This window comes from Carassius gibelio, chromosome B5 (assembly GCF_023724105.1).
Source record: "Carassius gibelio isolate Cgi1373 ecotype wild population from Czech Republic chromosome B5, carGib1.2-hapl.c, whole genome shotgun sequence".
Classification (NCBI taxonomy): domain Eukaryota; kingdom Metazoa; phylum Chordata; class Actinopteri; order Cypriniformes; family Cyprinidae; genus Carassius; species Carassius gibelio.
Window position 1 is genome coordinate 32,187,286 of NC_068400.1, and position 72,089 is coordinate 32,259,374.

Consider the following 72,089-nt stretch of genomic DNA (forward strand, 5'->3'; position numbering starts at 1 on the left):
GAAACCGGAATCTAGTCAATTTTGATCAACAGAATGAATCCTTGCTAAACAAAAAAAAAAAAAAAAAAAAAAAAACTTACTGATCACAATCTTTTGAACAGTCATTTGTGTTATTGTAAGAATGTATATATAGATTCTTAGAGTTTATATAATATCATATATAAATTATAAATACATAATGCATTACAATATGGCCTGTTTATTACACATTCACATTTTGTTGTTAGGCCACCTTATTTACATTTAACTTTTTCAAATGCAACTGAAGTAATCTCTTTTTTTAAAAAGCTGTTTTGTGCATTTTGAAATGTGAAGTTGTGAGGACATGGGAAGTTTGCGTGCCTGGAAACAGGAGGACACCATTTCTTAGGATAATAATCAAGTGTGAATCTGATGGCAGCTGCAGGGAGCAGTTCAGTGTTCGAGTCTGATTGGATTACTGACGGGCTTGATTGTTCTCTTCCATCTAGCGCTGCATCATCAAACAGATGATAAAATAAAATCAATCTTTCACAGAATTGCATACATCTTCCCTGCCCTTTCTTTCTCTGTCTTCAAGTCTTTGTGCTGATGTCTAACTTCACCCGTTGAACTCTGTAGATTCTCTGTAGGATCTCTCTCTCCCTCCCTCTGCGGGTTGTAATAGTAGCAAATAGGAGCTTGCAAAGCCCACGGCATTTACCCAGAATCCACTAGGGGTGAGTGGGCAGTAAATCTAATATCAGTCTTGTGCAGATTGATCACCTGTCACATGACTTGCCTGATACTCTCTAAGTCTCTCCTTGTGTCTCTGTCTCGCACACACTAAACTTGAGTTATATATGAGTGAATATAGTAAATTGTATATCATTCCTACATATAATTATATCTCTGTTGATGAACTACTTTGTCATGATCATCATTACATCTGTAAGAACTTCTTAACCCCACCCAATGGTCAAAATAGCTGTATGGAGCATTTTATGTCATGGTTTATAAGGCTTATTGGAAATACATGTGTCTAACTATATTTTTTGCAGAACTCCAAGAACTGTAGTTTCTAGCTTTTCATGAAAATTATGATTACGGGGTGGATCATAGATTAATAAAGATTTATTTTTACTACAATATTATGTTATGACCTCAAAAAGTTTTTACCATAGTATATTATTTGTAAACAAATACGTTTTGTTGCCTGCATCACATATTCCCACAATACGTATGGCTTTTCTTGTGTAGTAAACTTGCTCTGTAGCTCACCTGATACAGCAATGCATTTGTGATATACAGTGCGTTTGAACAGCAAAAGACTTGTAGAAGTCACTTCAGAAAATGTTTTTATCTATGTTTGCTTTTGTTAACACTATTAGATGGTTCAGACAAAAAATGAAATTGCATTATAAATCAGAAATATGGTTACAATTATTATTTTATATATAATGCTATCCCAGATCAAAACAGCAGACAACAGACATTTTCCACAAATGCCGACAGACATGAGACAGGATGCTTTCCGTACTCCAGCCACTGACTGACTATAGACTCACTGAAATTTTAATGCGCTGAAGTCAAACAAGAGTGTTTGTGTGCGAGTCTTGAGAGGCCGGGGACAGATACCCAGAGGCACTATGAAATATTTGTGACACAGAGAGCGTCACTCGCTGAGACAGCTTGTTGTGTTTGAAATAGCAGCACAGTTTGTGTTTGTGTGTATTCAAGACAGAAGAACTGACATATAGCATGAGTCCACTGGACAGAAAGCGACTGTTGCAAACACACATGAACACTCAAATTTCATTCCTTCTGTCTTATTGTGTCTTTCACACAGACAAGCAGTCAGAAACACATGAGACGAGCGGTTTCCATAGGAAAAAACTTTATTTATCCTTTTAAAACGCTTTCTGAGGGCTGATTCTTGGCTTTAGTGTCATATACCGGGGAACTCTGAGGACACTGTGTGAATTCTACCAAAAACAAAAAAATGCCAACTGCCAACACATACATCAAAACTTTAATCAATAATACTGAAATCTGCAACAAAATCTTAGTAAAAGAAAATTATAACAATAATAATGTAGTTCACTGAATAATAGTAATAAAAAAAAATCAGCAACAGCAGGAGGAAACATTGTGCAGCACAAGCTTTTTTTGTGAACATTTTTTGTGGGAGTCGCGGTTGGCCTAAGGCCTCAGCACTGCACCGACCTGCTCTATGAACAAGTATATTTCGTGCAAGAGTGGATGAACTGTGTGTGATGGGATGGATCTAGGCCAGAGAAAAGGTTTTCTCATTATTTGTCTCTCTCATAATATTGTGATAATCCTTATAGGGTCAAAAGTCACCACCAATCTGTCTCTTTGCTTGAGGGGAGTGTGTGTACGAGTGTGTGTGTGTGTGTGTATCTGTTTGCATGATTGCTTAGGTTTTAAGTAAGTTCTCCTCAAATACATTATAATATGTATTTTAGAAATGTTATTAATAGATCAGTAAGATGCACACAATACCACAGGTGTCTGACCGCATCAAGTCTAATCTGAAAAACAAGATGGCTGTCTGTTCTTTTTCACCTTATTGTTATGGTACAGACAAACGTCAAAGGAAGCGTATGCCTTACAGCTGTTAAGAGTGCCGCGAACCAAATGTGTAAGCGAAGCTGCAAAAAGCCTGCAGCAAAACAGTCAGAGACAGTCAGTCTCTGAAAAAGATCCCACTACTACAGCAGTGCTGATCCATAAAACTACACAAACTATTCACAGCTTTTGCTGATAAACATGTAGAGAAAAAGCCACTGTTAATGGTAAAATTGGAGTTAACATTAGTTAATGCACTGCAAAATAAAGTATGTATTTTTCCAGTAAAATATCAGAATATTTAGGACTGTGTATTTATTTAGGAATTATTCTCACTAAAATCTCTTAGATTTCTCTGAAACTACGATTACATATATGTATTGTAATTTTGCGTTCAGATCGATCTTTTTTAAGAGATGCTTAGATATTTGTACTGGAAAACAAGACAAAGTTACTGTGCTTGAAAATCATTTTTTGGCAGTGTGATACCGCGACTGATCCACTTTAATAAGCTGACTGGAAGGGTCAGTGCACCCATGTGCATTTCTATGGGTAAAAAAACAAAGCCATGAATTTAAAAAAAAGTGCTCTTCTAAGGTCAATCCTAAATACCTGAACTGCCTTAAACAGCTCAGACAAAACACACATAAATAATTAGTTTAGTTGCACAAGCTGTTGCTGGTTTAGTTTTGTTAAAGTAGTTTGCTGGTGCTTGCCCTGTGTCTGATGGTGTTTATGTATATATGTATATTGTGTGCTAGAAGTATGACCAGTGGGTCAGTCACTAAGAGTGAGTGTTTGTGTGTGTGTTTGTGTGTGTATTTAGGCATTTCTTGAGTAATAACTCTCTCTCTCCTCTTTTCCTCCTTTATGAACTATGTCATCGAATATTTGACCTGGTTCCATCGCAGCATTTATAAAAATGAAACAAAGCAAAAATACCACCATCCCCTTGTGAAACAGGGAGGATAAAGTGTGTGTCAGCGTGTGTGTATGTGAAGGGACTTGTATGTCTTTTTGCTGCTTTAGGCTGACCTTTTAAAACCCGTTGTACAGGGACCTCTGAGTCTCCTTAATCAAAAACCAACCGTAACGGGGGAAAAAAAAGTCAAATAAAAAGAGAAAACCATGAGACCGGCAACATTTTACTTACAAAATGTCTTTTTCCAAAAAAAAATACTATTTACAAAAGCTTTTGCATTTTCAAAAATCCTAATTATATTTTTTAATTAACAGGGTCTCTAATAAAATGTAACTTTATATCAATATTTTTTCCCAACATACATTATTTACATACTCTCGGGCCTTAGAAACTAAATTAAGAAGAAACGACAACAAAAAAAAACAACAACAGCAATAAACCCTAATCAAAATATCATTTTAAAAATCTATTTTACGAGAAAGCTACAGAGAAATATTGGGCTTTCTTCTGATTGGCTGCGCTGGAGGCCAGATGCAAATGCTGCTAATTTTAAATTAGCATAGGCGTAACACCTGCCACCACTGTTTGCTGTTTCTCATTTCACGTGCAGTCCATATAAAAATAGATATAGCACGAGATTTTCCAGGACGATGAGCTTGTTTTGATTCTCTGATTTGTGGATGGATTGGTTGTTTGTATGCAAACAGGGATAATGTTTGTGCATATTTGAGAGGAGGGATAGGTGAAGGCATAATTTCACATGTTCTGTATGTCGATGGATTTTTGGCTTCCGCATGGGACTCTACATACACATGATCATACTGTTAAGAGTCCATGTCTACATCCAAACGGACCACAAAAAAAGACATGTTAGTGGACTAAATTATGCAAAGCAACGCATTAGCATGTCTGTGACTGAAAAGAGGTCATAGGCTCATGGTGTAGAGGCAAATCCCTAAAGATGCTTTTGACCTACAAACCTTTGGGAGATAGAATAAGAAAAAAAATATTATGACAAGATACAAATATTATTCAGCACTTCACGCATCACTGACAACAGACAGCAAATAACTGCTTGTGTTCGGCTGAGAGGAGAGAGAAATTCAACCTAAAGAGTTCTCAAATGAACAAAAAGCAGACCAGGAGTTCAGGAAGGTCTGACACTGGTGTATACATGTTAAATTCCCTATTTCACTCACTCGCTTTTCCACCGAGAAGCTGTTTTGTTACTGACCCGTGTACACCGAAGTGTGTTTGAGTGTGTGTTTTTGTTCTATTGCCTCTACAGCATAGAGTAAAATGAATGGGTGTCTGGAGAGACGTAAGGGAATGAGAGGACATATTGAGTGTGTGAGGAAGCGAGCGGCATTCATGACAGTTTAAGACATTATCTTTGAACGAGACACTGAGAAAGCTGCAAGATTCGAGTTGATACGGATGAAAACAAAACACTGTGATGGACTGAGAGGTGAAAAAACAGACAACAAAACTAAGTGAATAGTTGCAACGGTACAAAAAAAAAAAAAAAACACAAATGAGAGCTTCCTGCTTTCTGATGTCACTCTAGCGTCCCTCTGTGATTGGTTGTCGGCTGTTCTTCAGCAGTGAAGTCCGTGCCTGAGTGCCACACAATTTGGGGAGGTTTTCTGCCGTTTCACACACATCGAGAGCGACCGGCACACACACGTACACACAGTGTAGTGTTCGGAAAACGGACGGAGGGAAGGAAATCTGAGAGGAATATCATCCGCATAGTCTTTTTCAATCCTCTTTTCCACTCCTTCCACTCTCTATCCTCTTGCACACGGAGCAAACGGGGTTAGGTAATGAAAAAAAGATTCAGGATACCTTACAAAAACGAGTTCTTATTGCGGTTGCTTCCCTCGCGTTCTCTCAGACTTTGTAGTAGATGTTGGCGGGGCTCTGGGGAGGCATTTCCTGCACTATGTAGACGGGGTGCCCATAGTCTCCGCTGACTTTTTCATAGTGTGGACAGTAGTTATTCTCTGTTGTCCGCAGGGGGATGATGATGTCACTCGGTTCAGAGCCGGCCTGGGCGGCTCCTTTGGGTGTGGCCAGAGTGCTGAGTGACAGGGCTGTCCCGCCCCTGGGCTGTGAGTGCTTGCGGGTTCTCTTGCGAAGCTTGAGGAGCAAGACGATGAGGAGGATGATGATGAGGAGGAAGATGACACAGCCAGCGCCGATGGCAGCGAAGAGGGCCGGTTTGGAGCCGAAAATTCCCTCCACTGACCCGGGGCTGTTACCCTGGTTTCTTGTGTCTGAAAGGGAAAAGAAGAACGACATTATGAGTGACGCACACCCGTTGTTAACTATCAGTAAGAATGATGTCAGCAACACACTCTTTATCAGTGTTTAGAGTCGCTCTCTGTTGTCTGAGGCAAAGATAACCAAGGATGGCTGTAGAAACAAACTTCTGCGTTTGTTAGCATTGGCACGGAGTTACTTTAAAGTAAATAAAACCGTTGCTGTATTTATTGTTGCCTTGCCAGCTGAAACAGCTACCGATGACTATGCATTACGTATACTCATTTTTCCTTGACAATAAAATCCATGTTGTCAAGTATATTTATCGGCAGTACGAAGATAAACAACACACACCCAGACTGGAATAATCCTTTCAAATGGTAGTCCAGCAATGAACAATACAGTTGTTGTGGTGACTGTGTATTTCAATGGCATACAGAAAATTTAAGCAGCACAGCATTTGTAGTTTAATAGTAGTCATGATGGTCAACTAATCATCAAATAGTTGATTAGTGAGGTTTACTATCTAAACTACTATTTTCAGCAGCCTTTTCTCCAATCTTTGGTGTCTCAGAAATCATGCTGATATACTGAATTGGTTCTCAAGAAACCGTGAATGTTGCAAAGAGTTGCTCTGCTTAATATTTTTGTGAAAACAATTTTAAGAGAAAAATGTCTGACCCCAAACTTTGGAACAGTAGTGTAGTTTGTATTTCAACATTTCACTTTTGATGCATGTATTTCAATGGTAGTGCTTCACTTTCACAGCTTGCATGTTATATCAATCTAAAAAAGAGTTTGTTTAGCTTTAAACCAGCGCCGTACACATTTTTGTGTTGTTTTCCATCATGAGTATGGTTTTTATAACACTCTGTATTGAATTAAAATAAAGTCCTAATAAACAGAAGTAGCAACAGATATTCAACATACAGTACATCCAAGTAAAAACTTTTTTTTCAAAAAAGAAAAAATACTAAGTGAGGGTTCTATCCAACTCTTGATTGGATGACTGCAAGCTTGAGGTCGACTGTATGAAAGTGGCGGGGCATAAGAGGACTAAATAACTGAAGAATGTCCAAATGGAATCATGTGATCCTGAACTGAGCTTAATTATACCAATTAGTTGACGAGTCATTCATATAACAAGCCAACTAACCCGGTTTTGAGAAGATACAAAAGCAGTTAATGTCAGAGTGTAATGCGTCCTCTCATAGCAGAAGAATCTGACCTCAAGAATCTGTGCGGTGTGATCACTGCAGCACGAGTCGCTCTGTTCTTTCCTAATGATTCTGTCTCTCTGTTTCTCTCTCTCCTAATGAAGTTTAGACCTCCCGTAGGTTAATGGCTGCTGGGACGTGATAAAGACATGCTATATTAACTCCTGTCTCTCTTTTGCACACACGCAGCTGCCTGAGGGAGGCAGTAGCTCTGCATTGCTGCATTTCATATTAGTGATTTTTACTGTGGCAGATCTTGACTGCTGAACTCCGATCGGTTTGTCCTCATAATATCTAATGTCATTTATAGGAAAACACCATCATTATCCCAAACCAGCTGGTGTAAACACAGATGATTTGTGTTTCCTCACCGCTGCCGGGCATTATAGATCCATTTCTATCTGGGTCTTTGCCTCGTTCTGTCTTGCGGGAAGGGCTGGTTGTGGGGTCCTTGATCTCGTTGTCCCGGTCCTGGTCTGGGAGGTCTGTTAAATCTGGATCGGGTGCGTTTGGATCTGGAACATACAATCACATACATAACTAATTAGAAACAAAACAGTCACGGAAATTTATTTCAGTACAGCTTGTGTTTGAATGTATTCGTTTCGATTTTGGTGTCAGGATCCTCTTATGTCTAACTTCCTGTTTCTGCTTATGAGTCAGAGTACAAAATCTAAGGGCAGAAAAAGTGTATTCTGTGTGTATAAATATGATGTGTGGGCTGTATGAAGTCATGCTAACTTGGATAATGTTTAACTAAAATCTAATTGGTGGTTAATGAGTCAGCTGACTTCATCATCCACCAAATGGGGCTTAAATGACTTTACCTTTGGACATGCTGAAGATAAAAAAGGTATGTGTGTGTGTGTGTGTAACTCACCTTGGCCCACTTTCATGATGATCTTCATGGATCTCATGCTACAAACCCCACCTTCTCTGTTTTCCAACCCTTCCCGTGTTCCATTAGAAGTTGCTGGAGAAAGAGAGAGAGAGAGAGGGGGGCTTGGTGATTGTCTTGGCGAATTAGGTTTAGATTTATAGGACTTTTGATTGGAATTCTTGCTGCAAACCAAAGCAGGAAAAGGAAACCCTAATTTAACTCTATAAATCAGATGCAAAACACAAGCACATGCATACACACGTATACACACAGTCTCTGGCTAAGGAAATGCTCATTCAGCCCTTAAATCAGACATTGCAACCTAATATTACCTTAGAAACATCCAAAAACAAACTAACGTTTGTGTGTGTGTCTCAGAATATGGACAAGATGAAAAAAGCTCCAGTGTATTCTCCTGTTACTAGTCCCTATGATAGTAATCTGATCCCATGGGAACGCACAAACACACGCCGCCACGCAGTAAGAAAAGCCATGTGTATGAATTTACTTGCGTAGGCCTCGAAGCCCCAGTGTTTCCTACAGAATGATCCCTGTGAGTTTGAGAGATCGGAGACACAAACAGACCTAAAAATATGCCAGAATGTACCATGTTGCATCTCTGCTGTGTCCGAGAAAGACATAAGTGTGAAAAAATTAGCTTGCTTTGAAGAGGTGACACACATATATATATGTATACAAAACTCATAAAAACACACACAACCTCTATGTAGTTAAATAAACCGATATTGTCACAGCGGGTGATCCACCTTCATCCAATTTAACTCCCAATTACACTCGCACAAGTTCACACACAAACACACACACACATTACTAGTTTCCATTAGTTTGTGCTCATTAAGAGGTGTGATTGAGAAGTGTCGAGAGTGCATATATGTGTAAGCACTAATGAGGATGAACTATAGAACAGGTAAGATAAGAAAATATGCTTCTTCTTGCAACTGACTCCCTAACTTTTAAAGGAATGGTTCAACCAAAAAAATGGAAAATTCTGTCATTAACTACTCAGCCTCATGTCGTTCCAAACCAGTAAGACTTTTATTCATCTTTGGAACACAAATTAAGATATTTCTGATGAAATCCAAGAGCTTTATGGCATGTCATAGATAGACAGCAATGCAACTGAAATGTTTTATGGCCCAGATATGATCGTTAAAATTGCCCATGTGACATCAGCGGTTCAACTGTTATGTTTTAATGAAGCTACAAGAATAGCTTAAATTTCTTCTCATCTGGATGAGTCTTCACCGCATGCACAAAGTCTTGTTTACAAGCAGAGGAATGCACAAGCATGCATCGCAGTACTCTCATGAATGGCGGCAGACACTGACACGGAAAAAACACTGACACGGGCTTCAGGACATTATGGTTTAACCACTGATGTCACGTGGACTATTTTAACGATGTCCTTACTATCTTTCTGGGCCATATAATGTTTCAATTGTGTTGCAGTCTATGCAGGGTCAGGAAGCTCTCTGATTTCATCAAAAATAACTTAATTTGTGTTCCGAAGATGAACCAAGGTCTTACGAGTTTGGAACGACATGAGGGTGAGTAATTAATGACAGAATTTTCATTTTTGGATGAACTATCCCTCTAATCATTGTTTAGTAATGTCTGATTTGAAATTAATCATTACCTATTAATTAAAGATTTTTCATAACAGTTTTGTAGATGTTGGAACTATTATAAGCACAATGTTTGACAATTTTTTTTTATATATAGGCAGGACTACTCTTAAGAAACAGTGTGACATTTATATGAAGAAATCACAATAATGATAACTTCAATGAAAGCTTCAATATGACAGATTCTGTAATTTGGCAGCTAAAAAAGTCATTTTGCTCTGAAATATTTCAAGATTCCCCAAAAATATATTTATTTATTTATTTATTTGCCTGGAGCCCAGCAAAAATTCAACACTGGCTTTCCCTTTCATTTCAATATTACCATCACTTGAAGAGGAAGGTCTTGGCTTTCTTCTAATTATCACTGCTTTGACCAGTATCGGAAACTTTATAGCAGCAATATGGATGTGTGCTCAGAAAGAGACTCCAGTGAGGGAGAAAGGCCAGGGGAGGGCACCGTGCTTGTGAATGGCCCTTTGTGGGCGTGTATGGGGGAGGGGTGATGTGTGTGGTTGCTAGGAGCTGCTATGATGTCATGCAGATTGAGATGTATGGCAGTAGGCAGAGTGCCAGCCTCCTTACGGTAGCACCATGCCAACCTGTCACCGTTCCAACCACGGAATAGCATCACACGGTGCTGCTGTCCACACGCACACACACACACACACACACCCCATCCTGACTCCAGGCTAAAACACAACACACATTCCAGACAGGCAGGGTAATCCCACCCTGTGTACTGTTCTGTCACTACATCATTTCGGTCTTCATAATTAATAATTTGCTGCATGGATGTTATTGGACTATTAATTTCTAGTCAGACTCATGTCAAACTGAATTCCAAGAAGAGTAAAATCATTACAGAGAACAAAGCAGTTATATTTTTTAAAGAATATAGCGTAAACATGCAAATACACAAATCTCCAAGGACCACGCAGGGAGATTAACATGATTTAGATTTAAAAACAAGGTGTAAACACACATTAGAAAAAAAAAAACCGCGAAGGGGCTAGGGATTTACCATCTGCCTCTATGTGTGTGTGTGTGTGTGTGTGTGTGTGTGTGTGTGTGTGTGTGTGTGTGTGTGTGTGTGTGTGTGTGTGTGTGAGAATAAGAGAGAGACAAAGAATGAAATATTCAGTCTTGTCACAATAAATATAATGTTGCCCCAGTTAGCATCTCTTATTGACTGACATATAGTGTGTACTTTGTGTATGTGTGTGTGTGTGTGTGTGTATCAGCATTTGTTTGTAGCTGTACTCTCATTCTTTTGCCATCTCATGCCGACCTCATATTTTAGCAAACACACTCACACACATATCTAAACTTGTACATGAATACAAACACAATCCCTGAAGCAGACAAAAAGCAAAACACAGTAATATTACAGTATTTTTGGGGCAGTATTTTCACAAATAATGATAGATAAATTAAATACTCTGATTAAATGGCCATTTCAAGCGAATTTTAGTGTGAACAATGCAATGACAACACATAAAATAAATTAGTTGAAAGCCATTACAAATTTTATTATTTTATGTAATGGCCTTTTACATGGATCCTGACAACTAGTACCAAGTATCAATCATTCTAATAATAAATAACAATTGCAATAACTAATAACACTTTGTTAGCACTTTTCATAGCTCAAATGCTAAACTGATTCAAAGGAATTACAATTAAAATAGAAATATATATTAATTAAACATTAAAAGTTATATTAAATGGTAATTTAAGTCATTGCATGGAATTTTGCAATGACAATAATGATACTACCATTACTAATTATAAAAATAATAATATTTGGAAAAATATAGTTATACTGTGATCATTCCTTTTTTCCACATATTAAAGGTTCTAACATCAAGGACCGAATAATTATTTGGTTTCGAGGCAAGCGTTGAATATTCAGCTGCACGGTTCAGGTTTTGTGCCATATTTTCAAGTATAATCTTGCAGCTGTTAAATCAACATGACAGGCCCTGATTGAGCTGAGGTTCTCCCATCACGTCTCACAGAATGAAAGAATCCAAACCTCAATGAACGCGCATCAAATGTTCACAACCACAGCTGAGTCAGACTTTCGAAACGAATATTTTTGACAACTGTAACATTTACGTTTCAGTAGGCAGGGCCCAGAGCTGTTTCCCTCGAGTCTCTGACTGATGAGTAACTGAAACAAAGAGCGGAAGAAAAAGACGCTTCGCTGAGCAAGTTAGCCACAGTAGCCAACAGCACCCCTCTGAGCCTTCAGGGAAAAGACAACTGTAGTCACAGAAAGATCTGAAAAACAGCTTTTTGGGAGATGAATGAATGTAGCCGCTATGGGTTTTCAGTCTTTCGGTGGGTGAGCATGTGTGTTTGTCTGTGAGATTTGGGTCAGTGTTCATTCTAATGCAGTCGACATAACACAGAGAGCTAGTGACAGGTCACTCACACACACACACATATGTACACAACTCATCAGATCAGACACAGCTAGATTAGATCTTCTTTTGCTTCCAGAAGCTCATCCAATCAGATCGCTGCACTGGTCCAGCAGTCGCATAACACCCGACCTTTAAATCCGCAGGAAAAGCAGCTCAATGGGAGTGCGTGTGTGTTGTGGAAGAAAATTAAAATGCAATAACCTTCCAGCCTCACCGACTCCCCTGTAATTCTACATCCAAGTACAGACGGAACTTAACCTGAATGGCAAAAATGAGATTTTGTCTTCTCGGCCAACAGGTTCAGAGCAAGTATGTTTGTCATAACGTGGGTGTGTGTGTTTCAGGGGTGATGGTTTGTTATCTTCAACAAAGCTTATATTGTTCCAGTAGAAAATCCTTTAAAATGAAGCAACACTCATGAGGTCTGAGGAAGAGAGGAATGAAACAAGAGAAGGATCGGCCTGCTGTTCTCTCTCTCTCTCTCTCTCTCTCTCTACATGGATCGCTGGACTGATGGAATTCAACACTTCTATCATGTAAACGCTCACTCCTTTCTTGCAGTTTGATTGTGTTATTTCCCTTTCTTCATGTTTGTTTTTGTTTGTTTGTTTGTTTGATTCCTTCTTTTTGTTACTTTCTTCCTTTTTTCTTTTATTTGCATCTCTTGGTTTTCTTCTTTCTTGTTTCTTTGATTTTAAAGCCTTTCTCTCATTCTTTCAGTGTTTTTTCTTTTTTTTCTATCTATCTATCTATCTATCTATCTAGTCCATTCTTCCTTTTATTTTACTTCCTTTACTTTCTTCACTTTTCTCTTTCCTTCACTTTTCTTTCTTTTGTTCCATTCTTCGTTTTATTTTATTTACTTTCTTCACTTTTCTCTTTCCTTCACTTTTCTTTCTTTTGTTCCATTCTTCGTTTTATTTTATTTACTTTCTTCACTTTTCTCTTTCCTTCACTTTTCTTTCTTTTGTTCCATTCTTCGTTTTATTTTATTTTCTTTCCTCCTTTACTTTCTTCACTTTTCTTTCTTTCTTCATTTCACTTTTTTTTCTTTCTTTCATATTCTCTCTTTCTTTACTTCTCTTTTATGGCTATATTTCTTTCCTCTTCATTTTCTCTCTTTCTTTCTTCCTAGCTTGAGTTTCCTTCCATCCTTCCTGCTTCTTTCTTTTTCTTTCTTTCTTTCTTTCTTTCTTGGTTCATTGTTCTTTTCTTAACGTTTCTTTGTTTCCTCCTTTCCTCTCTCTTTCTTTACTTCGGTCTTTCTTTAGTAAACACTACCACCCATTCTCTCAAATTAGCTGTAAGTGAAGAAAATGACCAGCACATTCTGTTACTGATCGTAGATGGCTATCGGTGTTCTCACAAATTAGACCATTTTAAAACAACACCACAGACCATTATGCCTATTATATTTGGACCATATTAAAAGCATTTCTAGGTAAAGCGTTTTGTGATTAATGAAGCAGAGGGGAAAGCACTGTGTGTGTGTGTTCTGAACAGCAGTACTCCAGATCTCCCAGAATTCAACACACTGTAAAAAAAAAAATTTTTGAAACATTTTGGAAACTGACAATTAAATATTGACCCAACAAATTATTTCAAATAATTATCCCCAAACAAAAAGATGCATTGGGGTAATTTTAGCTTTTGGTCCAAAGGTAAAATTAAAAATATATATTCTCTGAACATATTAAATTGTGTTCAGCCAATTAATCAAGTAAAAGTGAAATATCTGTGTTTGCTGAACAAGCCTTGCGGAGAAAAAAACGCACCTGAGAGAAACCGTTGGTAATGGTATAGTGGATTCAAATATATCTACGCGGGAGAGATGAGGAGAGGAGTCGATGCTGAAGTACGACGACAGAAGTTCAGACATCATTTCAAAACAGATTTTTCTTCATTTAAGTTATGGTGAGTACTGAAATATGAATTTATTAAGTCTTGTTTACGTCAAACCGAGTGCAGGTCTCAATGTTTCAGCATAAAACCGTAAAACATGGGCATTAATGTTACACTACCGCGGCCATTACACTAACATTGGGTAAGGTTAAACGCATTAACGACTCTCCGAATGTTTTACTTGAGGACATAGTATATTGTAATGTCTGAAAAATGACAGACAAGGGAAGCTCTATTTCCGAAGTTTTAATCAGAACGAAGACAGTCTGTGAGATGAGAACACTGTCCCGGCCCTCCGATCTAACTTATGCTCCGAACTTACTTTGTTAACCCCATCACTGCCGGTGCAAAACAAACACCAATTTCACAACTATGAAGAGTCTGTGCGCTACAATATTTTCCTTAGCCTACATAACATTGTATTTTGCAAAATAACATTGAATTCACGCCTTGGTTTCATGACAGCCTTTAATAAACTAATTTAGTCCAATACTAATATCTCATTTACTATTTATTGAACTAAATAATTTTATCAAACTATATTGTGATTATGATAAATGTATGAGACACTAGCTATTAGTTATATGTTTCTGTTATAACTTTTTTTTTTTCTCTCTCAATGTAGCCAAACATCCTAGGTCTGACTCAACGGAACGACTAACGTTACGACTTTCACAGTGAGTATTTAAAAGTTTTTATTGCATATTTGTTCATACCATATTCGTGTCAAATACCCTTAGCTCTTGTGATATTTAAATTGTGTTAAATTGCTTTATTGAGAGCCGCCAATGAGACGCTTCTAAAATTTGTGACACTGTAATTCAGGCTACATAATTTACAAAGTGGTTGGCCAATTTGTCTTACACCCGTTTGACACATACTCCGTCTGCAGTGCTTATGTTCGTGTTGCAGTACATGTATGGCAAGCTATAAAGCTCAGAATTAGTAATGTTAATTAAATCACTATTTATTAATAGCAATCTGTTAATTAATAATTAAATACTGTTGGGTTTCTCACACAAACCGATCATTTCGTGTCAGACATCAATGTGTCAGTGACAGTATTTATATCACATTTTACCTCAAATCAGCCGTCCCCACACCACCACTTCTGGTAATGAGGTCAAATTACACGATATGGCATAGAGATACGCACGAAAGATCACTTGCGCCGCTTGCATCCCATTGAGATACGCCATATTGTGTACATGACTTTGGAACAGAGTAGAGTTATAAATTATATTCAAATTAAATGCATATGTGGTGAAATTACTAGATTTATTAGAAATGAGATATATTTTAAATTAAAACTTACAACAGGCTTGACAAAAACAGCCGATTCTCATCTTTTCTTTTGTTTTAAAATCTTTTTTACAAGAAATCCTCCAAGAAAGGATGAGTGTTAACCATTATGTCACTTTTTTTTACCAAAATGCCAGGTATAGTGTCGTTTTCCTTGCTTTATCCAAGGAAAAAAGCCATGTGTTGACTTTGAAACAGAGTAGACTTTAAATTATGTGCATCTGTGGTGAAATTACTAGATTTTCATGTCAATACATGTTTATTTTAATGCGAACAATGTGCTGTCACTTTAATTTAGTGGGTCCAGCACAGCAAAAAATAGACTTAAACCGGAAATGCCGAACTGCTGCAGACATACCGCACCTGGAACACACTGTGAAAGCTCTAACCGGTTAACATACTCACTGCAAATGGAGTATGTGTGAAATGGGCATTAGTCTGGGAACCCCTCCCTCAGAAAATCTCTACAAACTTGAACAAATTTTATTGTACATCTAATTAATTTTTTCTAAAGATTTCTAACTCTTTTTTTATATATATATATATATATATATCTGGGTCTTTTGCCCTTTCAGCAGTGTGGACTTGACTATCACCAGCATGCTGGTCACTCAGTCCACAGTTGGCTATATTTTCCAGTTGCTGTACAGACTTTATGACAACTTTTCCCCATTTAGCTCTATCTTTAGAAAGCCTTTTTTTTTTTTTTTTTGCAAAAGTATCATCTTTCAGCTTTTTCATTTATTTATTTTGCAGGTTTAGAAGAAGTCCATGCAGTGCTGCTTCTGCAAGTTTTCATCACCTCACCAAGACCTAATTTTCAACTTGCAATTGGTCAGTTAATGCAACTTCCTTTCCATGTTTACACCTAGAATGTGTTTGCATTTTCAAGACAATTGGAGCTTTAAAAACACATTTGTGGAGGGTACATCCAAAGACTGGCAACAAGGGGAATACCACATTTTCTTGTGATTTTAGGGAAATCTGCTCTCAATCAACATTTCTTTACCATTTAAGAGGACATCTTAAAAACCACGAGAGGGTTCATTGTCCATTTTTAAATTATAATTTTGTAGCAACAGTTACTGTACATTCACAGCTCATAAGAACAGGAAAATACAAATCCCATGGATTAAATGAATTAAAAATTAAATGGATTAAATTCTGGACATCAGTTTGTCCTGAGAACAGGTGCAATGATGCGAGTCCATCTTCTTCCTTAGGATGTGCATAAATAAAATATTTTATATTGTTAGTGCAGTTTCATAAATGAAGTACCTAAATACCAAAATGTCAGTGAAATTTCTCTAAACACTGATAATACATGTTTTTTAAATAATTGTGTAAAAAATAAAGTGGTTTTGTTAATGTAAGATCTAAGGTCTAATGAGTTTTGTGCATCTTGAAATCCTGAATTGAAATGCTTGATTTTTATCTACTAAGGTCTACTGTGCAGAAATGTTCAATGTATTTACCATTTAAGGTATTTTCACAATACTGTTGTAGATTTGATCAAATGTATTAAATAAAATGTGGCAGTATGGATTGAGTGTTTAATGTATATATTTTTTTTCTTTTGGGGCAACGGGGAATAAACAATACAGTGAAGTTGCTTTTCTAATATAAATTTACCAAAATATATTTTTAGTTTAGGTAAAACTAAAAAGGAATGCTACTACAATTTAAAATGTATAATTGGGCCAATAACATGGGTTGGTAACCTAATTTCGTTTCAATTGTTTTAACAAATTATTTCTAATTTAGCCAATGTTAACAGACTATTGCTACAATTGATAAAATTACATTTACAGAATTTCACTTGGGCCAATTGAAAATTTTAGATGTGACCAGTCACTAGAAAATTTTGAGTTGGGAAGATTATAAATTTTTTACAGTGTTTCATTTAGATCCTAGCTTTTGAAGACCTGCTTGCCCTTGCCATATTTTAACCTATGAGTGTTAGAGAGAGAACAGAGAATGTAATTAAAGGTCAATTAGTCTCTGTTCTGAAGTCTCTCTAACACACACACAGACAAACACTCATTACGTGCATTAGCTCCATGGGTAGTGTGACCCATCATGCATCACTGACCTTCATCGTCTACTGGGACAGCCGCATGGGCATCACTACAGCAACAGTGACCATTACTACAGCAACCAAATCCATACACAAAATCAAACACACTTGCACGCACACACACACACAGCAAAAATCTTGCTCGGTTTGGTGCACCTGGTGCTTAACGTCCCATAAGACAAAGAAAGATGAACTCCCGGTTTTATATTGCTTTCTTTCTCTGTCTCTTTCCTTTTCTCTCTTATTCGCTTGTGCCTCAAAGGGGAGAAAAAGTTGTTTAGCTGACTATGACTTTTTGTGCTAGTACTTTCCAAAGAGGTCAGATATACCACAAACAAAGAACTGAAATATTCAGCCAATGTTTGTCTGCAAAGCACAACAGATTTGCAGTACGTGTTTGTGTCTCGCTCTTGTATATGAAGTATTCAGAATAACTGTTTACAATAAGTGCTTACTGTAATTTAAAAAATGCAGTTTAATATTCAGTTGACCTTTCATTTGCACGTCAACAGTGCCTATTCAGAGCACAGAAACTTGGCCCGCTCAATCACAGTGAGGTAACATAAAGGAAGCAAGATAGATACTATTATTCCAAACACCAGAATAACTAATGATAAGAGCAAAGTGTTGGAAAGTCTGACAAACCCTGTGCTATTCCTGGCTGCGCGTAACACCCGCCACTCTGCATATCCTTCAGATGTCAACATTAGAAACAAGCACCTGAAGTTCTGGATCAAAATTCTACGTAAAAAGACATAGATGTTGTTGTTGTTGTAATTTTTTTGTCATTTTTATTGGACAAAGCAGCAACCTGCTTCCAAATAGGACTCCACATAAGGAAAATATATCTTAACAGAAAGTTTAAAAAGCACTGCAACAATGGAAAGAAATTAATCTAATTTTTTTTTAGATTATATTCATTAAATGTATAACCTAATATCAACAAAATGTTCTTTACAGTATACTTTTGCTTGCAGTAGTGGGTTAAACGTTTCAGAGTGCTGAAGATATCAGGCTGACTGGATATTGGATTGCAATTCAATAGCCATTTGCAATAGGAGCCAAATTCTTCTTACATTACAAAGCGGCTAAAACCAACCGTTTGCTCTTAGTTTTTGTGCATGTTAAAGGGGCAGTTTAAATCAGGCAAATAACACACACAGCTCGATGTGATATTTGACCTCTCTCACCCCAGAGCGACCACAGTGAAATGAAGCCACTCATTTTCATACTTCTGCTGTGGCCTGAGAGACAGTTATGGTGAGAGGTTACACAAAGACCCACTCACACACACACAACACACACTCATCATTCTGGTGCAGCGGTTTGGTCAGAATTACTTCAAAGCTGGACTGTCTGAAATCAGAATCATATGTTGCTGACACAGCCTTAACACAAACACACACACACACACACTCGATACAGTCACACAGAAGAGAAGCTGACCCTAAACAACCCTTAATTTAGCCCTTTTTAACATCCTTAATCCTGAAAACATTGCATAAACTTTCTAGCCTTTCTAGCAGCCGCACACTCCTCTTCATCTGGTCATTACGTGCATTTCATGCAGTAATAATCGCTTAAATCTTGTGACTGCTTGATTTTTTTTTTTATTTTTTTTTTACTTTCCATCCATGGCTTTTTTCTCTTTCCATTATATTTAGCACTCCCTTGACTGTATGACTGTACTGTTTCCATTGTCATGCTTTTCAAATCAACTTCTCAAACACATGCACACACGTCTTTTTTGACAATTTGATATCTTTCAGCAAGATTCGTTTATGGAGCTAACATTTTGATGAATGAGTAAATGGCTGGTGGTTTGGTTTCTAAATCAATAAAAAATCTCAATGTAAATATCACAGTCAAGTCACTAAAATGCTGGAATGCTTTAGAAATTCTTCTAAAGATGATGTCTCGTTTATAAGAGCTCAAATCACTCTCATTCAACAGGTTCTGAATTAAACCCGCGCTCACACAATGACCCAGGATTCATTTCAAACCTGTACTGCTTCATGACTCCACACAAGAGCGACATGATGAGCCCAATGTCTTGCTGGAACACATACTGGAATTAAATCAGGCCATAAAAGACAGTGAATTCTCAGAATCTCTCTTCACAATTAGAAACAGACACAGAATCTGACCAAGCACAGACTTACCGACCCCAGTCCAGACATAAAAAGATACCCAAACAATAAAAACACGCATAGCTTAATGCATGAATGACAGCGATGTCAAAAGGACTGCATATTTTAGTATTTATGCCTAAATGAATTTGATTACAAAAGAACCTATAAAATAAGAAATATTTTCACTTGACGGGTTGTTGTTGTTTTTTTTTATCATCTTTTTATCTTGCTTTCTAAAAGAAGTCTAAACGTCCTGGAAACATGAATACTTCAATAATACAGGTTTGGTAATATTTGTCAATGCCAATGGGGTTGAGGGGAAATTAAATTAATGCAAGATGTATTCTCTGCAAACGAGGATTATAAATGTACATACGTTTTGTTAATTTAATGTTGTTTAAAGGATGGTCAGATATTTCCACTGGAAAACAAGACAAAAATATAGATTCGAAATAATTATTTTAGTGTATAGCGCAATGTTTCTGGAGCACTTGAGCTAAATGTTGCGGCACTGCTCGACGGGAGAAAGTTAACATGTATGGCTTGGAGGCTGAGACAGGGAGACGGGAGAGCAGACCCGGCCTGCTTCAAAGAACTTCTGCAGACAGACTGGAGACGATTTGACAAATAGTTACATGGATAAAGGAAAATCGCGAGGAGGTTTTAGTCACTGGATTGGCCTTTGGAGCCAGTGCACTGAACCTTGGTAGGGACTACATTGTCTACATATTGACTTGCGTATCCTGGGATGTGGGCAACAATAGGAGTTTAGATTTAAACTAGAACTTATATTGATATAAAGATAGAATCAAAGACCAAAAGGGCTGTTTTAGGGCATGATGATATGGTGAGTGTTGAACTCTGCAAAAAAAAAAACAAACAAACAAGGAAACGTTGTCAGCATCACAGAAATCAACCTACTGAGGGTACAGGAAAGGCACAGAGGCTGAGAGAAAGAAACTCGACACCAAGCCAAAAGAGTTAAATATAGTGAGAGGAGAAACAGCAGATTCTTGTGGATGGATAAAAAGCACCTGGAGTGACACTGTAGCAACTGAAAAAGCCTGACAGACACGCTCAAGGCGGGTGGGCAGAGCGACGCGGGATGATTTGTCAGTGTTAGTGAGGTCTGCAGCGGCATGTATCAGCTCAGACACAATCAGAACAAGCTTAATGGTAGCTATTCATTATCGAACCACAAGACAACATTTCATTAACGCCGACAGCTAACAAAAATATCATAAATGTGATAATTAAAACACGCTATAAACTTTAACCACAAGAAATGGCAGGACACACAATCCGGGTTACAGTGTACACAGTAAAATGCTTTTTTACTCGGGGATTTTGAGAGTGTAATTAGTTCAGTATGCTTCCTTGAGATTCTGTGCATTTCAAACAATTTCTAGTTAGTGGTCAGTTTAGCCGTCTGGAAACATCTTGCTTACATTTAACACACACAAGGGGTGGTTTATATTAAAAAGCAGCTATACTGATGCCAAACTACAATCAGTTCAGGGACTCACTGTACGTAAACAATGTAAATGTGACATATTAATAGCGCACACTGTAGAAAGGCTTTTCTGAGAAGCAAACGAATGCGTGTGAAACTGTCACGCTCTAAGGTCTCTCGCTGAGTTATTAACTCACACCGACCAGTGAAAACAAGATGACCAGACAGCGAAAACCACTGAACCCATAACACAAACACATTTCAGCTAAATTATTATAACCAGACTCATCCTGTTTACCAGAGCAAGATAAAGGCAACTGGTTGCTAGGAAGTGTGTGTGTGTGTGTGTGTGTGTGTGTGTGTGTGTGTGTGTGTGTGTGTGTGTGGTGATGGGTCAGTAGAGGTGAAGTGGATTATGGGACATGTCTGGCCATCATGGCCAAAAGACCATAATCTCAGTGAGGCATGGCAACCAATGAGACATGCCTGACTGAAAGTGTCTCTCCCTCCCACCCAACCACCATAGAAAGAGTAAAAAAAAAGTGGTGTAAAGGGGTGGGTACAGTGATCCATAAAGAAAAAAAGGGGACAGAAATTGTGTGTTACATTTACCATGCTGTTCCCTGCTGTTTTTATCTTGTATGCGAAGGGTTTAGCTTGCATTTATGCTGAACGTGTTGGAAATCTTTAATTCTGAATGAATGATTAATCAGCGCTTCAGCACAACTGTTGCATGCTGTTTGTGGCTGGAAAATCCTCTTCACTGAAAACCTCTTTCACAAAAGCTTGACTGTGCCATTTACAGATTTACACAAATATATTACCATTACTATGGAAGCCTCTTCCTGCTTTTATTTGTCGTAACTGTGGCTTTATTTCTCATAATTGCAACTTCATTTCCCACAATTGCGACTTTATTGGTCACACTGTGACTTTGCTTCTTTTTCCTAAATGGTATTTCTCATTTTAAGGCGTTATTTCAATTACACGTTTTATTTTTTACTCTCAGGCAGAAACTGGCTTCAATATATTAAACAAACACATGCTTTCCATTGACTTCTATTGTTTTACTACAACGCTAAAGACATTTTTTATACTTTACCATACCCCAAACCATCGCATAGTCCGTGGTTTAAATTAAACAACAATAAGGACCATTGGCTGATCCATACATTGTGATTTCTGGTTTTACTATTCTTTTGTTCACGGTCAAGAAAAGGGACATTTGGACCCATACGGTAGGTCAAACCTGACCCAAACCAAAATCTAAAATTGGACTTCTCATTAACTTCTATTGTATTTAAAGTAACTTTTTAGATACAATAGATACTACAATAGCTTAACGCTAATTTATGAAATTCTACTTTAGGGATTTTTAGTAGTGAATCAACATTCTCAGAAAGAAATGTGTAAGGCAGCTTGTCAGTGAGGCAGAAGCTTTAAAATGAATTATTTGTACCTTTTTAATCCCAAAAAGTAGTAACTTATGGGTAGATATGATGTCTTTTTAAGGGTACTGCAGTTTCATTACTTTACAGTACTACAACTTTTGTATGCAAGTATGTTATTATGAGTGAAAAATGCGTTCCTAAAAGTAAAACGGAAGTTACTTACAGGTGATGTAATAGTTTGTCAAGCGTTTGAATTCAAGTCCCATGTAGTTTGGACTGAACTCCTGGAACTTGATGGTGAATTTGATGTCTTTATCTGGTTTGTTGCAGGTCACCAGAACATTGGGGTCCAGTATGGTGCTGCAGGACTCGGCCTGCTCTTTCTTCACCAGGTAGAGTTTATAAAACTCATATGGTCTCCCCAGTTCCCCTCTGGGGCAGATAATGTCCAGTTTGTCACCGATTTCTGGGTAGATCACCAAGCCCTTCCCAGACACAAACCTGCAACACAAAGCATACAAAGTTACAATAAATCACAAACACATTTAAACAGTCTTCTGACTCTCAGTAGAATCTCTGCAGACTTCGTGATCATGAGAGGAAAAACTTGGGTTCAAATAGCCCTCCAGACTGCCAAGATCCTCCACAAAATGCTCCAGAGGGACTATTGCCGTTCCATTTTTCCTTTTAATAACATATTTCAAAATGTATAAAACAATTCCAAATATTAAAGAAAGAGCGCAACAGAAGAGCAGAGTCAGAAATGAGCTGGATGGAGATAGAGCTCTATCTGCTGACTATGATTTATTAGACAGGGAAAGTGAAGCATCTGCCTTCATTTATTAGAGTTTCTAATTTATTGTTCATGTGCTGATCAACACTGCTTATACATTCAGGGAATACATGATTCATTCTCAGACTTTAGAATGTGAGTGTGCGAGTGTGTGTGCATGTGTGTGTGTAAGTGGAGATGATTGCAACACAGTCCTTTACACATTTTACTGCTAACCGCACACAAACACACACAGACATGCCCTAAAACTACATGCACAGACAAAAACACTTACACAAAAATCCCCTAAAACTACAAACAACACATGAACAAACACACACACACACACACAAACACACACAGCCTCTAATCAAAAAGCCATGGACACATACTAAATAATGACAAGTAAATATACAAAGCCTTTAAATAAAAAACACACCAGTGGAGTTCAGGAGAACTTGCATTTCCCTGATATATGGTCCTGATCAAACGCAAATTTTGTCTCTGTATAATTTCATTCTGCTGGTTATTTCTGCACTCATGCACACACTCCTCCCTGCAGGCTGTTCGCTGGTTTAACACACATAAGAGCATACGAAAGACGGATTAACAACAAAAACCTTTTACTGGGGCACAGGCTTCTGTCTATTCACAAAACATGTTGTAAGTGTGTTCATGTGCATGCGTCTGTGTCTGAGGTGTGTACAGGATTGTGAAATCCAATTATGACTGAGTGATTACAGCCATTGAGAAGCACAATTATGTTCTCAATGAGAAGAAGGGAAACAATGGAAACAAATAGACTCATATAAACAACAATATAAACACACACACACTGAAGTTATGATAGCTCATAGGTTTTTTTTTTTTTTCACTTAAAAAGAGGAGAGAGGAACTAAAAAAAGTGAATGAAAAACAAACCAAAGCAAACTATAAGTGGCATGTAATTTCAGTACAGCGAGTCAGTGGAGATGCACAATATATCTGTAGCACATCATTTAATGACAAATATTAAAGATTTTTTTAATGTATCAATAAAGGGTTTTATATTACATTTATTTAGTTTTGGACAAGATTTATTAATATAAATTATTAATAATATTATTAATGTCAAATATATATTAATAATATTAATAATAATTAATATTTATTCAACAAAGATGCATTAAGTATATCAACAGTGACAGACATTTAAAGTGTTACACAATTTTTAAATTTCTAATTAATGCTGTTCTTTTGAGCTTTCTATTTCTATATTATATATTCTATTAATCAGAATCCTGAAAAAAAAATGTAATTTTACATTTCAAATTTAATTTTAACATGCCGATTCTGATTTTAAGAGCTATAATTGACAGCATATACAAACAAAAATCTACTTTTCTTCAACGCAAAGTATAAGGTCAGTGATAAAACAACAGCACAAATAAATGTAATAGAATAAATAGAGCTATGAAACTACGTTTTTCAGGTTAAATAAGTTTTTACTCAGGTTAGAAATACTACAGAAATTAAAGTAATTTCTATAAGTGTGCATTTATATCAAATTGTAAAAAATAATACAAATTACAGCTTACCATTAAAGTTATAAAATGTATTCAGTCAAGATCAGAAAGTGTTTTTCTTTGTCTTTTGTTCTTTGATTAACATGACAGACGGCAGCAGGAATATTGGACAATTTTTCCACGGACCCAATATACTGTTACACAACATGCGTTCTCTTTCTCAACTATTTAATGTTCCAAAACTGACTGTGTTTAACTGCATATTCACTAAGATGGGCATTTTGACAATTTTGTATGTATTCATTTAGTTATTTGTGGCTAACAAGCTATCTGAGACTGAGCGCGTCTTGTGCACTCCACTAATATACATCAGCGGTGGTGCGCGTGCTTTTGCGCAGCACAAGCACTATTTAACCGGTGTGAATGAGACGTGTGTGAGAGAGAAGGGGTTGTCAGAGAGAAGAGAGTGAGAATGCGTGGCTGATGTGATGTTATTGCCTGTGCCGCTGCTAACAGAATGGATCGGCTCGAAATTGGAAAGAAGTGATCATGAGAAAAATCTGCCGTTTCCGATCCCTGGTTGACTGATCGGTGCATCTCTAATATCAGGGTTTCCAATACATTGATTTATTTGTAGCGGGCCACCACAATATCAAAACTGACTACCACAAATCGATTTTCCAAAAGGCTTTGACTTCATTGAATAAACATGAGCACTGCACGTTTCAAAATCAAAAACCGGTGCGGGTGTTTGTATATCACTGTATTTCAAAATGTAACCGACTCTATTTAGAAAATTGTCATTTTCATTTCATCTTGATTGTAATGCCTGATAAAGCAGCGTTTGTGAGCTCAGCGCTACTTGACAGCCGTTACCAGAGAAACCTCTATCTCTCCTGCTCTTAAAGCACCTCCTGCTGGCAGAAAATGGATTTTCATATATAAATATACTGTATATGGGGGCAGGGGAGTGCCATCACAAATAGAGTGTAAGGCTGTGGGAAACACTGAATATATATATATATATATATATATATATATATATATATATATATATATATATATATATATATATATATATATATATATAAAGAAAGGTATTATTTTAAATTGTATTAATATTTTATCATATTAATGTTCTTTATTGTATTTGTGGTGAGCATAAACATTAATTTTACCCCATAGTATGTTAAAAATAACAAATGAACAAAAACTAAGATTTTGTATACATTGTTATTATTATTAAACCCAATTTTTGACAAACTGACACCAAAATTGAGCTTGGCAAAATAAATAATGATAATCTGGCACATTAAATTGTGATATTCACTAGCAATGTTTATCATATTATAAGGTGGTAGGCAGCCCAGAGATTAACGTTTAATGTTGTAACACTTCATAAAAGCAGATATCTGAGGCGGTGACACGCAGAACTAGAGAATATCTGTGTGCGCGTGAGAGAATAAGAGATTTGCATGACTGAGGGAGTTTTGCAAGGTTAAACTCTTTGTGTGACATTTGCCTCCTCTGTCTGCGGCCTCTTCTCTGTTCCTGTCTTTTCCTTTCTTTTATTCCTCTGTTTCTAGATTTCTTTTCATCCCTTTCTTTTTTCTCCATCAATGAAGATGTCAAACTCATGCCCTTCCTCTGACGGCCAGCTATGACTGAACAAATCAGAAGCAGAAAGAGAAAGCAAGCGAGGAGGAGGAGGAATCTGACCTTCTAAACTCTGAACAAAAGACTTCATCACTTCCTGTCAAATCAGCAGCTGCTGCAGATTCAGAATTTCAGAAGCAGGAGCTGAGAGGGATTGTTTGTGAATGTGTGTGTGTTGGAAGCTCAAAGAGGTTCCACAACAGGCAGTGCACTCCCTAAAACACACACCGCTGATTCTGAGAAGATCTCACCCACAAACTTAGAATCATTTAGGTAGCCCTTCCTTGTTCCTACAGGAAGTTAAGGAGTTTATGTGCCTGTGTGTGATCAGATCAGGCCAAACTATTTCTTTATTAACGCTTGTTTACTTTGTGGTAACAACATGAAACTTGCTTTCAATTAAAATATTAATACTGTCAAATATATTAATCGTGATTAATCATATCCCAAAGTCTGTGTTTACATGATATATGTTTGCCCGGTGTATTGATATATAAATACACACACATACATGTACATATTTAAGAAATATTTACATGTGTGTGCGTGTATGTGAGAATATAATATACACACACACACACACATACATACATACATACATACATACATATTATATATATATATATATATATATATATATATATATATATATATACATACACACACACATATGTGTTTATATTAATATATACCACACACAGCTATTATGTAAACAAACATATTTTGGATGCTATTAATAGTGATTAATCGACAGCACTAAAGTTAAAAGGTAAAATATATCTTACTTCTATACATGAATTAATCTGTATATATATATATATATATATATATATATATATATATATATATATATATATATATATATATATATATATATATATATATATATATATATATATATTAAATATATAACAATTATGAAATGTAATATTCATTTTTAGTATTATCAATGAAAGTTACGTGTCTAATTTTTGTGTAATTAACCTAAATATTATATTAAAAATGAATATTTAAGTCTGAATAACAAAATTCTAGAAAGAAAGCGATAATAAACAAATGGCATTTCCTGCTTAAAATTGAATTAAATCAGTAGCACATTAGAGAGTGGGGGAGATGTCTTAATTCAAATTGTAAATGTAATTATCCACACATACACTTCAGTTTCTGTTCACTGTGTGAAACAGAGTTAGACCCACAAGCTTGCGCACACACACACACACACACACACACACACACAGACACACACACACACACACACACACACACACTCACACTCAATAAGAGGCCTCCTCGCTTTTTAAACAACTGAACACGGGATTAGACCAGGACTGAATGGCACCAATTAAATACTGAATACAGCAGCCATGCAAATCAGCCTCAATCAAGAGGGGGGGGGGGGGAGAGAGAGAGAGAGAGAGAGAGAGAGAGAGAGAGACACAGACATCTCTTAACACACAAGCGACTACATTCTGAGAAGGGGCTGTAATCACATGTCTTGGCATTAAGTCTAAATTCCACAATGGACCAACATCGCCAACTCATATGCACAACACACATACCGTATTTTAACATTTAAATACTGGAAAGTTCACTTTTATTTTAGGTGATTAACATATCCAACTGGAAAATGTAGTCACCTATCTCTCGTTAAAAAGACACACACATACACACACACTCAGCATGGCGAGACACCGGGTGTATGTATAGAGTGTGGTGGTCATGTGATTGTCCACTCTCAAGGCAGAGCTCCTACAAGTGGCTCTTTGTCTGCGCGAGAGACAGAGAGAGAGAGAGAGAGAGAGAGAGAGCGCGACAGCTTACACATATCCCACTCACAATAACAACTGCACACAAACTCACACACTCAAAAAACACACAGAGCCTTGGGCATCTTGTTGAGAATGGGAGAAATGAGTGAATGGAGTCTAAGAGAGATGAGGAATCTCCATAGCAGGACCCCCCACAACCCCCACCCCATTCTCATTAATTCTCTCTCTCACACACACACACGCACACACACACTTTGGTTAAACTTTCTGCAGTTTTAGATATATAAAAAAAAGAAGGATTTACTTCTTTTCTACACTGTTTTTACAAAAAACATATCTGGATGCCCTCAAATTGAAGTATGTCAGATTCACTTCTCGGGACAAATTGGCCCTCAAAGTATAGCTAACCCAAAACCTAACACCATAAAAGAAAAAAGAAAATGTTTAATTTTACTTTCTGATTTTATTAAAAACAGTATTTACTTAATTTACAAACCGGTCTCTTTCTTTTACACGGCTAAACGTTTTATCGAAGGTTCATATCCTGCATGAAATCCTAATCTAAATATATAGGCTAATCCTTTCATATCCTATCTGATAGCAACACCGAATGCAAGCACAGGGGATTTCTGGGATTTTTAGTCAAAGTTCACCGGGTCGGCCCTGGAGCGATATAATAACTCTCCATCACACATGCATTCAGACAAAAGTATATTCTTCACTTGATTTGTTTCCTGCTGTCCTCCTCTGACTTTAGCTGCAGGTTTTCCACTCATATTACTTTCACCAGTTCAAAGAGGCTAGAGGTTAAAGGTCAAGCTAAAGTTCCCTACTGAACTATCAAGATCTGCCAACACAACAGAATTCACAAGAACTCTTCCACATTATCACATGTAGGACTGGTGCTGGTGGAATGGGTGGAATTGGAAATCACCTGGGATCCCACAAAAGAATAACAAAACTATTTTTTGTTTGCGATGCAGTGCATTCTGCAGTTTTAGTTGTGGTGACAATACCCTTGAAATAATGTGACCAATTCATATTTTTATTGGACTGCTGCACGAGTTTCTTGTGACATTTGATAGTTTCACATCAAGCTTACAGTAAGACATCTGTATGACAGGTCTTCCGTAGTGCAAGAAGATTTCTTACATCTGTTCGGCTCTGAAACAATGACTTGAGCCACTCGAGAAAGTGCTTAATTCAAACACACATGAGAGAAAATAAAATCCGTTGGACAATTTCACCAACTTTACAGGACCTGTTCATATTACTACAAATACATAATAATAAAAATAATAATAATAACAACAATAATAATAAACACGTAGCTGTTAAATTGTGACAAACAAGTATTGCAGTACTCTCAATGGGTAAATAACTACAAGCAAATAAAACTACATCTTTTAGTATAAGCTTTCTATAAATGTGTTTTTGTACATTTAAGTTCTTTTGAGCAACCCTCCTGATTTTCTAAACAAATTATTTAGTCTGAAATAATTGAAATGTTTTTTCTGTCCTCCAAATAACTTAAGCTTTTTTTTTATATTGCAGTTCAACCCAAGTAAGCTACAGTTTCATACTTTTTTCCCCAACACTAATTGGTGTATAAAATGTGTTAGTCTTTGTGTGGATGGCAACACCTCCGTTTCGCTAAATAATAACTGAATACTAATAATACTGTTATTTATAACAGCAAAAGAGCATTCATTAAATGAATAATAGCATTCATAACCAACTTTATGAGTCTCCAAATGCAACGACACAGTGGTTGCAGTAGCTATAGCTGACAGTATATATATATTTAGGGTGCAAAGGAAAAAAAACACAGGCAGAAATGCTCATATTTACTCTGTCTCTCCTCTCTCTGTCAAAGTCTGTCTCTCTCGTCTCGTCTTCTCTCTCTTTCTCACACACACACACACACACACTTGCACACATATTTGCTCTCCCACTCACTGTCAGGAGTATTGTGTTTGATGAAAGGTATGAATTCCTCTAGAGCTCCTCCAGGATACCACCGTTAAACACACACAGAGTATAATATCTATGCTCTTAATGGGTGTGTGTGCGCGAGTCACAGGTCACAGTGATGAGTCTATGTGTGTGTTTCTTTCTCATAGGATCTCACATTACAGAGCAATTAAAGCAACTGTAAACACACACACACACACAAACAGGTTATACTTGGCTGACAGCTTACTTGGAAAATGCCTGGGAGAAAACAGCAAAAGAAATCAAACACACACACACACACACACACACAGAAAAGAAATTGTCATTTTACTAATAGCAACACACGTGTAGTTATCTGTGACCGCATCACTGATTGATATTATTTACACCTCTGAGAATAGAGTGATAGAGAGACTCTTGGGAACCAAAACCAACAAGAGAACAATGACACGTTGTCATTGCACACTAAATAACTCCATCATCACATTTTATGTGTGTTTCAGCATGCCTGTCATGGTAATGTGGACTAGAATAAGTGTACATAGCTTTTCCCCTCATCTTACACAGAAACTAAACATCTTACATGACAACATTTCATTCTCAAAGGGTTTTTTAACAGAGGTGATGATACTTGTTTAGCGATATTTTAACAATGTTTAACTGTGAAAGTGATTTTTACACTGAGATTATTAAACACTCGCCTAAAATTATATCTTTAAGAATAAAATGATCTAATAAAGATGTTCAATTTTATATTTGGCTTTTCTTTTTTTTTCAAAATCCATTAGTTTTTAGTGTTACATTTTCCATTCAAACGTTTTTGAACAATGACTCACCAAGGCTGCATTATTTTATCAACAATACAGTAAAACAGTAATATTGTGAAATATTTTTACAATATAAAATAATAATTTTCTATTTTAACACATATATTAAAATGTCATTTATTCCTGTGATGGCAAAAGCTAAATTTTCATCAAGTTCAGTCTTCAGTGTCACATGATCCTACAGAAATCATTTTAATATGCGGATTTAATACTGAATTAACATTTCTATGACTTACGGTACGGTACGGTTACGGTAATATGTTTCTTGAATCTTGATACTTGAGATATTTTCAGGGATTCTACAGTGAAACTATTTTCCAAACCAGATATATTGTCGATATCAGCAGATTTGAAGTAAAACATGATTTATGAGCCTTTCGTATTGTCAGGTTCACTTTTCAACAGGTTTCCATTTCCAAAATGTAGGCCTACAAGCACAGCCAAACCTGTAAACACACACAGATGAAAAAACCCTCTTTCTGCTCATGTTTTATGAATTAGCCGCGTGGATGTGTGTGCGGCGAGTGTGTTTTCGGCATTGTTTTAGAATTCGATTTTCCATTTGTTCTGTCCAGATGCAGGCAGAGATCACTGTCTCACCAATAATGGCTCTAAACTCCTTCTCCCCTCCATTTTAAATAATAATGAGCCTTTAGAATGGCTGATTCAGACGTATCCCTAAAAGCTGCTTTCCACAGCCCCCAGACCAGTAAACAGCTTTCAGCCTGATCTATCTGTGGCCGTCCTGAGCTTGATATGTGTGTGTTTTCAACCAAACCTAAGATCGGTGACTAAAGTTTGAGCTCCCGGTGTGCGTTCAGGAGTAAGTCTCCTAATGGCAGGTAACCCTAAGCAGCTTAAAAAGGCTGCGTGAGAGATCTGTTCTCAGGTCAGCCGGAGCTAATAAAGGTTATTGTGATTTGAAACTGCATGCAGAGAGCGCTGAGCTCAGATCAGCTGGAGATGAAAGCAGGCTGGAGACTCCAGCTTCTCTGAAGCTTTATAGCAGCATTTAGCTGACTGAAAGCGTGACCATTTCTCCGGACACATACGCACACACGCAGGCAAGGAATGATGGGTTTAGTGAGTGTGATGGTCTGAGCTGTCGACTGGAAAGTGGATAAAAAGGATGGAGGAGCTTTGAACTCTAAAAGGGTGTGACTGATTGCCTGCTGTGTGTGTGTGTGTGTGTGTGTGAGTATGCATAGCAGAATTTAAGCAGGTTCGGAGTTACTAGACTTGCGTTGACTCTCTTTGTTTACATGCGAGCATAAATGTGTTAAGGGTAGATATATATGCCCATAATCCTCCAGTGTGTACTGTCTCACAAAGTCAAAAGAGAAAGCAAACATGAGAGTGTGAATGTGCACACGGAGAAGGGAAGGAACCAACAGATCGCAAACCTCTTCTTACAGAACACTAATCATTTCCCACCTCACGCCCTTATGTTTGTTGCGTGTGTGTGTGTGTTTGTGTGTGTGTGTGACAGGCTCTCTGAATTTCCAAAGTCACTTTGTAGGAAAGGTTGCAGCTCTTGTACAAAAAGGAGTGTGTAGTGTAGATGTGCGGTTAAGGAGAGACACTTTATGGTCAGATCTTTCATGAGATGGTTCAATCGTGATGATGCAGTGCTCTATTCCCCTCTTTAAAAAGAAAGACAGAGAAACTGGTGTTTAACGTCTCGGGGTTGTTTGACGTTTACGAGTTGAGGTATTTGCATAATGGCTGATCAGAAGAAGGAGAGAGGAAACAGTTTGCTACAGAGAGACAGAAATCCGGCCCAACTATAATAATATATACGAGCATCCACCCTAAACCACAGCACTGTAGTGAGTTTATCCTGCAACCTAGATGTGACTTGTCACATTCTAAGCAAACTTTAGGAATGAGCATGTGTTTGAATGAGGTAAAAGTTAATTTAACATTTTTTTATTATATATTATATATAACTTGAAATGTACATCTGCAATGATTTTATCCCCCCCAAAAAAACTATAATGAAAGTGCATTTGTCTCATGCGCTACATTCCACACGACAGCTTTGTGTCAGGGACAAAGACAAATGATTGGTTCTCAAATCTCATTTAAAAGATAAGTTCAAAAAACTTGGTTTGTCTTCAGGCAGGGAATTGTGAACGGTTAATTGTGTAAAAGATATTTAAGTGCTCTGATGGAGGGGAGAATTTTCAGCCAAAACGGACTTAAATTTCAGTCCGTTCCTCACACAAAGCTATCATATTGCTTTAGAAGACTTGGAATGTAGTGTATGTGTAAAAATGACAAATTTTATTCTAGTATTTATTTTGTTCTTTTGCCCCTACTGGAGCAAAGTAAAGTAATTATACCCCTTTGACCTGAGTGGAAATGCCACAATAGTGTCATTTCGGTGGTACAGGATGAATAGAGGACAAAGGAAAAAGTAGAGGTGCACCGATTGCAATTTTCTTGGTCGATTCCGATTACTGGTTATTATTATTTTTTGTGTGATCTGCTGATACTGATATTTGCTGATTCCAGTTTTTTTTTTTTTTTTTTTTTTTTTATATAAGATCTAGAATTTACAGCATATACAAACAAAAATCTACTTTTCTTCAACGCAAAGTTTTATTTTAAAAAAACCGACTGAAGCAAAACGTCAGTAATAAAATGAGAACAAATAAAAAAAAAATTGCAAACAGCAACAGCACAAATAAATGCAATAGAATGAAGACAGCTATGAAACTAAGTTTTTCAGGCTAAGTAAGTTTTTGTGCGCTCCACTAATGTAGATCAGCGGTGGTGTGCGCACTTTTGGTGCAATCGCGAAACCTGCAGGAATGACTAAAATAATGTGCAGCACAAGCATTATTTTACTTGTGTGAATGAGACGTTTGTGAGAGAGAAAGGGTCGTCGGACAGAGAGAGAGAGAATGTGAGGCTGACGTTATTGCCTGTGCCCCTGGTAAAAAAACAGATTGTCTTGAAAAAAAGTGAGACTCCGAGCCCTGGCCGATCAATCGGTGTATGTCTAGGAGACAGAATAGCGGGACTGTTTACAAAAAGGTTTGGCTGTTTACAATAACATATGTGATATAGAAATCTTATCAGATGCTATTTCTTTGAAACTCTGATTTATATCAGCGCATGGACTGTTTAGCATATTCATGAACCCACGGAAACCACCTTAGAGGGATAGTTCAATCAAAACTAAAAATTCTGTCATCGTTGTTGTTACAGTTTTGGTTACTGTTTAGTTACTGACTTCTAAAGTATGGAAAATAAAGACATTTCTCAAAATATATTTGATGTTTCACAGAACAAAGTAAGTCAGGTTGGGAACAAAGTAAATGATGACAAATTTGTATTTTTGGGTCAGTTGTCCGTTGAAATAATTAGCAGACGTCACTGAAATCCCCTAAAAAGCCTGTGTTTACATGTCTACCTAGTTATCTAAATGTGAACATTCTGGCCCAGACTTCTACTGTTTATACATAAAGCTAGTTATAATTACAACAGACTAATCATAACCCTTTTTACATTTTCTAAAAAACATAATTGACTTTACTTATGAATGATTTTGACCTCTGAGGATATCCGGGGCCTCCCCAAAGGGAGGTTTTGTCAAAATCGAGCTAACTTCTAAGGACAATTTTGTCCCCAAAGTATAGCTAAGTAAACGCACCCCCCAGCAGCTGCCACTGCTCCTCTTCCGTTGTGTGCTCCAACAGACCCTACAACTACAAACATTACAGTCCTTAAAACAACACGGGCACGGGGCGCTGGGCTCGGAGCGCGTCTGTGCGCGTGAGAGCCGCTTGAGGAGGCTGTGAGAGCCCAGCGGTCATGCTTGGTCAGGGACAGACAATGTGCGTTTGTTACTTAAGCACTGTTGTTAATGAAGCCCTCGCCATGCATGCACACACACACACACACACATGGATGTACAATAAAAATTAGGTTTCATTCCAACCCCTCTCGCTTTCTCTTTCCTTGTTTTATAACGACTACAGAAAAACGGTTTTAAGTTGCAAACTGAATCCCCGTTAAAATGTACATGCTTTATAGACGTTGCATAGTTAGACTCAGGATTATATAACATTTATAGAACGCAACTCACACACATACACGTTCACAAACATCCACAACACCGTGAAATGCTATCAACGCTGGAACAAAAGCCACTTCACACACACTTCAGAGAGGAACAGGTCTGTTGTGGAAATGCCGGCTGAGACAGAGGGAAGTGTGTGTGTGTGTGTGTGTGTGTGTGAGTCTGCGTGAGTCCTCTCTTGCTGTTCAACATATTGAAACTCTGACAGAGTTAATCTCCTCACTGTCAACTCCTATTATAACACCACTGATCATGACATACACACACACTAACTCATGCATACACAAACACACACACACACACTCATGCGTACACACTCGTAAATGCACACGGACACATGATTGAAAGTAACGCGACTCAGAGAGTAATTATTACTTCTGTGGATGGCAGAATATATGCCCAAACATGTCCTAAATGCTCCCGAACAGTCACACAGGCATCCGTGGAAATCCGTAACTTTGATCGCAGTTGAGACCAACATGATCCCCTAGCAGGTCAAAGGTCATTATATATGTCTTTTCATGTCATCATAATCAGATTCTTCAGAACCAAAAAACTGCTTTTGGAAACTTCTACATTCGCAAGACGCGGCGAATCAGCACATATTTTTGCAACAGGTTGGAGCCTCTCAGAGGGATGCACGTTTAAGTTTGGCCTACATAAATTGGCTTATTTTATACTTTCCTGGAATTCTCTTTTACTTAGTGATTTCTTGAAAACCCAACGCCAATTACTTGAACATTCTTTCATTATTGACTACATCTCATTTCCAAGCTGTATTCTTTAATCGGTGGAACATTAATTATATTTCGAAGAGTTTTGTCAGTGGGGTCAAAAATAAAACATTTTCAGAATATCGGCAGAAAAAAGTTGTAATTATCAGGCAGTATGTGTTGGATTTTTTTTTTTTTTTTACAGTGTTCGTTAGCTAAACTGGATGTTTAACCGCTGCTTTAGATGGTTATATGCGCACATAGACGTTGCTGATTAAGACTAATTGTGCACCACAGAGTGCTGGGTAAATGAACAAACTAGTACGCTTGAATACACACTCACACACACATAAGTAAAGTACTTCAGTAGCATTTTTGAGCTAATGAGAGACAGATTTCCAATTAGCTCCTCATCTCCTCCCTTAGCACTGGAACATGGCCAAAACACACAGGCACATTCATACATATATCATAGATTCCCTTTTACTTTGTTCTTAAAAAAATCCAAAAGCTAAAAGAAATGTAGTTCATTTGCAGTCGTTCATCAGAAAATTGTTTCTTAACAGCTAAAGTGTTTTCTTGATAAGCGAGTGGCTGCCAAGAACTTGAATGTAGTAAAAGTATATTAATTTGTAACTAGAAGAATTTGACGACGTACGGGGGAAGTAAAGCGAGTCATCATTTTGTTGTTTGTGTGTGTTTGATTGGGTGCGTGGTGTGTGACACATTAAGGGAATGAGATATAACCTGAAATCTCTGCCTCAATGTGATAATTGTCCCAGTGATTAGCTACTTTATTCTCTCTGTCTGTCGCTCTCTCTCCATTCCCAGCAGACTCCACTTCTCTTTTCTTCCCTCAAGGCAGAGGAAGGGAGGGGAGGGGTGTAGCTTTTACATTTTTCTCAGTCCAAATTATAGCTGTGAACCATGCAGATAGGAAAAGAATTATACATCTGAAACCAGCGGTAAGTCTGTGCGTGAGCGCATATATGTGTAGTTGTGTCTAAAAGTAATTAAATTTACATAATTGTGTCAACAGAATAAATCAGTGAAGCTCTTGTTCCACCAAATGTTTCTTCTAGAGAAAACGCAGCGGTAGCTTTAGCGTTCAGTAAACTTTGCGTTTTGCTGATATAAATATAATCAGAGTGCTGAGGGGTGGAGAACGCAGCCGGAGTTTTTCTAATTTTACAGTCCTTCAATTATAATTCACATTCAGTCTGAGAGAAGTCTGACCTAAAACACAAATGGAACAGTATTATGGGTAAGAGAGTTGTGTGTGTGTGTGTGTGTGTGTGTGTGTGTGTGTGTGTGTGTGTGTGTGTGTGTGTGTGTGTGTGTGTGTGTGTGTGTGTGTGTTTGTGTGTGTATGATGGTCTCACTGCTGAGAGTCTGGTAAGAGGTTTAAAGGGTGGCTTGGACTTAATGGTGGTGGACGCTCCCATATGTCCGCTGCAGAGATAGAGTGCAAAGAGCGTGTTTGCCCGAGGCCCATATGTCTTTATGAGAGTGCTTAGGATAATCTTTGCATTCAACGATCAATTCATCCTTGTGCTTGCAGTTGTTATGCTATTTTAATGATATGCTTGTCATTAAACTCAAGAATGTTCCCTAACAAATTTTTCTAATATTACTTTTCTCAACTTTGCACCCAGTTTCAAATTCTCTTCCTCTCAATCTTCTTCAGTCAGGGTCCCTGAACCGGTGACTAAGCAGCACACACATGCTCATGCACAGGTGCATACACACACACACACACATGCAGACTGTAAGTAAATAAACATTAAGTACTTAAAACAACATACAGAAACAGTGGTTAAACAGACCAGGCCAGTTTGCGCATCTGCTGTGCCGTGGAGCTCAAATCTGCTTCAACGAGTAAAACAATTCACACACAGAGGAGCTCCAGCGACTGATATGATTTTTTTTTCCCCTCACAAGACGAGACGCTCAAATGTTGCCTATTTCGAAGATATCTCTAATGGGTTTAACTCCTACACACAATTTAAAAATACATATTAATTAAAATAATAATAATAATAAAAACCCTGAAAACATAAATTTTCCATACTTTGAATCATGAGGCCCTTGTGCTTTGCATGTAGGAAAGTAGGTTATATTTCAACATGTACAAAAAAAAATTACTTACAAAAATTACAGAATATAAATGGGGGAAAAAATATGGATATGAAATGTCTGGCTTAAGGGCCTGAATTAAATTAAGTTTATTAAAACTTGATTAAATGTTAAGTAACTTTAAAAAGCAATTTAAAACTTTGTACAATGCTTAGCAAGATATAAATGCATTTGATGTAAAAATGCTGCATTACATTTCTAATTGACTGTAGATAAACTAAATATATTTTAAACATTAAACAATGTAATGAAGTTAAAATACATTTAACTGTATAGGAAATATTTGTTATAAAGTGTTTCCAAGTCTCTAACAGCTAGCTATTTATTTTCCGCTTTTTTCCCTTCCTTAGTCGGTTTAAGAATGAGAACAGTACAAATTACAAAATAAAAACAAAATAAACATATGGTCATTTGTAATTTACGATGCGGTTTTAATTTTAAAAGCACAATTTTATGTTTTCGCGTCGCCCCTCGAGTCTTGCATGCTAAGTTTTCAAGTTTTTGCTCATCTTTTACAAGGCCAACCGAGAGACTCCTTAATTAAACTATTCCCCCCGAGATGAAAAACACATGTGCACTATTCCTGTCCCCCTGTTTACGCTCATAACTCAGCGGCTGTGACTCAAAACCTTTTGAGCTGCCTACCAAGACGGGCCTATGATGCCCAAAATGCTGTCTAGGTGCCCAAAAAATGCTGTCAGGGTAGGCAGCTCATTAGGTTTTGAGACTCAGCCAGTATTCCACACAAACGCTCCACACAAAGTGCAAAACAAGACACACACATCATCAACTAGACAATCAACTTTTGGTTACGATATACACGGAGTGTATATATATATATAAGTAAATTAATAATTCTTTTGGGAATGCAAAATGAAACAACAAGCTTTCTTTATTATTCTGTCCAGTCAAGCTCCAGTGGCGTCTCGAGCCATTATTCAGGTTAAGTAAACATGTTGGACGCTCCCTTGAACGTTTTATGAGCAGCAATCAGGGAGATTTTATGAGCGTCTAGGAAACCCCCGCTTAAAAAACCTATTGACTCCCTCGACACAACTCTGATTTGATCAATATCACAGGCGCAAAGAGCCACCGGGCCGCCGGGATTTTGGGAAGGCCGGTGGCGGATACTCAGTTATAGCCTCTCACGGGAAAAGAAGAAAAGACGGACACGCCGAGAGAGAGAGAGAGTGGTTCTTGCTTCAAAAAAAAAAAAAACTTGGAGTTACAGTAGCAGTTGCACCTATTTCTAATTTTTTAAAGTATTGAACGGAGAAATAGACCCGCGTCAAGGCCAAACGTTAAAATTACGTATCCACTGAAACCCAAGAGATTCTTACAAGGTACGATCTTTCGCATAAACATTTAAAGAAGTTGTACTAGCACAAAAGTGTTGTCGAATCCCCCCTCAACAAGGGATTTTGTGAGTTGATGAGAAGCGGCGGTGGAGTATGACAGCAGTGTGTTATATCCCCGGGAGAGCGCGCGCTTGCACGGTCACTTCAGGCTCGAGCTCAACGAGAGCTTCATGTCATCATACCAGAGACCAAGCCGTGATACAAGTAGCGGAGATTTGCGGATCGGACTCTTTTATGAGCAATACAAGTCCACCTATAATATCGCAAATCTGATACCGTAGACTACATTTCAGGCTCTTTCTAGTGGGTTTAAAACACGCGCTCGTGCACTTACTTGGGGTTTTGTGAATTCCACACGACAGATTCCAGTGATTTGGCTGCGGGTAACGAGTATCGGCACATGGCTGTCAGAATCCAGAGGTAATATTTCCACGAGCCGTCACTTCCAGCCATCTTACACTGTTCTCGGAGAGACACAAGCCAGCAAGAATATAAGATCCTTTCGATCGACTGTACTCCTGGTTACCGAACCACATGCAACAGAGTAGGTTAGGCGTCCGGTCGGAGGGGCTCCATGCCTCAACTTGAAATCCAAATTTTCTAGCGTTGCCTGGAGGGAAAAAATGTGTCGCACAACGTTGCACAGGCGGCTTCTGTGCCAACGTTTCTGTTACCAAAATCGCTGCTACCTTGCACTTAGGTAGACGACAGCGCCTGACTCTTTTATTGTACTCATCTATTAGTGGAGCTAGTAGCCTCACAAAAGGTCAGATCACGCTAGATAGGGGGTGAGTGATATGCACACAGGTATAAGGACCATCAAGTAGGTCCTGATCATGTGTCAGATTTAAAATTAGACTCCTTTCGCTTATGATCCCAGATCATAGAGATGCACTTTAGATATGCAACAATTCTTGTCAAAAATGTATCGCCCTATATCCATGTTCAAAGTCTCCAATTGTCAGTCACAGGACTGCCAAAACGTCTGTCCAATTCCATTTGGATTCTCTTTTGAAAAAGAACCATGAAAAGTACACTCCCGAGTCTTGGTGCTTCTGATATTGGCGTTTTAGTGCATATTGATAGACTGGATATCAGCTACTGTCCGCTCCTGGCTCGCGTGCAGAAAGGTGCAACACAGTTTCGTCTTAAGGATATAAACAGATGGGGAAACTCCAGCAGCTCGGCGCTTCCTCTGCGAGTTAATGACGCGTCTTTTAGCCTTGGATCTTATTTGGAGTTGTTAGGCGCTCAACCGTGGACCCGGTGCGTCCGCAGTCAATCCCGCACACCGTTCACAGCACAGTGGCTCGCGATCCATCACCTCCACTCCCACCGAGCTGCTGAACCCCGCCCAATTTCGAAACGGACCAATCAGAGATCACGTTTAGGGCAACGTCGCAACATGGTGTCCCCGTCTGTGCAGCGAGTTTCAGAGAAGTTCAGCTGCGAAAGACTGATGTATTTAAAGAAACGGGGAGTGAGTTTAGTCTTTCTCCTTAAAGATAAGACGTTCAAAAGTGTTGTAGTTTAAGAAACTGACTGTCTTAGTTTTTTTTTGCTGACAAATATGCCGTAAAATAATATTTTCCTTAGACAACGTGTAGCAAAGCTGACTGCTTGTTACTATGGTTACTCCGTACGTTAATCTATAATGTTGTATTTTCTTTTCTCAGTTAGTTTATCATTTCCTGGAGTCATTTTAATACGTAAGTCTGTTTTATATTCACAACACATCACGGCTTTCAGCTGAAAACACAGGTCTTCACCGTAAAATCGTTTAATAACAGATTTAGGATCATTATCCCAAAGACATCCAAGAGAGTGACACTAATGATATTTGATGGTCAAACAAAGATAACGCTAATCCTTTCAGTAGTCAATACCGCCCCCTATCGGCTGTAAAATATGTTTTTGATTAATTCAAACTGTAAATGGTTGATTTGAGCTTTTATTTAGCTTTTGTTTTTTTTGTTGTTTTAGAGCAACTGAAGTATGCCGTATAACAAACGGTGATGCATATTAAAATATGACTTGAATCAAAATGAATGTAGTTAATATATGAATACTGTCAGTTGCCCAATGACTGTCTGTAAGGTCTGTGACTGATTTGTATGTCTTCCTCCATGAGTAAGATGCGATTCTGAGTGACATGTGGTGTCCTTTCAATCTACTAAACCAATCTGTGTGTGTGTGTGTGTGTGTGTGTGTGTGTGTTGTTCTTCAGAGAGCCATATGTCTCGAGAAGGGTTAGTCCCCCGATGTGTTTAGATAACACAAGTGTGGTGTAGCTTTTACTCTTTGACCACTTGTGAGTGTGAAATGTCAGTTTATTAATTTCCCACACTTAGATAAGGTCTGAAAGACCAGCCACACATTTAAAAATGACATATATGCAGTCATGTGATCTGTTTAAGGCTGAACGTCATCAGCTCTGGCAGAAAATGCAGTTTGTGTTCTAAAAAAGATGACTTTTAGTTAGCAGAGGCTCATTTTGGTGTTTTCTGTGTGATTCTTTCTGCAGATTTGTGTGTAATGATTACATGTCATTTTGCATATGTACAAATATCTGATCTTTTTTTACTCCAGTACTTGGAGGTATATATAGCCCCTCCACCTTAGTCTGAGTGTTAATTCCTTTCAGCCAGTCATACACCCTCTTTTTACTCTCTTTTTTTCTTTAATCTGCTCTTTTTGTATCTGAGATGATCTGATGTTTAGGACCTCAAGCCTGAACTGAAAATATTCGTTGCAACAGGCTTGGCGAGAGCAAAACCACACACACACCCAAGAAGAAATTACCGGAGTCCATTTGTCAGCAGCTATTCACTAATATGTCCATACTGCGGTCTGCACACAGTTACTAATAAACCAAAAGCACACACATACCCACACACACTCTAGGACTTGGAACTTAACATAAAAGTGGATAAAAAGCATGCACATACATAAAAATATACTACATTACAAAAGTTTGGGCTCTGTAAGATTTTTAAATGTATTTGAAAAAATATTTTATGCTTACCGTTTATCTTTTTAAAAGCATTTTTATAGCTAAAAAAACCCAGTAAATATCTGTTATATTCTTTAGTATTTTTATAATAATATTAAAAAATTTCTACATACATTTTCAAATGTAATTTATTCTTTTTGATGGCAAAGGTGAATGTTTAGCAGTCACTACTCAGGAATAATTTAGTATGTTTATTTGGTGGTCAAATAATTGTTTTTATTATATGTTGAAACATAGTTGTGCTACTTGATATTTTTGTTGAAGCCATGTCACATTTTTTCAGGATTGATCATTCAGAAGAGTAGCATTTATTTGAAAAAGAAAGATATTGTAATATTATAAATGTCTCACTCTTGATCAGTGCATCCTTCCTGAATATAAATATAAATTTCTAAAGAAGTTTTTAATATAGTTAAATGTTGTTTACTTTTCAGTTCATTTAATATTTCATGATCATTTAGATCGCACATACATCATCTATATACACCCTGTTTTCCTGTTCACACATGCTTGAGTGTTAATGTCTGAGCATTTGTTACTTGGCAGCCCAAAGCTTATTAAAGTCGACTGGGTGGTGATGGTAGCTTAACATGTCTCTGCCCTAATGAACTCTTCCGTTTCCTTCTTATTTGTGCCTAGTATTATTAATTGACATAATTGTTGGTTAAGCTAAGTTAGCATTTATGTCTGCATGCAATTAAGGTGCATATGTTTGTGCACGTATGTGTGGGCGAAGGCCTTACTTTGTGTAATGTTGGATTTGGTTTTGGTCCAAAATACAGTGTTAACTAAACAATGTTTTGGAATAGTTTCAACCAAGAAGGTGAGTGTGTGTGTATGTGTGTGTGTGTGTGTGTGTGATTAGGAGGTGGAAAGACTGTAATGGAGGAACTCAGGAGGGTGTTGATGGAATATTCAAGCAGTTAATAGACCAATTTCACACACACCCCCGCTCCAGCACACATACTTCTCTCTCTCTTATTCTCTCTCTCTCCCACACTAAGTCAGTAGGGAATCATGAATGACAATCCAACACTGCCCCACCCAGAAAGCCCCCCCCCCCCCTCACACCCCCCGATAGGCCCAGCTCAGCACACTGAGAACACATGTATTACAACAAAAACATTAGCTTGGACCAAAAAGAGACACACTCCTACACATGCACATACAGCCCAGTTTAAAAAAAATCACTTGTATACAAGCAAAACTAACCACCTACATGCGCACATGGACGGTGTGCAGTGTGCCAGTCCTCTATAAGTGTATCTGGGAATGCAGCCATAGGCAGATGATCTGGTTGTCACAGTGAGCAATGGGCTCAAAAAACTTCTGTGTCACTATGCGTGAATAAGTGTGTGTGTGCGTGCGTGTGTGTGTGTGTGTCTGAACCGGTAAACTTGGCGTGAAATTGTGGTGGTGACTGTGACGGATCTTCATTTCCACTCTGATGGTGCTCACACACATTACTACCTTTGTTCCTACACAACAGGTTGGAGAAAAAGAAAAATGTGTGTGCTCGCATATATCAAGTACTAAATAAAAGTCGTGTTAAGTGCCCTTAATGATTGTTTAAGAAACCCATTATGTTCGGCAAATGGATCCAGTATAGATTTCATGTCATTGTACTAGTGTCTGTGTCTCAGGTTTGTCTTTCCTGACTCTTAAATAATGTATTTCTAATGGACTCCATGCTGCACTTACATACTCCATTTAAATGTGACAGGATTCCAATCAATCGCAGATCAATAACCTTTAACCTCGGTGTGCAGATTGCTCTTAGCCACTGATCTGCATTCGGTTCAGACACGGAGCCGGCTGGGTTGTTGTTTTACATCTCAACAGGAAGATTTTTGTTGCATTGTGTCATGGCTAAACTTACACGCAGACCTTCCAGTCATTCTTTCCTCAGTTTTAGCATAATTTGCTTTATTTGTGGTTTCTTTTGAAATGCTGTCGGCAAAGAAATCTGTCAAGATCAAGATTTGGCACATAAGGGGATGTTTTAGGCTATATTAATGGCATCAAATTATTTAGACAGAGAAAAAAATATCATAAGATAAATAAGAGAAAGGTTAAGGGATTGAATCTGATTGAATTACATTAACAGTAACATTATAGTTTCCGTATGAGTTGTACCAAAGCAGTGCCAATTTAATATGGTACAGTTTAAAAAAATATACAGCAAAAATATGGAATGGTAGCAAATAACCACAATAACCACAAATGTTTTACACAATACAAAAGTTTCTTGCGCAGGTCCCCATTGTTATGTTAAATGTACATTTTAACATTAAAACTGAAAATGAAAACTAAAAATTAAGAACGTGCTGGCAGTCTAATTTAGTCTAAGTATAATATTTATACTCAATTAAAATGTAAAAACTCAGTCAGGTCCAATACAGACTTAAAGATTATTTTAAATGTACTTTACAATGTAATTTCTTAATCAATCAAGAATGCAGTGTATATGGAGAAACAGACAGGATATTATTTTTGTACTCTGTTGGTTTACTGAACGTACGTGTGATTCATTTGTTTACTTAAGCTATTTCCACATATATCTACTTTTCTATCGAGAGAAATACAAGAATAAGAAAGATGAACATGTGTTTCACGCTTAATGAGAGTGCATGATGAAATGCTCTTCACTGATCATTATAAATCTATTAGTTTTATAGCTGCTCAAACCACAGCAGACTGGCTGCACTGTTCATGAATCAACAAATGAATACACACACACCCACACACACACACACACACACTCACACAAAGGGCAGAAAGCGGAACACTGCTCTCAACACACAATTATCCAGCATTCCTTTGTAATTGAATATATTTCTCTGTCTCTCTCTCTCTCTCTTGCTTTTTGTAAGGAGAAAAATGTTGGAAAATCTAGTCCGTGTCAGTTTGTACTGGTTTTAGAGATGGTAACACATCAGCAAGCAGATATTAGTTTAGACATCTGATGTAATTGTTCTGTAACTGTGTGTGTGAGTGAGTGGTTGTATACAGCCCAATATGTTGGCACTGAGATGTCCGTCATATCAGTCTTTTTCTCTCTCTGTTCTGTTTCTTTGGTGCTGCCTGCAGCCATAGTCTGTGATAGATAAGATATTATCATGAAAGAATCTGATGTGATTGCGAATGGCTGTTTTGAGTGGAGTCTTGTAGATTACATCACCCTCTCTTTTCACATTACAGATAACTGTGATGTTTTATGAGTGTGCTACGCAATGCTTTCACTAGAGACTATTTCACAGTGTAAAAGAATCTCTTTTGGTGTGCACATGTGTGTTCGTGTATATGTTTTAATGAGTGTATGATTTTGAGTTAATGTCTGTACAAATGAGCATGTGTGTGTCTTCTGTAACTTGAGCTCTAACGACTGTCCTGTTTCTTTAGCACCTGTCATTCATTTTTGACCCCACCACACCGTGCCGTGAACTCTTCAAATGGTTTTTTTGTGTGTGTGGACACATAACGATACAAGATGACAGTGAACAAAACTCCCATACCCAAAAGAACGGACTAACATCAGTCACTCAACGTTTGCGTGCGCAGTCGTGTTTTGAAAGTGCACTGCTTACCGAAAGATTTGGTGAGGTTAAAAATAAACCCTATATCTCCTTTTCAGCAAAGCCGTGTTTTCAAATGTCTGAAATAATATTGAAAATTTAAACATTAAACATACAGAAATACACTAAACTCTCAGACTACATAGATGTGAATACAGACACATAAAACCGTGTCAGAAGAAATGTGTGAAACTAAATTTCCGTGTAACACAACTTTCAAGAATCTGCTCTGAATTTTGTGAGTGCGCTAAAATCGTATTGTGGCTGAGATTTTTGTTCTAACGAGACTGAAATACAATACAGGCCAATTATGTTCACAAGCCTAAAGGTGCCAAGCAACCAAAGGACCCTGTCGTTCATTAACCCCACTCCGTTCATGGTGTGTGTGTGTGTGTGTGTGAGCCCGTATGTGTTCATTAGTGAGTTCAGTAAAGCGTGTCTAAGTGGCACAGTGTGTAAGTAAATGGACCTGAACTGCCTCTCAGCTGTGGATTTTGGTGCGTGTGTGAGCGTATGTTTTCTTGTGAGAAAGGGTGAAAAAAGTAGTTCGCCTTTTCAAAGTGAACTGCTTTGTCGGTGTAATTTTGCCAGTGAGATGTATGTGTACCCAGCGAAGAAGCTCCCAAGCCACATTTATTACACATTCTTAATTCAAGCTACTCTCCAAACAACTCTTTTAGGAAGAAACCGAATGTGTAAATTTTGGACTGCACATGTGTGTTTTTCTCTTGTTCCTCAGAAGTATGGGACAGATGTCACCGATTGAGCCGGCCCCCCTCCCACTGCCCCGCCTCTTCCCCTCCCTATCAAAGGCCTGGGACTGCCAGAGTACACATCAATCATTCTGAGTGACAGGTAGGAGTGTGTGTGACATTGTGGGAACATGTATAGTGTGTGTTCAAACACAAGAATTCCTCTGTCCAGATAAAGGCACTTTATCTGCTGCTGTCTGCCTGGTCAGACATTATTTACTACTGCCCATCCCCGCACACACTCCTTCTGTTAAAGAGGACAAAATTGCTCTTCTATCTCCTTCATTCTTTTTTAAAGTTCCATCCTTTTCTCTTTTTTCCTTTCCTATGTATCTTGTATTTTAGATCTTCATTAAAATGCACATTTTCTTGGCAAAATGCTTTCTTGTCAAAGGACCGTGCTTTGTTTTGAATTCAAATTTACCTTGTGAAATGAATCGTACATGGACAACTTGTATTTGTAATTTTATGAAAATCCCTACATTTTAGGTAAAAAAAAACGTTAGTTTGTCACATGCCTGACAAAATGAAGCAATTTTAACATTTTTCAGTTTAGTTTACAGTTTAGCAGTCTTCCACAGAATGACAGCTATTACATATGAATGTCATGTAAACATATTTTGAGCAAGAGTCGCTTTGAAGTTGTGTTAGTCTTTAAATAAAGTGCCCAGTGTCTGCTGGGTGAAGTTAAAAGACAGCCTCAGGCAACTACTGATGTTAACAATCTGCTTTAAATAATGCCAGTTAGCAAAGAGACAATATGAAAAGTCATTTCTCACAGATGTCATAAAATGTTTTGTTGTAAGTTTTTTGGGGCATTGTAGCTTTCATCTTCCCACTTAAGACATGTTGGATGGTGTGTTTGACCTGTAAAGGGCGATTCTAAGGACATATGGGTATTTATATCCATCCAATCAATGGTAGCGGAAAGTTAAAGGAAAGCAGCAATCTGACTGGTTTCCTTCCCGTGAAGGAGCCATTATCAGAGCCAGATTTCTTTCAGAGGGATTTGTTATAGTGGATTCATTATCTTTAGCTTCGTATTTAATTCAATATTTGTTGCACAGATATATTTCACTTATATAAGGTTACATATAAAGTACAATTTAGAAGTTTGTGGTCATAAGATTTATTTATATATATATATATATATATATATATATATATATATATATATATATATATATATATATATATATATATATATATATATATATATATATAAACCTACTGTCTTCAAATGTTTAAACCGTAGTGAAGTTTTATCTGAGATGTACTGTTGTTGATGTCTACAATGTTGCAGTTGATCATTTAATGTAGAGTCAAGTTTGTAATGTACAGTTAATAGCTAATTTAGTCATACACATGGTTAATGGTTGATGTAGACTTATGTTTGCCGTGTACAACAATCAGTTGTCTTGTTAAAACGGGACAAGCTGAGTTTCATTGACCTCATACCTTTAATGTAAGTTCATCATCTTTTGCTTTGACTTTGTAATGTAATTATTTAATCAAAGTAATGAATGTTGGGCGTTGCATGTAGGAGGATAGATTGAGGTTTGAATTATTAGAACATATTTCTGTTGAGGTCAAATACACAATGCCACGCCTCGGTGCTCACCAAGGACAGAGACAGAGAGAGGGAGGGGAGGGGGAGGATGTGGAAAGGTGGATCACTGAAATAGGAGGAGGACACCGGAGTGAAAAGGGAGTGAGAGGGCATGATACAGACCCATTCTTGACCTGTGGTATCTCACTCAACCTCACTATGACAATTACAGTTGAATTAATCACCGGCCCTCTCTCGTTCTGTCTCTGTCTATAGAGATTATTACCAATGTGGACATAACTCACCATAAAGGCTTGGTTTTTGACCTACTAAGAAGCTTTAGTTGGTAGGTTTTAGTTCCTCACAGGGCTAAGATATGGATAGATCAGACTCTCACTGATGAGTAATTTGTATGCTGTTCTATATGGTAGCTAAATTAAGATTAGAACATCCTAGATCTCGATGCAGGTTTAGGGATAATATTGCCCCCAAGAGAAGACTGAAGAAAAGAGAAGAGAAGATTGCTTTTTCCCTTTTTTTGTCAGAAGAAAAGCAGGGAATAAAAGGCAATATGAAAATTAAATAATGAAAATATAAGTTAAGTTATAATGCATTTTAGAGTAATGAATTTAGCTACAGTACAAGCTAACATTAACATGTAAACAAGCCGTAGGCAATGGAATTTTATAACATTTGGTTTCTGCTACTTACTCAATCTGTGTACTTTCCTACATCTTTCTTAGTAAAGAATGTACCTTTAGTGTAAAGCAGAATAGTGTGAATTGGCATTCAACCTCTGACTGGCTCCTCTACACTGGTGTGTTTGTGAGAGAGAAAGAGAGAGTGAAGTGAATGGAGTTAGTAAGCTTAATGATGTTGCAGTGCTAAGCTGTTTCTCTCATTACTCTGACTGACATTTGAATGTTAATCCTGAATTAGCTGGTAAACTATCTAAGTGTTTGAGTGATGACTTCATCAAACTTCACTCCATCTGTGTGTGCCTGACATTGATAGATAAGAACTGTGCATGCATTGTTGTGTTTTTGTAATTCAGAAAACATCTGTTTTCTTTTTCTTCTTCTTCTTGTAGTCATCAAAGTAGTGGTGGGATGTAGTGTGGGTGGGGGGGGGTGGGCTCAAAATCTTGCCAGTTTAGTTTTTTTTTTTTTTTTTTTTGAGAATTTATGCTTATCTATGTTTTTTTTTTTTTTTTTTTTGATTCAACAATATTTCTAATAAAAATAAATTCATCAAAGAAAACAAACAAAGTTTCAGTTTCCAACAAAAATATTGATTATGTGACACTGAAGACTAGACCCTACTGATTAACAAATACAAACCCGATTACAAAAAAGTTGGGACACTGTACAAATTGTGAGTAAAAAAGGAATGGAATACTTCAAATCTCATAAACTTATATTGTATTCACAATAGAATGTAGATAACATATCAAATGCTGAAAGTGATACATTTTGAAATGTCATGCCAAATATTGGCTCATTTTGGATTTCATGAGAGCTACACATTCCAAAAAAGTTGGGACAGGTAGCAATAAGAGGCCGGAAAAGTTAAATGTACATATAAAGAACAGCTGGAGGACCAATTTGCAACTTATTAGGTCAATTGGCAACATGATTGGGAATAAAAAGAGGCTCTCAGAGTGGCATTGTCTCTCAGAAGTCAAGATGGGCAGAGGATCACCCATTCCCCCAATGCTGTGGCAAAAAAAAGTGGAGCAATATCAGAAAGTAGTTTCTCAGAAAACACTTGCAAAGAGTTTGAAGTTATCATCATCTACAGTGCATAATATCATCCAAAGATTCAGAGAATCTGGAACAATCTCTGTGCGTAAGGGTCAAGGCCAGAAAACCTTACTGGATGCCCGTGATCTTTGGGCCCTTAGATGTCACTGCAACAAATACAGGAATGCTACTGTAATGGAAATCACAACATGGGCTCAGGAATACTTCCAAGAAAACATTGTCAGTGAACACAATCCACCGAGCTATTCGCTGTTGCTGGCTAAAACTCTATAGCTAAAAAAAAGAAGCCATATCTAAACATGATCCAGAAGCACGGGCGTTTTCTCTGGGCTAAGGCTTGTTTAAAATGGACTGTGGCAAAGTGGAAAACTGTTCTGTGGAAAACTGGGACACCATGTCATCCGGACTAAAGAGGACAAGGACAACCCAAGTTGTTATCAGTGCTCAGTTCAGAAGCCTGCATCTCTGATGGTATGGGGTTGCATGAGTGCGTATGGCATGGGCAGCTTACACATCTGGAAAGGCACCATCAATGCTGAAAGGTATCCAAGTTCTAGAGCAACATATGCTCCCATCCAGACGTCGTCTCTTTCAGGGAAGACCTTGCATTTTCCAACATACTGCATCAATTACAACATCATGGCTGCGTAGAAGAAGGATCCGGTAACTGAAATGGCCAGCCTGCAGTGGTAAACATGGCCTTGTCCCAACTGTTTTGATATGTGTTGATGCCAAGAAATTTTAAATCAACTTATTTTCCCCTTAAAATTATACATTTTCTCAGTTTAAACATTTGATGTGTCATCTATGTTGTATTCTGAATAAAATATTGAAATTTGAAACTGCCACATCATTGCATTCTGTTTTTATTCGCAGTTTATACAGTGTCCCAACTTTTTTGGAATCGGGTTTGTACTAAAAAGAACTGGAAATATATTTATTTCAAGTATACTACAAACACATTCACATATTTTTTGTACTTAATAAGAAAAAATACCCTGCAATTGTACTTTTGGTATACTAAACTGGTATATTTAAAGTCTGCTTTAATTGTGCCAAAGCTGTGCTGAAGTCTAACTAAAATGGAACTATTGCAAGTATACTTAATGTACACTATAAATATCTAGCATTTCAAAACCGATATTATTCAAAGATCATACAGTCTTCATCAATATTGACAATAAACACATTTTAGGCTTAATATTAAGATATGTGCATTGTGCCCAAGTAGTCCAAATAAAGTTTAATTGTAATTTCATATGAATAAGTCTTTATTGATAAATCAGTAAATATGTTAATAAATTTGAACTACACTAATTAAATAAATATTTTTTAAATATCTTACTTTTTTACTTGGAGAGTTATGGTTGCTGAATTTTTTTTTTTTTTTTAATGTAAACAGAAAATAGAAAACAGTAATTTTAAATTGTACTAATATTTATGTTTTACTGTATTTTTGATCAAATAAATGCAGTCTTGGTGAGACCTGATGAAAATGAAAGGGATACATGTAAGGATATAACTATGCATGAAGAAAAATATCTGTCACTGATACATTGAGCACAACAAGAACAATGAGCGGAGTATAACAAGGACAATTTATTTTTATTTATCCGGGTCTTGGAATCACGAGTTGTCCATGACCGTGGGAACCGTGAGGTTAAAAAGTGTTTTTGTGGACACATCTGCCTAACATGCTGACACAAAAGTACAGTGTAGATAATGTCAAGCAGCCAAAACAGAGAAAAATAAAACATCCTGAGATCTGTATCCTGCTTTCTTGAGTGTGTGTATATAATTGTGTCAGTGTAGGTGAGTGTGTGTGTGTTTGTAAAAGCCATTAGTCTTTCTGTTATTAAAGTCTTTTAAAGGAAGGACAATGTCCAGACATCCAAATTTAGCCTTGAAGGTCAGGGAAAAGGTTAGCATGCCTGGAAAAAAAGACCCAAAAATTCTTGTGTGTATGTGTCTTTGCAGGTGCGGATATTTGTGTGTGTTTGTTTAGGTGTGAGTGTGTTTGGATGAGCACAGATGCATTTGAGTAGAGTAGTTTACAGTAGTCTAAAGTCTAAATCTCATACAATGCGGTTTAATCGCACTCACTCTTATGTGTTTACCGCTAATTGAGTGCAGCAGATTCTGGCACGGCTGATGTCATTTGGCTGTTCAGTGGAAACGTATGACCTCCATTATGTTATTATGTCATTATGAACTGATTTAAAATCAGAACACAAATGCACATTGAAAAAAAAAACATACCAAGGTCATTCCACAGCTGCAACGTGATGAACCTCAAAAATATCCCGTAACTTCAATCCATCTATTGCTCCCAGCAGGGGAGGTGTATGAACTGTATGTGTTGCAAGAGATGGGAATAATTACGTTAATGTCAAGCTTCTGAAATTATCTCTATGCTGAACGTGTAATTTTAGTTTGCCTTGTAATGTCATTTATATGGTTATCTGCAAACATTCCAGATGTGAATTGTGTGTGTATGTAGATAGGCAAGTGACAGGTTTTCTCTGTTTACAGCTATCTTTATCAAAACACATTCCTCTGTTTCACGCACACACACACCCTGCTGTGTCAAAGACAACAGCTCTATACAAACTGCACCTGTCTGGCTCATCTCACACAGAGTAGGGTCTCACCTGTCCATGACCTGACACCTAAATCATACATACATGCACACATGTTCACATTCTCAGCACACTAAATCAGCACAGCTTTATAAATATGCAGCCGTTACTCACACAAGATTACACACAAAGTGAAACACGAGTTTAAACACTTTTAACCTTCTTCTTGCCCTACGTTCCTCCAAAGCACTGGCATGAACTAGGGCCCTTTGGACATGGTGCTTTCTGACAGGTGACCATGAACAATGACTATTTGTGGCTTTGTAGCATAACAGACATCTCTCTTCCCTCCTCTCTGGGAGTTTTTCCTTTCCATTGTCACTGTTTTTTTAACTTGATTTTAGACTATTGGTATTGTAAAAATGGCAAACAAGGAAATCAGAATTGAGCAGAAGTTTTTTTTCATTGCGTCAATCTATTGTGACCTCCAGATTATCTGGTGTTTTAATGATGAAAATTTTACCATCATTTATTTCTTTATATTTATGTCTCATAAATGGGTGTTACTTCAGCTATGGGCATTTTGGTCCTGGGGTAAATTGAAAATGAAAATGAAATGCCATAGTGTTATTCTTGGTGGTAAGGAGCTCATCTTTACTGACTTACATCATTAATTGCTAGAGCTGGGATAACTTTCAACTTGTAGTCCATTACTGATTCCAAATTACATTACAAAAAATCTTTAGTTAGTAATGTAATCCATTACATTACACATTTTAAGTAATATAATCAGACTACTTTTAGATTACTTTATCACAATGATTAATATTGTACCATATTGATATGAACTAACCCTGAACATGCAGATGTGGTACTTAATAAATACAATGTTACATTTAAAATATCAGGGGTACGTCAAGAAATATATATATTGGGGAAAGATGTTCATATGACAGAAAAGTTTAGGAATACCTGCATTACAAGAATAATGTGCATTTTAATTTGTTTGAAAGACAAAAGCCTTCCAAAGATTCAGTATGCTTAAATAACCTACTGAGTGATAATTCAAATAAAAATGTATGCGTTCATTAGTAGTAAATGCAGAGTTGAAACACTTCTTAAACCATAAATGATTTTTGTAAATGCAATGGTCAAATGTAAATAATATGTAATCAATATAAAAGTACTTGTAGTCTGATTGTTTGTAACTTAATTTAATTACAAGTACTTAAAGGGATACTCCACTGCAAAATGAAAATTTTGTCATTAATCACTTTACCCCCATGTTGTACCAAACCTGTAAAAGCTTAGTTCGTCTTTGGAATAGAGGGTTTTCACTGACTTCACGTTGTGGGCGGTAACCCGGATGCGCGGCCATTGTGGAGGTACTCGGTGTAAAAAACTGAATGGAGTACAATGGAGTATAGTGCGCTTTGGATACTTTAAGTGAATGTAACCATGTCTGAATAACCGAAAGTTCAACAAAACGTGCCCAAGATGCGACGGCATATAGGGAAGGACTTGGACCACAAGAAAAGGCGCGATATTTCGAGAAATTACGATTTATTGGCGGTGCAGATCCTTACGAGTTAGCTCCCTCTTCTTGGATCCGTGACGACCCGGTGATTCTTCCTTCAGTTGCATATCCCGATATAGTCAACTACCTGGTTTTCTCTCCGAGCCCATACACAGCGAAATACCTTAAATCCTACAAGGGTTTGGAGGCTTATAACCAGATGGTGTGTGGATGGGTGAGGGAGACGCAGTACCAAGTTATCAACGACCGTTGTATTGTAAAGGGCAAAGTAAGTAATGCAATAACGTCTTTAATCAACCTATACTTAACTGTATGATATCATTGCGATACTCAAGGTGTAGCCAAGTGACTCTCAATCATTATTTTTTTTTTTCATTTCAAAGACTCCCAGTTTGCTATCTACACTGTACACTATCTGAATTAGTTTCATAGTATTTTATTCTATCATATAAATGCACATGTACAATCTGACACCCCAAAAAAACCACACACTATTATTCTCGAGCCGTCTTATTAGTACAACCTGAAACACGGCAATAATTAACCATTTTCCTTGACGACGTTCGGGATATACAGTATTGTTCAAAATAATAGCAGTACAATGTGACTAACCAGAATAATCAAGGTTTTTAGTATATTTTTTATTGCTACGTGGCAAACAAGTTACCAGTAGGTTCAGTAGATTGTCAGAAAACAAACAAGACCCAGCATTCATGATATGCACGCTCTTAAGGCTGTGCAATTGGGCAATTAGTTGAAAGGGGTGTGTTCAAAAAAATAGCAGTGTCTACCTTTGACTGTACAAACTCAAAACTATTTTGTACAAACATTTTTTTTTTCTGGGATTTAGCAATCCTGTGAATCACTAAACTAATATTTAGTTGTATGACCACAGTTTTTTAAAACTGCTTGACATCTGTGTGGCATGGAGTCAACCAACTTGTGGCACCTCTCAGCTGTTATTCCACTCCATGATTCTTTAACAACATTCCACAATTCATTCACATTTCTTGGTTTTGCTTCAGAAACAGCATTTTTGATATCACCCCACAAGTTCTCAATTGGATTAAGGTCTGGAGATTGGGCTGGCCACTCCATAACATTAATTTTGTTGGTTTGGAACCAAGACTTTGCCCGTATACTAGTGTGTTATGGGTCATTGTCTTGTTGAAACAACCATTTCAAGGGCATGTCCTCTTCAGCATAGGGCAACATGACCTCTTCAAGTATTTTAACATATGCAAACTGATCCATGATCCCTGGTATGCGATAAATAGGCCCAACACCATAGTAGGAGACACATGCCCATATCACAATGCTTGCACCTCCATGCTTCACTGTCTTCACTGTGTACTGTGGCTTGAATTCAGAGTTTGGGGGTCGTCTCATAAACTGCCTGTGGCCCTTGGACCCAAAAAGAACAATTTTACTCTCATCAGTCCACAAAATGTTCCTCCATTTCTCTTTAGGCCAGTTGATGTGTTCTTTGGCAAATTGTAACCTCTTCTGCACATGCCTTTTTTTTAACAGAGGGACTTTGCGGGGGATTCTTGAAAATAGATTAGCTTCACACAGACGTCTTCTAACTGTCACAGTACTTACAGGTAACTCCAGACTGTCTTTGATCATCCTGGAGGTGATCATTGGCTGAACCTTTGCCATTCTGGTTATTCTTCTATCCATTTTGATGGTTGTCTTCCATTTTCTTCCACGTCTCTCTGGTTTTGCTCTCCATTTTAAGGCATTGGAGATCATTTTAGCTGAACAGCCTATCATTTTTTGCACCTCTTTATAGGTTTTCCCCTCTCTAATCAACTTTTTAATCAAAGTACGCTGTTCTTCTGAACAATGTCTTGAACGACCCATTTTCCTCAGCTTTCAAATGCATGTTCAAAAAGTGTTGGCTTCATCCTTAAATAGGGGCCACCTGATTCACACCTGTTTCTTCACAAAATTGATGACCTCAGTGATTGAATGCCACACTGCTATTTTTTTGAACACACCCCTTTCAACTAATTCAACTAATTGCCCAATTGCACAGCCTTAAGAGCGTGCATATCATGAATGCTGGGTCTCATTTGTTTTCTGAGAATCTGAGAACCTACTGGTAACTTGTTTGCCACGTAGCAATAAAAAAATATACGAAAAACCTTGATTATTCTGGTTAGTCACATTGTACTGCTATTATTTTGAACAATACTGTACTTCAGTGCCAGTGCTTTGTTGTGATGTGGAGTGCCTCCAACATGGCCGACTTCCGGTCTGATGACGCGCCGTGAAAACCCTCTATACAGTTTAAGATATTTTGGATGAAAACCAGGAGGCTTGTGACTCTCCCATAAACTGCCAAGTAAATTACACTGTCAAGGTCCAGAAAAGTATGAAAAGTATAATCAGAATAGTCCATTTACCATCAGTGTTTCAACCATAACGTTATGAAGCAACAAGAATACTATTTGAATGCAAATAAAGCCAAAATAATGACTTTATTCAACAATTGTGTCTCTCCACATCACTGTAGCACCATTTCGGCGAATATGAGCTGAACACAAGCAGTGTACGCTCTTCTGTGTCAGCCGCGCCACTTTCTATGTGTATTTACATTTTGATTTGAAAGAAAACAGCGTATCCGTGCAGCGTGGGGACATGTGCAAGGGTAAGTGATTAATTACAAACTTTTCATTTTGGAGTGAAGTAACCCTTTAATTTTTGGAATTTGATTACATAACCCAGACAGTTCAACTGTGATTACTTATTAGGGCATTACAGTTAAAAAGGCATCTATTGCAAGTATAAATATTTTATTCCATTATAAATCTCTAAATGACTTTCACTATCTAATGCATAATAAATGTTTTAAGTTTTAAACAAACATTAAAATCTTACCCCAAACATTTGAAAAGCACTGTAAAAATCATGTACATAGAATCTACTTAAATTTTTAAAATGAGGTCCTTTTGTATCCCATGGACAAAGTGACCAGGTCTCGCTAGAAAAAGCTAGCGACCTAGTCTGACAAAACAAGCCCAAAATAAGCAACTGGCCTCACTAAAAGAAGCCAAAATAAGCGGCTCCTAGACCTCCTAGCAAAAATGCTTTAGCACACACACACACATTTGAATGCCTTCCACCTCACTAAAAGACCTTGTTCAAATAGACAGGCCAGCACCAATTACTTTTCATATATGTAACAAGAGTGATGTTTGATGCAAGATAAAAGTTTCTGGAGAGATGTTTCCTAATTAGAGTTTGTGGAATTTTACACAGTTATTTCTAGTAATAATGAGAATCGGTAATAATTTCCCAACTTTTCTGTGAATCTCCTATTTAATAAAGGCCTGAACGTGACATGGTCTGTGAAAACTGACTTCATTATCATGCACATAGCTCCTGACAAAGCGTCCATCAATTAAACAAGCCCTTCCCCCCACCCCTTCTCTAGTCCCACCCCCCCACTGAGAGCTCCCAGCATGCTCTCTGAGAAGCATTCTTCCTTTTCTTTCCTTGTGTTATCAATGTTCTCTTCTTCTATTTGTTTCTTTAGCTTTTGCAATTGCCGGGTCCCGGTGTTTTTCAGTGGGAGCCGCGAGCGCTGATGTTTCATATTTTATGAGAGGTTTCAAATTCAGTTAAATCCCAGCAGACCCTCTCTCTCGGTCTGTCTCCAGTTTATTAAGACGTTGAGGAGGGAGTGACAGTGATTAGAGCTTGTGTTCTATAGACAGAGACGCCGTAATGGGACAGTATTTCATAGCCCCCACACTGAATAGAGAGGGTTTGTTTCTCATTTCCTGCATCAGTTCAGCTCTCAAGCCCAATTTCAGCTGTCATTTAGGAGAGGTACTTTGTCATCTCCTTTGTCATCTCCATCTCTCATTGTATTCCATCACGGCGATGTCAAATTCATCTTATGATTTATATGTGTTGTATTTAGAAGTTCCTCTCTGGAATCTGTGATGATCTTATCTTAGTCGTGCTCCTCTGAAGAGTTCATCTGAAGAGTTCATTTAATGTTGCAAAGCCTCACATACACACACAACTGAACGCATACAGACTCTCGTCCAAAAAATTTGAATAGCAGGATTATTACGAAAACCTGGCAGGAGATGAGAGAACAACCTGGCTGTGTGTGTTTAGGGGTGATGATGGGGGTGGGGGAGTGATATCAGCGAGGAGGAGACCCAAAAGCACGCAGCATGACTCTCCTCTCCAGAGGGGAAGAGAAACAGAGTGATATACACCTCGTCGGTCTGGGGTCATTGTATGAGTTTAGATTAGCTTTCATCACTGGAATGATAAACCGTCTGCAATATTCCATTTGTTCTGGAGGAGAGAGAAAGAGGAGAGCTGAACTTTGATCTATCTGCAGTAGATCAGTTTGGGAAGCGTTTCATTATTCTGCATTTAAACAGATACTCATCTTTCTTTTTTTCTTTCTTTCATTTTGTGTAATATTTTTTTAATAATTTTTTGATTTGTTATTGGTTTGGTTTATTTATTTACTTATTTACATAATTATTTTTATACTATTTATTGTTTATATATATATATATATATATATAAACAATAAATAGTATAAAAAATAAGTATGTAAATAAATAATATACTGTGTGTGTATATATATATATATATATATATATATATATATATATATATATATATATATATACTGTGTGTGTGTATGTATATATATATATATATATATATATATATATATATATATATATATATATATATATACTGTGTGTGTGTATGTATATATATATATATATATATATATACAGTACTGTATTACTGTATGTGTGTGTATGTATATATATATATATATATATATATATATATGTATCTGGTGTATTTTTTTTTTTAATGTTCCTAGATTTCATGACTTGACTCGTTTTTAATCATTACATACACAAACTCTGTCTTTACTACTTTATGTAAATGAAGAGCAGTTTGCAGGAATGACAACTAAGTGTGGCACCCAAATTCAAATGGGATCCATGTTGATGTGCATGCTAGACAGGTACAATCATTTTTGGATTTCACTCATGTGTATGATTTATTTGTAAACACATACATGGATGTAATAAAATGATGCACCAAAAGGAAACCTTTAGCTATCTTGGATTCATACAATCATTTTTCTTTTTTTTTTCTTCTTTTTTTTTTTGCTACCATGCAATGAACTTCCTCAGCACAATGTTCAAGAAAATACCATTTTTGAGAGGATTTTAGTTTGTTTATTGTTCATCAGGTTAATGATTTAATTCACTACCATTTCTGTACATTATATAGCACAAAAGCAAAATAATTTTTATTAATAATAAGAAAATCATTCCTAGCCAAATTAGAATCTCTTTTTTTCCAGCATATATATAATCTGTGATTGCATGAAATATATGTCTAGACATACAGTCTACCAATAACGTTAAAGCAACAGCACCAGAAACACTCATGAATGACTTCACAGTACAGAGACTAGAGACATGTGGTGAAGAAAGTGGCTGCTGGTGTCATTAGGACTTAACACTTAAATTCTACTAACAACACACACTTACAAAGGCCAGAGATCACTTGATATCTGCTTTATCAGTGCATAAAGAAATATCTCATAACCAACAGCATGTGTATGCCTAATCTGTATAATGTAATGTAATATAATCTTCGCTGTGAAATTTATTTCCAAGCGTTATCAGAACAAATGAGGTTTGATTTATAACTGAACATTAGAGAGATGGATATAAAGAGGGAGGGAGGCAGAGGAGAGAGAGAGATAAAAAGATCCTTTTTGCTGCCAAAATCTGCTTGTCTTTAATCATGTTTTCAAAAATCAACAATCTTTTTCCACATAGACAGTAACGTTTGCTTTCGGACAAGCTCATTATGTGCAAAAACAGTAAATACCGCAAGTTCTGTGGCTCACACACATCTGTCTGGCTCGATGTTGTTTAAGTTGGACGTTTTCTGCATTTTAGAATCTCTGACGTAATGTGAAGACCTAAATAACCCAGTGGGATGGCGGATGTGATTGGAGGGATGTTGAGAGATAGAGAGAATGTGAGCGTACCCTGTGTGAAAGGTGCAGAAGTAGATTAAGATCCTGAGGGTGGAAGCTTATCGTCGTATGAAGCGTTACTGATTAACTAACCTCAACCATACATAAAAACACAAAAGCCAAACACAAACATGCACGCACATGTACAGACTTGCCTCGCTCAGATTCTGTAAGCCGTTATCCGTTTGATTTGGCTTGATTACGGAGTTTTATGTCTGATATACAAATAAATAAACAAGGCCGGCAGTGGAATAAATGTCTCATAAGAGTAAAACCCAACTGGTGAACTAGGATAAACAACTTGAGTCATCCGACGCCTGGGAAAAATCAGTGCTCCTCAACCTTTCAGGGAAAGTTTGAGGTTTTTGTGTGTAATTTGTTTCCCACCTGTAATGTCATTTCTTTCCATTTACATTTTATAGAGATTTAGAGCCAAGTTGCAGCACAACCAAACGATGGCACGTTTATGGCACGTGCCATTCTTTGGGGACACGAGTTTGAGTCAGTCCTGTGTCATTTCTTGATCCCATTTCCTCCATTCTTTCCTTCTGCTGTCCTGTCTGTCTCCTGTTCTGCCCATTTAAGACATAAAAAGTATGTAAATAAGAACACAGGTTGAGTAGCAGTCCAGCAGCTGTATATCCCATCAGACATCTGTGATGAAACACTGGGCACAGCTGCTAGTCAGACTGATGCCACACTCAAGGGTTTCTGTTTATAATGTATCAAAAATGATAAATTGCAATGATGCATTTTTTGAATCTTAAAGGTTTTTTTTTGTTTGCTTGTTTTTTTATTCTATAGAAAAAGTTGTGCAGAGTCCACGTTTCGCATTCATCCATTCTCTATATTAATAGTGTGCTTGCTCAGTATATTTCATATGCATTATACTCTTACTAAATTATGAGGGCAACTTTCCAACCACTACAGTTCAAAGCCAGATATCAAGACACCGACTAATTCATCTGACACTAACTACTAAGAAAATTTCCAAGCGAGCCAATAGGACGCACTGGCATGTCAAGTGGAACTCGCACACATCTGGAATCAAAATCCGTTTTTAATCAAAATAGATCATATTTAGCTGAAAAACAGACGTGTTTTTCTGTCTGAAATATGACTGGTGCTGGCACACTGATTAAATTCTCATGCAGTTCAGGTTCCTCTGCTGTTTACTTTAAAAACATATTTATATATACATAATTCAAGGAACTCCAGATCTTTTGGCTGGAGAAAGGTTTTAGTGTATACAATATATGCCTAAATGAATTTAATCAGAGATTACTTCTCATTCATTCTCCAGGATCCATATCATTTCAGTAGATGTGATGATAGCAAGCTAGAAAGACTATGAAAGTTATTGGGAAATAAAATGTAATGTAAAACTTTTCATTGTTTCTGTGAAACTGCTAAAGCTTCGTTTTCTCTTCTGAGAGATCCTTACGGGGCCTTTTTTAATAGCTTAAAAATACACTTACCATTGAAGTATCGGGACATGATGCTTTTTTTCTAAACTTATGAGAACTGATTATACACTAAATTTCAACTTGCTAACATCCTCAATGAAAAATATCTCTGGAGCCTTAAAGACCATATAAAAAGATGAAGTAACTGTGATGAATTTTCCCATGCTCAGATTTTTTGACTCCTTCCAGTGCTTGGCTATGATGTATGGCTATGTGTTTCATTCTATTCTTCAACGAGCCTATTGTGGTATCTGCTGATTCTTCAGAATAATACATCTTGAAGTGACCATTAGAGATTATGATAGTAAATGATGTTTATCTGAAAACAATGCAAACAGGTTTTCTGAAGGGGTAGATTTGGAGTTAAGGGACTGAAAATATAATTTAGTCAGTGTAAAAGTAAAAAACGTCTATCCAAAGTCCCCACAATAAAATAAACGTGTCTGTGTGTGGGGGGGGGGGGGGGGGGGTGACTTACAAGCTGCAGCCCTGTTATACATAAATATAAATTTATTACCTGCATATTTGTGTTTGATTCAGATATTAACTTTTGACATCTGCTCCATGTGTATCTACAATGATTTGTTCGTTCAAATCAGAGTGAACATCAGGTCATGTACAAACAGGCAGAATCAGGTTTGTATCAAGAGAGGAAAGGCAGTGAAGTTCATTTCTTGTAATCGTAAATTTCCCTTGTAGTCATACCCACCTCGGATTAGTTTTGACTTAACTGTCTTGAGACATAACATACTCTTATGATCTTACTCAGATAAGTCTTTCAGTGGAATATGCTGCATAACTAAATGTTGTCTGTCACATGTCTGCTGCGATTTCTGCACTTAGACGAGTGATGAGGCACTGATAAGACTGATGAGGTAATGGAGAGGCAGCTGCAGTATCACATTCTAGAAAAATAAGTGTTTCTGGGAGTTTCAATTTACCATTTATATTTAAATACATAGTAATGGATTATCTTACTATATCTTATACTTTCTAAGTATAAATTGCTACATCAACTAACATATGAGAGCTTAAGAGACTATTCACATTCCTGGTTTTAGTTTTCAACAGGGTCATTGGTGTAAAATATATATATTCATTCCTTTAATGGAATTAACTACAAACAAACTGAAATAATTGACTATAAAATGTTAATATGAATAATTGTTTTAGTAGTCAGCGAGCACTCATCACATGGTGGAATCTGACCTGTGTGTGGGAGAAGACATCCCACAGGCCATATGGTGTATAATGGCAGGATGGATGGACACGGATACAGATGACAAAGATGGACAGAAATGAAACTGTAGTGTCTGGAAGTCAACAGCAGAGCTTTTTTCATTCTTTTATATAAGGTGGTTCTTTATTTGATTCATTTTTAGACCATTTTGTATGACTTGCATGAGAGCACAGTCATTATGAGACCAAGTATATTTTGTTAATTTTTTTTCCTCTTTTTCTCAAGTTTCCACTTGCTTTTGTGGCTTTTAAAGTTCTGATTTGATTCTTTGTAAATGAAATGGTGCCTCAGAGCCGTAGGCTTTTCGAATGTCATTGCCTTTAGTAGGTGTCTTGTTTTCTGTTAGCTGTGCAGGATAACTAACAAGCAGCAGACACACTTTGGATAAAATTTGAAATAAGCTACCATTCAAAATTTGGGGCCAGTAAGATTTTCTTTTCACTTGTAAAAGTGACAGTAAACACATGCTCATTTCAATAAACACTCTTTAAAATCAGCACATTTCTGAGGAATCAGACTTGGAGTAATGACTGCTGAAAATCCAGCTTTGCCATCATAGGAATGAATCATATTTTAAAATATATTTAAACAGAAAATAGATATTTGTAATAAACTGTAATAATATTTCACAATATTAGAGACTTACCTCAATCCTTTAAACAGCAGTGTACCTCACAGTGTTGTGTTTGATTGTGCGTACTGTTTCATGTTGACTTCAAAAGTATTCTGTATCTGAAAACTGTACACATTGTTATGGCTATACTGTTTGACAAAATATGGGACATGTCATATTGGGAATTCTGCTCACAAAATAAACAAGCCACTCGATTTGTTCGTCTGATTACAAGAACTGACCACTCTGTTATTGCCTTTCAGTCTCTCTGAAACCCCACAATTGGAGTGCGTGACCAAATGTCTGTTTGCATGTAGTGTATCAACATGATACGTGTTTTATTTTGACACTTTTAGTATCCCGTGTTTTCCTATGGCTTGTTTAGTGAAGGTAACCAGGCAAATAAATGCTAATTTCTCATTGCACAAAAGATTGATTTCAGGGTTGCAGAAGAAGAAAGGGGCGGATAGATTTTCTTCTCCGTTTTCAGAGCTAAGTGGCTCTTAGACAAGAGCAGCGTGCACACTGAACATCTCATATAACCACACACACACACATTGCTCTCATTTCTAAATGCTCTCTCTTTATCATGGCTGATGAAATCATATTTCAGACCTTCATTAAGAGAGCTAGGATGAAATGGATCATTTAGAAAGAAAACACATTGCTGGACATTTCCTTCATCTGGTGGTTTTTCTCAGTTCTTTCATCAAAGGAGCAACATACACATTTTCATTCTTCACATCTCTCATATTCATTAACCAGAAAGCATTTGTGTGTGTGTGTGTGTGTGTGTGTGTGTGCGCGCACCTTTATTCCTCTGTTCATATTGAGAGGATACAGCTGCTCCTTTAGATTTCCTAAACATCCCAAAACCAAGCTTTTTATTTATCCAAGAGTGTGAATTACAAACAGCTGCATGCAGTACAGCATGACATGGTATGTGTGTTTTGTGTGCGTGTGCATGTGTGCGTGTGTTAGTGTCGCCTGACCCCTTAATTTCCTGTGTCTGTGTAAAAGTTCCCGCTGATTGTTCCTTGGGATTGGTACCAGAGACACAACCCAGCGGCCAACCACTTCCGGGAAAGACTCACACACCCTTCTCCTGTCTCTTTAGCAGGAGCTTCGCACAAGAGCGAGAAATGGAGAAAAAGAAAAACAGATTGTTTGTGTGAATCTAAATAACTGCAAAAAAAAGATTGCTTTCTGTTTATTTCAAATCATTTTACAGTTGAGCAAACGGCGAAAAGACACACAAAGAGGCCTTGAATCAGCTAACCACATTATATACCGGATCATATTGTTTTTGTGGCCGCAGACAGTTCTCTGTCTTTGTGTTTTGTGTGTGTGTGGGTGTTGCCTTGTACATGAACTTGATGACTGTTTGCTTTGGAAATTAAATGATATTTCTCAGAGCATACCCATTCTCACTTCCATACATGTGCTGCTGTCTCGCTGTCACCGAGCCTCTTTTTCCCCCGTTCAGCAGGGACTTGACAGTTCAGGGAATTGTAAGCCAGCTCTTTGAGTGTGGGTTTGTAACAGGGCCCGGCCCGGCCTCGCTTTGGCTCCCAACCCTTTTGGCTGTGGTCGCTGGCCTCATGTCTGGCTGTACTCTCTGCTGAAATGTTTGGCCGTTGCATTAGCACAGGATTAATCTAAGATATCTCATGCTAGTCTATTAGTTTACTTACTCCTGTTGAAACCTTGTTCAGAGTGACCTGAAATGTACACTACCGTTAAAAGATTTGGGGTTGGTATGATGTTTTTTCTTATGAGACTGCACTTATTTAATCAAAATTACAGTAAAAACAGCAATGCTGTTTTGTAGTTGAATATGTTTAAAAATGTAATTTTCAGCAGTCATTACTAGTCTTCAGTGTGACAAGATGCTTCCAAAAACATTGTAATAGACTGATTTGCTGTTGAAGAAACATTTCTTCTTATTATTAATGCTGTAAACAGTGCTGATAAATATTTTTATGCAAGCCATTAAAACCTTTTTAGAATTATTTTAAGTTTAAAAGAACAGCATTTATTTAAATTAGAAATCATTTGTGTCTTAAATGTCTTTACTTTCATTTTTGATCAATTTAATGCATCCTTGCAGAATAAAAGTATTAAAGGTACAATTTGTAAGATATTTGCAGTAAAATATCCAAAAACCACTAGGCTAGCATTATATATTTTGTCCAGCTGATTACTAACAATATTTCTGTTTTCAACTACTTGTAAATCATGAGAAAATTGCCATTCTAAACAGTGACACGGGGCAGTGCAGTCGCCTGTCAATGACGTTAGTTACTCTTTGTTACCGCCTTTACTGACGTAGAAAACCACATGACAACAGTGTCATGGACAAATGTGGAAGTAGTGTCTAGCGTCGAGCAAACCACTAGCTTGCTTTACTTCTTCTTCTTCTGCACGTTTTATGGTGGATTGTGTTACTTATTTATGGAACATAATTACTGTTTACCGTCTGCCGCTGGTTCTGTCAACAGGGACAGCTCCCGTAAACGTACGGGCCAACCAAATGACCCAAGAAGAGTTTGGGACAAGAGGAGAGAAATAGCGAGGATCAATATCGGTGTTGCTTTTTCTAGATAGAGAGAGCTTCACGACAAAGTTTAACTAGAAAGAGATGCTGATCTCACTTGTGTTTTACTTGACAGGTGAGTTGTTTTGATTCGTATCTTTACAGAAAATGTATGCTATTATAACGATCAACAAGATTATTATTATGGGGCATACACGCCAAAGGCGGGGCATCGCTTCTCTAGACCCACACGAGGACGCATCTGATCCATGGTCTAATCGCGTCTTTGCATTGACTTTGTATGTAATCTACTTGCGCAAATCATTGAACTTGCCTTTTCTATGTATGCCCAATTATTGTGTTTGAATGTACAAAAGTGTATATATTTGTTGAACAAGTGTTAATAGTTTTCATATCGTCTGATTGATGGCTGTCAGCAGTTGGGTAGAAGACAACAAATCCCATCATTCCACGCTCCTTCTTAGCGTCATCAAACCATGCAATTGTTATTGTTTTGGTAGTGCCCCCTCTAGTGGCAGCTCCTACAGCCTGTACCTTTAAAGGGATAGTTCACACAAAAATGCTATTTCTGTCATTAATTACTCACCCACATGCTGTTCCAAACCAGTAAGCCTTTTTGTTCATCTTGAACACACATTAAGATATTTTCTGATGAAATCCAAAAGCTCTCTGATCCTTCAAAGACAGCAAGAATACTACCACGATCAAGGCCCAGAAAGGTAGTAAGGACATTGTTAAAATAGTCCATGTGACATCAGTAGATCAACCATGATTTTTTGAAGCTACGAGAATTTCATTTTTCATGAAGAGCTCTCAGATTTTATTTAAAAAAAAAAAAATCTTAATTTTTGTACTGAAAATTAATGTAGGTCTTCTAGGTTTGAAACAATATCAGGGTATGTAATTAATTACAGAATTGTCATTTTTGGGAGAACTATCCCTTTAATCCTTTAGTAGTTTAACATATTGTCAGCAACTACATTATATGAATAATACTTTTAGGTAATTTAATTCAGCTTTATTTCATTGTTTTTAATCAATGACATTAATTAAAAAATATTCAGTGCCGTCATAAATATATATATGTAACGCTTTTACCTAATTTGACATTACAGTATAACAGTTTAATTCTGCTTTTTGTCATTTATAGAACTACATTCAATCCGCTTCGCTTAAAAGCTTTAAAATGTGATAATGACTGAAAATTCTGGCATGATTTAAACGTCACTGAATAATAATTTTATTTTCTATGGGACCGTTGCGGCTGTAAAATTGACATAAATGCAATCCATTTACTTGTGCATTATATTCCAACTAGTCAGAAGCCATATGATAGCTCAGCCTGGGGGAAAAAGGCCATAATTTAACTCTTTATCTATAATCATCCTTATTCTCCATCATAATGTTGCATTCATTTAATACACATATTTCACACATATATTAGCATCATACCAAAAATCAAATTACATTTTTTATATTGTTATAAAGTGTTTGGGGCTCAACATTATTTGCAAAAGCTGCTAAAGCATCTAAAGCTGTGCACATGCTTAATACATCAGTATAGTAAGCTTGCATGTGTAAATGTTACATATGAATACTAATGATACAAGGCTGATCAGACATCTACACAGAACTATGCTGATTACATGATTCCTCCAAACAAGAAAACTACTTTCAAACAAGCCTGCATTGGTTTAAACATGAATGAAGTTGCTTTTAGAGTTTAACAAAATGCTGCAATTCCTCAAAGAGGGTTGCATTACAAAAACACAGTATGGAGGCCTAGAGTAGAGCTTCCATCTTTCCTAATATGTTTGTTATGCAAAATAAACAGTTAAGTGAAAAAGAGGGTCTTTCTGAGGTCTTTTATGTCAGTATGGGTTGCTACTGGTAATGCTCCACCCTCTAATGCTACATTATAGACTGAGCCTTTAATGGCACGGTAAGGGCTGAATCTGCACATGCTGAGAGCAAGAGACGAAACGGCATCGCTTCTACTGTCTCAGGACAAATAAATACTGACAGAGATGAAGAGAAATAGGAAGATATGAGGGACAGAGGAATGTGCATCCTCCACAGACAGGATGTTTGTTTTTGCCGTGCTCAGCGTGTACTATTATTTGCGGCCCTCCTCTCTTGTTGTTTGTGGTTGATTAAGAGAAGAGATTTCACAGCATAACGCGTTCGCCTGTGCAAGGGTGAGGCTTTGTTTCGCAAACCGCAGAGAGACCGCTGCAGTTCACTTCTATAAACATGCCTAAAACCAGCCGAGGATTAAGATCACTGTTTGTCCTGGACAGCGAATACACGCCGCCAGCTACGAAGCTATGAGAAAGAGAGAGTGCGAGTTTGCTTTTAATCTGAATTTGCTTTATATAAGTATGGGTTATGCTCTGTGGTGATTTAGTAGGAAAACACCATCTGCATGTGTCAACAAACTTCAAAATGTATGAAATATAATGAATAATATGTCAATCACTGAACATTCTTTGCATTTTATCTTTTAAGGTGGGTTTTTTTTTTACATTTTAAACAATCTCATTCTTGAGGATTTACGCCCCAATTAACAGGTCATAGGGCTTATTTATTTACATAATGTATTTTCTTTATTTAGCCATGATGTGACATTGCGCTGAGCATTCTGGTTTAGTCACGTCACATAACGCCGCACGCTTGCGGTGTCAAGAGTGTGTTGCCATTATTAGAGATGTGCTGTGTTATTCCAGCCATGAAGCCTCACCCTTCACTGTTGAAGTCAAAGTACAACACTGTCATCTTCCTCTCAGCGGCGGTGGCAGCCTAAACACTTTGATGAGTAAATTGGATGTTTTGACCAGAATGGGGGGTTTTGGCTTCACTGCGTTTCTGCATCTCAAGTAAGCGGCTGCTTCCTGAAGTCTCCTCTGATTCCCTCTTTGACTTATCCACGGGTCAGCTGGAGCTATACGATTCTTCGCTTTATGCGTGTGTGAATGTGAGAGAAAAAGAGAGAGTTAACAAAGCCAGACAGACAAAGAAACACAAAAAGGGACTCTGTCTCACACATTCCTACACATAAGGGCCAAGTGAGGCAGAGAGAGACCGAGACATGCAAAGGAATGTGTGTCAGACAGAAACGAAGAAAAAGAGTGAAACGGAGAGAGGAACGGACGGAAAGGTTTCCTAAGCTTGCACTTCACGTGAAGAGCTTTGATATTAGATCTGTCACAGTGTATTTATTTTACATAGCCTGTGTGTATGTGTGTGTGTGTGTGTGTGTGTGTGTGTGTGTGTGTGTAGGTTACACTGTAAACTAGGTATATGTGCAGTTGTTAGTAGTTATTTCTACCTATTATTACTTTTACAAATGTATTTTGATGTAATCCAATGTAACAAAATATGGTCAGGTTGATTCAGTCACATTTCAAATTTTAATTTTAACAACATAATTTTACTTCAAAATGGAATTCTTACATATTTGGATGAATTTTATAAATACAAACATAAAGTTAGTTTTAATTCATTATATTTCACTTAAAGAATTTTTATTTTAATTTATAACACATTTTAACTATTATATTTGAACAATTTTTCTTTATATTCTTACTTTAATGTTTATTTTAAAAGTTGACATTGAAAACTCACTCACATCTCTTTCCTAATATTTTCTTTTTTCTTTTCTACTCTGATGTGTCACAAGAGAACAGAAGAAAATAACTCTTGCTGCTTCCATTTCAATGTGACTTCAATATGTTTGATATCACAAAATGAAGTACTTATTAAAATATATTATAATTAATTTTATCTACCAGACAGCATTTTTTTTTTTAAATTCCAAGACCAGAACAGATGAAACGGTTTTTATGTCTTTGTAATACATTCATCTGTTTTTTTTTTTTTTCGTGTTGGACCAGTTCATCATCTCTCTCCTTTGTTATTTCAGTGGGGCACCATGGGATTTGAAGTCCCTCAGATTTTCACAGTGTAGAGCCTCTGAGGTTGATCCTTTCATAAAATTTCTGGGGAGCAGACAGTGATGATACAGACGTACTCACACACTCTTGCACAAACCACTGTTATATGTCTTTTATCAACACATTTCACATAACAGTGTCTTTTTGTCCTCCCACTCTTCTCTCTTTTCACATCTTCTCTCCAGCCACATTGACTATTTGCGAAAGAATACGGTCAGAACTGCAACCCCAGATTACAAAAACAGTCCGATTTCCCATCAAAATAACACACACACTCATTCACACTTGATTGCTTTTGGATATGTAAAGCAGAGCTTAAATCTGGGTGCTGTCCAGATCATATGATTCAGTATTAAATATCTTAAATATTTAGCTATGGTCCATTTAGGTATCTAGGGTAACATACATCTCTGTGCAGTGAAAGCCAAGGCGCAACTCCAGAAGACGAATAGTACGATGATTAGCTGTGTGTGTGAGAGTGAGCATTGCATGCCTACATCTGTGCAAATAGAAGGTGTTAAAAGTTTTCTTAGCAGGAAGGCAACCGCTTACGATGAATCCGTCAGCACCGAGGGGTCAAAGGGAAAGACACATGGTAAAGGATACAGCAGTGTGTGTGTTCTCTGAGACGACGGTCTGTGGCATGCCTCTAGAATAACACACACATACACACGCTCATTTATTCACTCATTCAAACCATGTTTTTTTCACGGTATTTCATGGAAGTGCTGCATTGGTTTGTGTGCTAACCCTAAGAAACATCAATGAAAATAAGCCCACAGAGTCTGTTTGGTGTGTCTTTCTGTAGTTCGTGCTAAAAAACTAATTTACCCAGCCAGCGCAGCTCTCCGCACCTCTCCTTTCATCTTGAGCAAATTGTCAGATCTGTGATATATGTGACAGTTCAGGCCTAAATAAGATGACGATAAAATCAGACACATGGTGTCATTTCATTGCCAAGTGTAAATTCGAACACCATCCTGTTCAAAACAAAACACGCAGACAGACAGCTAATTGAAAATGTCATTGAATGTCATTTCTTCACATGAGTGCATCGTACTGTTCACCCAGTCTAAATACACCTCTTGCTTTTTTTTAAGGTTGTGTGTGTGTGTGTGTGTGTGTGTGTAAAGGATGGGAGTAAGTGTATTTATTTCACAAAGACAAGAGTTCAAGTGTTGAACAATATGAGCAGTTAACATTTGCAGAAAGATAGATAGATAGATTAGAAAAGACAACTGTAATTCTATTTTTCAGTATTACTGTTCTACTTTATTTTTTTATTAAATAAATGCAGCCTAGGTGAGCATTAGATACTCCATTTTAAAACTTTGTTTTATTATTTTTTTTATCTTACAGACCCCAAATTTTATTCGATAGATTGTGTAATTTTTTCATTTTTCTTTCTAAAAGTGTGAAATGGACTTCTGCCTGTCCGCCACAGTTCTCGCTTGTGGTGCCATCAGCCAATCAACTCAAGAATGATTAGTCAAATGGCATTTACAGCTCAGGTGATTGAGCTGAAGAAAAGATGGCAACTTGCCGATTGCTTACTTCCACGGGGTCCTATGCCAGCCAGCAACTGCCATTGAGATAAATGGGAATGTTAACAGATTTCTCCAGATATTACAGACCTCCTTAGATGTAGAGAGACAGGATGTGATGGTAATTTTCCTGGTGCTCTGTTGTAAAGTCCTTTAACTTCATCCCACATCTACACACTCACACTGAATCTGATCGACCATGTGATTGCACATGCTTTACCTCACCTCATCTTTGCACTGACACTAATGTAATTTGGCGAAGAGGATATTTTTTCTGTCATTGGGGAAAGTGTACAGGGCCGTGGACCACACATTCAGATGCAGACTCATACACACAGGCTGTAATATAATTGTGAGTCACTGTTTGTATAGCTGAGCGGATACTGGCTCTCCAAACTTCAGCTCAGAACAGCGGTCCTCAAGAGAAGCACACACACTCCATTGTCCTTCATACAAACACACACACACACACACGCACAAACAACATGTTGGGTCTTACAGGTCTCGGGTTTGACTTGCTAACTGCAGGTGTTGCTTCTGTTTGTGTCAGTTTGAACATTTACATGAGTTTTAAATTATGAATTTGCCCCCCTTTTTAATCAAAATGCCACACATCATACCCAGGAACATGGTTATGGCTAATTCAAAACTAAAAGACTAATGAAATTAATATTGTTAGTATTGAGGGAGTCTGGGGAAAAACTGTGACAGGCCATCACTCAACTCCATCTGTGAACCACAGTGTGGGGTCTCATGGCTTGGACATGGGGGGCTTCTGCTGGCCCTACTCACTTCTCTTCATGGATAACATATATGTCAGATGGATTTAGTTTTTAAGAGTAAAACATCTTGGATACAACCAAACATCTTAAAGTTTAAAAAACTATTTTCTGTTGTATTTACAAATGTAATTTATATGCGATGGCAAAAGGTACCTTTCAGTAT

General features: G+C 37.3%; 1 protein-coding gene and 1 long non-coding RNA gene across 2 annotated transcripts; one reads left to right on the forward strand and one right to left on the reverse strand.

Annotated features, from left to right (window-relative positions):
• Nucleotides 1-1,838: 1,838 nt before the first annotated feature.
• On the reverse strand, nucleotides 1,839-40,278 carry LOC127957857 (ephrin-B1-like). The gene is given in 6 exon segments (XM_052556567.1): nucleotides 1,839-5,751; nucleotides 7,326-7,469; nucleotides 7,835-7,927; nucleotides 22,390-22,667; nucleotides 39,283-39,427; nucleotides 39,430-40,278. Coding segments are annotated over 6 exon segments (1,101 nt in total). The 5' UTR covers nucleotides 39,485-40,278; the 3' UTR covers nucleotides 1,839-5,365.
• LOC127957858 (uncharacterized) lies at nucleotides 9,132-26,607 on the forward strand. The gene is made up of 3 exons (XR_008153871.1): nucleotides 9,132-9,402; nucleotides 22,497-22,558; nucleotides 26,069-26,607. It is a non-coding gene; the product is annotated as an uncharacterized LOC127957858 (long non-coding RNA).
• Nucleotides 40,279-72,089: the final 31,811 nt, after the last annotated feature.